At 30.3% G+C, this 72,089-nt stretch overlaps 1 protein-coding gene and 1 long non-coding RNA gene across 2 annotated transcripts; both read right to left on the bottom strand.

Moving 5' to 3' along the window:
* Nucleotides 1-43,883: 43,883 nt before the first annotated feature.
* On the bottom strand, nt 43,884-51,203 carry LOC132741827 (multiple epidermal growth factor-like domains protein 10; the record flags this gene model as incomplete). The annotated part of the gene is made up of 8 exons (XM_060730089.1): nt 51,164-51,203; nt 48,940-49,366; nt 48,071-48,288; nt 46,368-46,799; nt 45,853-45,990; nt 44,997-45,116; nt 44,678-44,720; nt 43,884-43,969 (listed from the first exon to the last, which is right to left on the bottom strand). Coding segments are annotated over exons 1-8 (1,504 nt in total), but the record flags the coding sequence as incomplete, so codon positions are not given.
* An 11,904-nt stretch (nt 51,204-63,107) lies between these two features.
* On the bottom strand, nt 63,108-65,146 carry LOC132741828 (uncharacterized). Its single transcript, XR_009627345.1, has 3 exons — nt 64,852-65,146; nt 63,463-63,582; nt 63,108-63,153 (listed from the first exon to the last, which is right to left on the bottom strand). It is a non-coding gene; the product is annotated as an uncharacterized LOC132741828 (long non-coding RNA).
* Between the last annotated feature and the right edge of the window lie 6,943 nt (nt 65,147-72,089).

Raw genomic sequence — 72,089 nt, 5'->3', positions numbered from 1 at the left:
AGGAAAAGAAAAAGACGTGCATAATCTCCAGACTGCCATCTACCCATATTACAAGTTTCAAAAATATTTCTATTACTTTTTGCGTTAACACTGGATCCAGTTTATGAGTAAAATTTGCCATATTGTCAGTCTATTTGTTGCCATAGCAACCATAATTTTCAACATAGGAAGAAAAGAAAAAGACGTGCATAATCTCCATACTGCCATCTATCCATATTTCAAGTTTCATAAAAATATTTCCAGTACTTTTTGCGTTATCACTGGATCCAGTTTATGTGTAAATTTTGCCATATTTTCAGCCTATTTGTTGCCATAGCAACCATAATTTTCAACATAGGAAGAAAAGAAAAAGACGTGCATAATCTCCATACTGCCATCTATCAATATATCAAGTTTCATAAAAATATTTTCAGTACTTTTCAAGTTATCGCGGGATCCAGTTTTGTGGACGGACGGACGGACGGACTGACGGACGTTCTCACAGGACAGTAATTATGTGGCTACTCTATTGTTCTCTCTATTGTTCTTTTTAGCCACGCAAAAGAAAATAGCCACATAAAAGCATTACGGAATGAATGACATCAAAGAGAAAGAACAGTTACCTATTGTCCCTCTAGCCACATAATTACTCTCCTGTGAGTGCGGACTGACATACAGACGGACGGACATACGGACATACGGACGGAGGGTAAACCTAAATCCCCCCCCCGGTAAACCGGTAGGGGACTATTTAGCACTTCTTCTATATTAAGAAATGATTATTTTACACTTAGTTTATGAATTTTATAATTTCTTTTGGATAAATATGAAAACCGCCATTTTACAGTCCTTGCTTACATGGACGAATTAAATGATGCTTTATGTCGTTCATAGTCAGTAAACTAATCCATCTATAAATAATTTATAATTAAAAGGATCAAGCGCATTTTATACACACAATACAGGTTTCTGGTAAACAAATATTCTAATCAAATACTTGTTCAGTCCTAAATGGTTTTTAATGTTCTTCTGACATTGTATAATGAAATTGGTAATACAAAATATGATTGGGGATTTTATATCGGAAAACGAAAAAAGAACTAGTTAAAATTTATTTATTTATTTATATTATTGTATTTTGCAATCTATTTTGTGGATTCTAATTTGAAATTATTGAACCACCAATCTGTATGTTATTGTTCTACACCTTACGCCTTAATTAAGCAAATCAATATGAAAATCAAGATCTGAATTCAATTAACGTATCCCCCACACAACCGATCACCGTCAAAGAGCCAAGCAGGACACCAAACAGAACTTGGCCCACTGGCAAATCACGAACTTGATGTCATTAACTTAGGCTTACGAAAACAGTTTAGTAACCATAGCAATAACTTGAATTTCCTACCTTTCTTTAGCCCACACAAAGTGAGATACTTCTATTGCAGGTGTAATTTTTGATATATTTCAATCATAAAATAGAGATAAAAGGTAGTAGATAATGAACACAAGTGTAACATGACAAATAAATCAGAACGAATTTCAACATCCTGTACAAATGAAATTACTTGTTAATGAACATTTTATTATAAAATCCTCTCTAAAATATCCACTGCTGAATATTAAATGTTATTTCATGTTATATAATTATTTTGAACTATAATTGTCTGTTTATAAACAAAAATGATTTCAAATATTATATAGATGTGCAATAAGTAATGTTTTTCTTGTGAAATGTATAAAACATTTGTTTAGTCATGGATATTAAATGATTTGTTTTCATTGAGAATTATTTATAGGAGGTATCAAAAATAAGGCATTATTATTCGAAGTATTTTATTTCACAATAGAAACAACCAAACAAATTGTTTTCAAAGCATACTTTAAGATATAATCTCATATTTCTTTGTTAAACATTTCTTAAATATAATTCATATTTGAGTATATAGCAGTCATGAATTTAATATTTTATGAATCAATCACAATTTGCCTTTTGGTTTGTTCCAGTCATTTATCAGAATACAATAAGATATGAGTAAAATTTTGATTTTTGTTACTTCATTACAAAAGATTTGAATTATCATCTGAAATAATGAGAAACAGCTTAAGGTGTTTGCAAATTGTTGAACAATTATTAATAAAGATCAGTTTATGAAAGGAAATTAGTTTACGATATAATGTTTATTTTCGTAAGATATTTTAAAGTCGCAGTTTGATAAACTGTGATAAAATCTATTTTCATGACTTGTGTTGAAAGGTTTAAATTTGAATCCAATACCCATAGCGATGACATTCATCGTCATACCAGCATGAAGCATGCCAAGGGCACGTTTGCGTGAATTTTGCGGAATTCTAAGCATATGAAAAATAAAGAAAAATGAATAAAAATACAACGTATTTTTCTTATTGATATGAAAGTCAAACAAGTGACACTGAAAGGTTTCATAAAATATACACGATTCTTCTGCTACTGGTCCGTACATGCACGTGAAAATCGCGTTCAGAGGTTTTTTTCTGCAAAACGAATTAAAGTCAAGTTGAAATTTATTTGGCGACAAATAAACGTTTGCCCAAATATCTGTAGCTCATTTGACATTCTGAATTTTTTATAACACTATATCTTCGTTTAAACACAAAGGAAGTTTCTTTTCAGTTTGTTCAATATAATTATATTGCTTATTTTGCGTTTTGACAGTAAGTTAAATTATGGTAATTTGTTAACATTTTATTATCTTTATTATAACTCCTTTTTGCATTCAGCGCTTTTTTCATCAGCTGGTTTGCATGTTGCATATGCAAAATCCATATAACATTAAAATCTTATTTAAAGAAAGAAGAAATGTCTATGAAGCTAAATGTGTCTTTGATATTACCGAACGTTTAGCTAACAATGTATTTCATAAATATTTGCTGAGTTGAATAAAATTAATTGAAAGAAAAGGTTAATAGAAATAGAATAAAGTATAATAGCAATCATCATTTTAACATTGACCAAATCAAATACATGTCATTTAGGATTTTACAGGACAAAATGACATTTTTGTCACATTTATTAATGTTTAGGTGCAATTTTTAACAAAAAAAAAACATTTCCGTAACCCTTTCCCCCATGAGCATATTGTGAAAAATGGCCATTTTCACTGAAAAGCCTCCTCTTACAAGTTCAAACTGCTATGAAACTATGAAAAATGCTTCAATACTAATCAAACTTGGCACAAATGTTGACTGGACCATTGCCATTGTAACGACCTGCTCAGACTTAAATTTCCTGTTACCATGGCAACGAGGGGACATCTCAAAATTGCCAAAAATCACTATTTCGACTCGATTCTTTCCATCAAAATGTATTTCAAAGTGCTGCAACTTCTCAAGGGATTGAGATAGAGTCAAAGGCTTTTCACCGTTGGTTACACGTTACCTTATGATCGACCTGGGGTAATTTTAAGCCTCTCACAAGTCCAAAATTTTCTTGGGGGCGGCGCCGAAAAAGTACTCACTTTTTTAGCAACATTTCTCAAACTAAAACATGTGTTTGGGGCCCAAATAGGACATTTTTTTCACTATTTCAGGCCTAAAAAACGGGGGGGGGGGGTCGAAAGTGCGTTGTTTCGCGTATATATGAGGTAAAGGGTTAAAGCATACATTGTTGGTTTTTTCCTATTTATTTCATGATATTACTGCAATGAGTTTTTGGTTTGCCTGGGAATTGAGTCAAAGCAAATCATTTTCGTAAAGGAAAGATCTTTTTATGTTAGATACAAAAGTATGAAAGCAATCCTGTATACATGCAATATATACAATAAACAACTGGGGAGTAATCAAAATCATGTGTGTTATATTCACATGAATAACATCGGTTATTACTCATGGTTTAGTTTGGAAATACAACGATTCAGTATCACGTAAGACCAATGCAAATGTATTTACATATTTACATATAAACAGACTCATTTAGATGAACAATAAGGGAAAAACATGCATGTTTCTCTTTGAAATATATCAACTGTGGACGTAAATATTCGTAGGATACGTTTTTGAACCTGTCTTGGCGTAGAAATTACTTTTTATGGATTTACAGACGTCCTCAGAGAAACCATTATAAACCCCTCGACTCGAATGTCTTTATTATGAGTTTGAATTCGATTTTAAACTTTATCCAGCATGCTAATTTTGAATATACTTTCTTTTATAAATCGTGTGTATCATGTATGTTATATGCATTTTGATGAGGACATATTTTGTAACACTACGACATTACGAGTTTTTTATAAGGCGATTTATTTATACTTCCGTTTCATTATCACGCACTTGTGTTTATTAAAATTGACACGCATATCAGATAATTTCTGCATTTTCACTGTAAAATTAGTAATTTTGGTAAATGTCTTAAATATTGATTTGGTTTATTATTCAATTGGACGGAGTTCATATAACAAATACAATCAACACTTTCATTACATTATGAAGTTAAATGCTATGCAACAATATATCATTTATTGAAATTTCATCATTTGATATGCATTTTATTATTCTTGAAATCTGTATTCCGACGGATTAAAAGGAAATATTTCTATTCTGATCGACCTTTCTAAGGCCTATTTATATATAATAACAATATGCATTTTCTTTTTGTAATGATGTTGTTGTTGCTTTTTCATATCTTCAGTTGTACTTCTGTAAAGGCCCATTATCCCTTAGAAATTCTATTATTTATATATCTCGAAAGTTTCTATTTTGGAGTCCTTCTACAGTTATAATATTCAAAAATGTTACTCATATTGGCCAATTACCTATCCATCTTTTGCTGCTTTTGTTGCCTTTTGAAATTAGTTCAGTTAATATAAAGATTAAGTAATTTGAGTCAAAATACTACTTGGTCTGCATTTCGCTAATAATACCTTGAAATAGAAAAAACAACAACTGATGAATATCATGACAGTTATAAAAAGAACCTAGTGAGTTACTTGCGCTAACATTATCATGAGAAACTAATGTTTTACATCATTCCGTTTTGAAATGTCACTATTTTTATAAAATTTATTATGAAATTCCCAGAAATTGTTGTTTTGAAAACATAATAACATTTTAATTGATTTAAATATATGGTCTCTGGTAGGCGTAATTAGTGGTAAAATGATTGAAATAGTAAAACCAAAACCTTCTCTTGTCTGGTGATATATCGTTCAAAAAATATTTTATTGTTAAAATATAGCCAATCAGAATCCATGATAGTCTAATTAAAAATTTAAACAAAGGAAGATCAGACACATATTTATTTAAGTGAAAAAGGGGTACTGATAATAGTTTTATAAAATACACAATTTATTAAAAAAAAACGTTAGACTGAATCGTTATTTTAAAAACATCCAACATGATTCATGACCATGTAAAAACTACTCATATTTAGAGTTTGTTGGTTTTTTGTTGTTGTTTTTTTTTTTTTTTTTTAGTTTTTTTTAAGTTTTTTTTAGGTCTTTTTGTTGTTGTTGTTGTTGTTTTTTTTTACATATTCCTAACTAGTGAATTGATTGTTTCGTCATAATATAGACTGGCGTTACTGATTTTTTATCATAACACGATTTAATACGGAATGCCGTTAGGGCCATCGCCTATGAATGTGTTAATCTGAAACGCGATAGTCGATTGTACCATGGTGAAAACACGAAATTACGAAACTAGTATGGTGAAAACGCGATAGTACGATGATGAAAACGCGATAGTACGATGATGAAAACACGCCAGTACGATGGTGAAAACGCGATACTACGATGATGAAAACACGACAGTACGATGATGAAAACGCGATAGTACGATGGTGAAAACGCTATAGTACGATGGTGAAAACGCGATAGTACGATGATGAAAACACGACAGTACGATGATGAAAACGCGAAATCACGAAACTACGATGGTGAAAACGCGACAGTACGATGGTGAAAACACGATAGTTTATCGCGTTTTCATCATCGTAGTATCGTACTGTCGCGTTTTCATCATCGTACTTTCGCGTTTTCATCATCGTGCTTTCGCGTTTTCTCCATCGTAGTTTCGTGATTTCGCGTTTTCACCATCGTACTATCGACTATCGCGTTTCAGATCAACACATTCATAGGCAATGGCCCCAACGGCATTCCGTAATTTAATTCATAGTCAGGTTCATTAAAATAAATGATTTAAAAATACAATCACTAAAACAAGCCCAAATCAGCAAAATCTGAATTTTAGGTGACTCTCGGAATTTAACTTTTACTTTGATTTCGAATACAGTTACATCATTTCAAAGGTGTGCTCGTTTGTTTATAGACTTGTTCCATTGGAAATAGAAAATAGTATTACTGTATACAAGAACTTGTTTTCATACTGTAAGTTGATATATTTTGTTTTAAACATTTATTAGTAATATAAATTTTGGGGGGAAATTTTAAAAGTCATCCAATGAAAAAAACATCAGCCTTATTATTTCTCTTAAAAGTACTAAGTTTGTTCTATTTACCATAATTGCAAACAAAAATCAGGAGAACGGACACCAGCAACAAGGTGGATAGATATTGCTCAACTTTTTTGAACTAGACTTCATTCATCATTTACAAACAAAATCGGCGTTAGGATCAGTGTGTTGAAAGAATTTTGATACTTAAACCAATTTATAATTAAAGATTAAAGTTACATAATATCATTAATTGGACCTCTAATAACTATTATTATATTAATATGAACGTACGCAATTAATTATTACTTCAAGCAAGAAAGTTAGATCTTAAATCAACGTCTGATTTCTTTGAGGAAATACTAACTTCAAACAAACGGCATGTTATACCCCCATTAAATCGTTATCTCAAATTGCATTTGTAAAATGTTTACACAACAACGCCCTTCACTTAAATAGTCTTTTGATTGTTTTATATTATCCATTACAGTAAGATTACTTTTTATCAGAAGGAACACTTTTTTATCAGTTCACAAGTATATTTAAGATTGATTACAACTTGCATCAGATTAATTCGTATGAATTTGAATAAATTGGATACATTATCATTTGTTATCCATTTTTTTATGAATTATATTTAAATAAGATTACGATAACAACCTGCTGTTTAGTATGTTTTGTTTTAACGTTGATTTTAATACAACTTTGGTAATATATATCTTGGCGGCCGATACTCCTGCCCGGATTTCCTGGATAACTTACCCATAATTGCTAATGTCCCAGTAAGGGACCGGCTACTAATCCCATATGATTTCTGAGAGAGAAATGACAATTTGTCTTAATGCCCGAGATCAATTGTTCCAGAGAAATTTGAACTTTCCCAATGTTACACCCAAGGATATAACCAGAGGCCCCTCTATACTTTACAAATTGTTTAGGTTTTCCGGGGGACACTAAATGCTGGAGTAATATAAGAATATGTCTCTCGTCTGTTTCATTTTACGCCTTTTTCCAACAGTATTTAGTCATATAGGCGGGTAGTTTCCTAACCATCGTTCCCGGAGAGTAACTAGACTACCTTCCTCCGCGCTAAACTACCAATGTATGTAGAATATACAGCTGAATCACTGTATTTCGAATGTGTCAATAATTGAGTCAATGTTACTTCTTCATACTTTGATATGTTATTCGAATATTTATTTTAGCAGTCATTATTATTAGGTTAAAAAAACATAATTGGTAATTTTTTATAATATGGTTAAGCTACATCTTTTTAATTTCCTTAAAAAATTGAATTCATTTCTAAAACGTTATTCTTAACAAACGGTTACTACCTTATCAATTACAAGTTACAATCTTCGTTCATTCCTTAAACATAGTTTACCTTTCTGAGTTGTTTGCTCAATGGTTATATCCGAAATCGATATTATAGTTTATAAAAAAAAAATATTAGATCATTTTGCTTGTAATGATATACGTATCTAAATAATTGACGATTAGTTTTATTTAACCCATTCAAAAAGTCGGGCAAATGATGGTGGTTTAATTTAGATAAATGACTTTGTACTTTGAATTAACTATTTTTGAAATCAAAAACTGATATAATCATCAAAAAAATGTATGGCCTCCCTTAATAACGCATTAAAATGCACGCCAGTACAGTAAACCGTAGTTTTGAAGCAGGAAACATTTGGTTTATTAAATTAAGGAACCTGCATGTGATCGCACATGTTAAACAACTTAATTAACCGTCTTTCTCGCCATCCTGCTGGTAATGATATTGTTTTATGTTCTTATATAATATAACATTAATCATTTTAATCCCAACGGACAATTACCCGTCTTAGAGATATGAGCTTATCATACAGTAAAAATGTTGTTTGTTAATTAAAAAAGTTAAAATTTGTCCAATAACGTACAGTGATGATATATAAATCTATTAAAATACGATGTTATATCAAGGTTTGGAAGGATCTCCCTGGTTTTCTTAGCATTTCAGTTTGTGTTTTATTTAAGCAAAAGTACGACCGGCTAGGTTCAGTGAAAACAAAAAGTGTCTTTAAAGAGATATTCGGACGAGACGTTTCATGGTGTATTCCGAAATGCACATTTATTTCGGGTATTTTGTCTTGTCATTTTAGAATGTCAATCATAACATAATGTTGAATAAGATATTCACTACAGAATTGATGCTTTTTTTAAAGCAGTGTAAAATATTTATTGAGAGGAAGTTTGCAGATCTCAAATTTCCGAAATGTTAACTAGAAAGTGTGTTTCCGATATTCTTTAGATTATCTTATTATTTGGACGTGTTTTCATTTCAGAAAGATCCTTTAGATTAATATAATACCAATTTTAAAATGGCCAATAAAAATTTCCGGATTTCATTTTCAACATTACCCTTGTCAATATCATGTATGCATAAAAAGTTTGAAAAACTCTATACTGCCAAAGTAAGAAAATTAATGTGTGTGAACTATATTGCCCGATTCTATATACATGTATGCGTATGCTTTTAGAAGAATAGTTCATAATACTTGAGATTCGTGTTTGTTATCAATTAAATACTTATGTATTTCATGTCACCATAGCCTTTTGCAATTGCATATTCTAGTGACAAATTTCAAACAAAAAATGCGTACATATTTTACAAATTGTATAAATTGCCAGATTGATGACAGCTTGCGGATGGTATCTGTATTTAGTAATATGTGGTCTTATTTTCAAATTTTTAAATAATTTATCAATCTTTAGGGAGCATGTCAATCAATGCTAGTTTAAATGTAACACACATTATGGTTTAAAATTAGATGCTGTTGGTTACCAACAACGCTGTCTTACAGATAAGTGCATAATTACTTAATGCACAATTTGAAAACAGTATAAAACATTATGTATATTTGTCGAAGTAACATGATATATTTGTTCTTATAATCAAGTTTGATTTTTTACAATTACCGAAGCTTGAATTTCTCGTAAACGCACAAAAAGGGGAATATGTAAAAGAATAAGAACCTGCTTTTTGATAAAAAAAATTCCAACGTCGATAACACATTACCCTTGTCAATATCAATTATGCAGACATATCTTAAAAAGCTCTATGATAATGCACCATGTTGCCAAAGGAAGAAATTACATCGCAATTTATAAGATTTGTACTTTTGTACTTTGGTTACTAATTAAACTAATCATAATGTAAGAAAAATCTGTAAATTTTACAAAACTAATGCTATCTATTATGAAATGACATTCTTCATAAAGGAAATGATGTCAGAGATCATAACAAAATGGAAAATTCCTCAGCAAGTATAATAATTATACAAAGATTCATGATAAAATCTTCTTTTTTTTCTATTCACACTGCTTCCAATAGAATCTCCGGAACATTGATCCCAACAAAATTACATGAAAAGTAAAGAATCGGCTTAATTGAGTCTGTACTGAGTCTGTACATGAGGGATAATGAAAAAGTGCAACATCCCTCGAGCCCTCTAACATCGGCCTGACGGGTACACAATGTTCACCACTTAAAGTGTCGGAATCAATGATCCCGAAGAACCAGAAAAATATGAATTTATAAAATTAAAGCACTGAAGTGAAGTACGACTCTGTTTAGACAAGGGCTGATAGTATATCACAATTAGTTGATGTGACTTATTTGTACTCGATAAATGATACTTATTGTTCTATTTTGTTTTTTAAAAATTCAAAATTTTTTTTTTAAATAAGGATTTAAAAATATGCCCGATTAATTTTAATAAAATGAGTTTTTTTTTTTGGGTGAAAAACTATGTTTATTGGGTAACCGAAAAATTATAAATGCAAAATTTAAATTTTTGTACTAAAATAACTTGTATTTTATTTTTGAATTATCTTTTTTTAAAACCTTAAAATTAAAAAATATAATTTAATTTTAAAAAATTTATAAACAGATACAAAAAAATGTTTAAAAAAAAGTACAAAAAATTTACGGTTTAACCCAAAAAAATTGATACGGCTTAACTTACGATGCACTGAACATCAGGTTTACCCCTCAAAAGACAAGAATAGGGTTTTATTTTATAAAAAAACCCAAAAACTTCAAAAAAAAGTTTTCAAATTTAAATAGAGGGGAAAAAAATAAAACGAAAAGTGAGTTTAAAAACAATTAATTCATCGTTTTGACACTTTTATCTAAAATGATATGTTTTTATTAAACAGACAACGCAGGTGTATTTTCACAACTTTGCATGTTGTACAATAGTTTATGAGTTTTTATGTATTGATTGCTTAGTTATTTACGTTTAATGATTTTCCTGTTTGAACATTATTCATGAAATAGTTAATATATTTGTAACATCCATTCAAATATAACAGAGTAATTGGTTAAATATTCCTATCATGTTCCTTTTGCTTGTATTTTTAGTAGCTTCTTTATCGGAATAAAATGCCTGTATCAAAGAAGTCAGTCGGAAGCAATATGATTTCATTATGAAAAATCAGGTCGCCATGAAGAAAATAGTTTTACTAATTTGTCTGCAGATCTTGTTTATTACGTAGTAAACTAGCAGAAATATTGACATTTCTATTCAAAGTATATGACCCTAAGCAACTGCCGCACACATCTCATGTCTAAAGATGTTTCAGGTTTAAAGCAAGGTCAAAACATAAAAGTGAACTAAATTAGGACAGGTATTCTTACTTAAATTTTCAAACGATTTCATTTTGTTTCTTCAACATTCTAAGTGTTATATGATTAAACAAAATTAATCTTTTTTTTTCAAATCCGCGACAGATAATCTAGTTTGAGGCACACCTTATCAAACATAACCTGTGCACTTTCAACACTTGCAACATGTTCTAAAAGAAAGCATTACTAGATCTAATCTTATCAATTTTGCATTGTTTTCGTTTCCAGATTAAAAAAAAACATAGCAAATCCATATTAAAATAAAAAGATTGATAAACAGTTTTGTAAATGGGAACGAAATAATACAAAATGATATTTTATATAATGAAAGTTGATGCAGTAAACTACGATACTTATTTCAAGGTGCAGGCCTTACAAGTCTTACAATAAAGGTCCTTAAAATATAATAAGTATTGACATACCTCAACAAATGTTTAATTTCTGATGTTGAAAATGACATTTATGTCGTTGTTAAGCAATTTTATACACAATTATAGGCGTATGTAATAACAGCATGTAGTTATTCTTTTCAATAGTAAAAATTGCCTGTTAAAACGTAAGCTTGATTACAAAAATATATGCCGTTTGAAGTAAAAAATAATTTATACCATTGCAAGAGTTTAAATTTAGGCTGGCCGAGAAAAAAGTATACCGTTTTTATTTATTTTATAAATACAATTGCAAGATTTAAAGGTATTTCTAGCAAAATTCTATTATGTAAATGTTAAATAATAGAAATATTAATGTGCGGGGAGAATAATACAGATAGCTTCCGTGAATGCAAATTTAGCTATATTGTTTGCCAGTTCATGTTTCCCCGTTTGCTTAAACTAAATCCGTAAAAATCAGTGTACCTTCTAGAACTATTACGGTGTCAGCCGATTTCTAAAATACAATTAACTTACCAGAAGGTATAAGTTCAATTATGGTGCATTGTTTTTAATATTGTAATCAATCAATGTTCAAAAACATGTCAATTACTGAACAATTTTAGAACCAAAATACATTTGGTAAATGCTTTCTCTGTCGAAAATAATCAATTTGATAAATACACATTTTAAACTGTTCAATAAATGTTAAATCTGCACGCTCACAGATTATCCAGAATTTCAAGAAAATTAACCTTTAGAAAAATGTTTTGAGATTTAAAGAAAAGTAAATGGATTTTACAATTTTACATGTAAAGTCCAATGAATGGCAGGTTTTTAATATGATCACAATATTTCTTATATGTGGCCATCGCAGTTAGGGGTCTGTTTGTATATTCTAACATTTCTGTTGGTAATTTTGTAGGATTTAAATTGCCGTTAACAGTGAGTAAATTACATTCTTGGTTCTTTTACGTATGCAACTGCAGCTAATTTTAGGCATTATATTACACATTCGTTTCATCGTCATTTGCTTGTATATTTAAAACCAACAAGTAACATGTATATCAAGTCTGTTTTTCGAATAAATTCTTAAATACAGGTTATAGAAGACTTACAGTGATGAAAATGTATGACAGTTGACAGTTTCTTTCAATAAAAATATAAATATTATATATCTATAATATTTAGTATTAACATTCATTTTATTATAACTCAGGTCTTGAATGTCTGTAATACAAATATTGAAATTTTGAACGAAAGATTTTGCTGCAAGACAACATCTGAAATAAATATTTGTCATTAATTTCTTAATTAATGATAATTGTCAACCATTTTACATTATGTGTGATTAAATAAAAATAATGTATTTCTTTTAATTTGCACTCACATAATAGTCTGAAATGAATATATTAGATCTATTTTATGATTTTCATAATATATCATACAATTCCAGAGAAAAACACAAAATTATAACATGGTAATTCATTTGAACTATGGTAGGCGTAATTAGTGGTAAAATATCTGAAATAGTGAAATTTAAAATCTCTTTTGTGAGATGATATAATGTTTAAAAACAAATTTTATTGTTAATAAATAACAAATCGGTGTTCATATTAGTCTTATAATATTGAAACAAAGGAAGATAATACAGGTTGTTTTGTTATTGAAGTAAAAATAAAAGAGAACTGACAACAGTGATACAAGAGACAAAATCAAACCACTAAAAGTCCAGCATCAAGCCAATATTTTTGTGGACTTGTTTACATTAAATCTGTTTCTGGACAGTAAAAATACCTTATAAATTCAAGCATAAACGGTCAAACAATCGCTAACAATTTTTTTTTAGCTGGAATTGTTTAAAACGTATTCAATTAAGGTAAGATATTTTTTAAAACGCAAGAAATGTATTAAAATAGTTATCAATTTTTAATTATGATTAATAATATGAAAAATGGTAATCAGGTGGTGGTTGTGGTGTAATTAGTTTCACCCCGGATCACGGCAGTTAGCTACATTGAATTATCCAGAGCACAGTTCAACCACCGCATCTTTCCCTTGGGGTGGCCGTAAAGCATTTTACCAGTACAAATTTACCTTCATTTCGCAAAAACTAAAAATTTAAATGTAAATGCCAAAGCAGAGGTACATTTGGAAAATGACCGAAAGAAATATTTCATGATCAAATCACAAGGGAATGACGCCCCACCCGGGGAATAAAACCCGGGTCGCCGATTTTCACCCAACGTTTCTACCTATTAGCAACCGGAGGGCCCAAATTTTTTTCAGAAAATTTTTCGCATGGGTTTTTGAATACCCTAGCTGTTTTTAATTTTAGTTAAAAGTTTAACGTTTAAAAAAAACCCATTCGGGTTCCCCCTTTTTCCCATTTCTGACAAAAGCCCTTTTAAAAAATGTAAACCCTTTAAAAAACTTTTTTAAAAGCATAAATATTAAAGGATTCAGGGACCGTTCCCTTTGAATTTTTTAATTTTAATGATTCATTACGCTCCCTTAAATTATATTATAAGAGTTTAAATTCCGCTTCCCTTTGGGAAAGAATCCTTTTTAGAACCCCAGGGCCCCCCCTTAAAAGGGCCATTTTCAATAAAGAACCCAAGGGTCACATTTTTAACGTATCATATTAAAGAATCCATGACCGCTACCTTAAAAGTATGACACAAAAGAATCCATAACCGCTATCTTGAAGATATGACATTTAAGGATTCATGACCGCTATCTTAAAAGGTCACATTATAGAATCCATGGCCACCACCTTGAAAGCATCTCAATAAAGAATCCATGGTCGCTACCTTTAACGTATCACATAAAAGAATCCATGACCTCTTCCTTAAAAGTATCACATATTAGAATCCATGACCGCTATCTTGAAAATATGACATTAAAGGATTCATGACCGCTACCTTGAAAGTTCATATTATATAATTCATGGCTGCCACCTTGAAAGTATGTCAATAAAGAATCCATGACCGCTACCTTTAACGTATCAGATTAAAGAATCTATGACTACTACCTTGAAATGTCAGATTAACGGATCCATGACCGCTTGCTTGAAAGTATCACATCAAATGATTCATGACCGCTTTCTTAAAAGTATTACATTCAATAATGCATAGAAGCTACCTTAAAAGTATGACATTAAAGGATTCATATTCGCTACCTTATAAGTATCAAATTAAAGAATATTGGCTGCCACCTTGAAAGTATCACATTAAAGAATCCATGACCGCTATCTTGAAATTAAGACATTGAAGGATTCATGACCGCTACCTTGAAATTTCATATTATATCATTCATGGCGGTCACCTTGAAAGTATCTCAATAAAGAATCCATGACCTCTACCTTTAATGTATCAGAGTATAGAATACATTACCGCTACTTTGAAATGTCACATTAAAAAATCTATTACCGCTTACTTGAAAGTGTCACATTAAAAGATTCATGGCCGGTTTCTTGAAGGTATCACACTTAAGAGTGAATAGCATCTACCTTGAAAGTATGACATAAAAGGATTCCTTACCGCTTCATTGAAAATATAACATTACAGAATCCATGGCTGCCACCTTGAAAGTATTACATTAAAGAATCCATGTCCGTCACCTTGAAAGTGACATATTTAAGAATCAATGACTGCTGCCTTGAAAGTATCACATTTAAGGATCAATGACCGCTACCTTGAATCTTATGAATTAAGAATTCATTACCGCTTCCTTGAAAGTATCAAAATAAGGAATATGATGACCGCTACCTTGAAAGAATGACATAAAATAATCCACGGTCGTTATCTTGAAGATATGACATTAAAGTATTTTTGACAGTTACCTTGAAAGGTCACATTATAGAATCCATGGCCATCAACTTGAAAGCATCTCAATAAAGAATCCATGGTCTCGATCATTAACGTATCACATTAAAGAAGCCATGACCGCTACCTTAAAAGTATCATACAAAAGAATCCATGACCGCTATCTTGAAAATATGTCATTAAAGGATTCATGGCCGCTATCTTGAAAGTTCATATTATAGAAGCCATGGCTGCCACCTTGAAAGTATCTCAATAAAGAATTCATGGCCTTTTCCTTTAATGTATCAGATTTAAGAATCCATGACCGCTACTTTGAAATGTCACATTAAAGGATCCATTACCGCTTGCTTGAATGTGTCACATTAAAGGATTCATGGCCACTTTCTTGAAGGTATCACATTAAAGAATGCATAGCAGTTATCTTGATTCCTAACCGCTACATTGAAAGTATCACATAAAAGAATCCATGGCTGCCACATTGAAAGTATCACATTAAAGAATCCATGGCCATCACCTTGAAAGTGTCACATATAAGAATCCATGACCGCTATCTTTGAAGTATCACATTAAAGGATCCATGACCGCTACCTTGAAGGTATTACATGAATTCATGACCGCTATCTTGCTAGTATGACATTAAAGAATATAAGACATTAATTGAGCCATGACCGCTTTCTTAGAAGAATCACATTAAAGAATTCATGACCGCTATCTTGAAAGTATGACATTAAAGAATCCAAGACATTAAATGAGCTATAACCGCTACATTGAAAGTATCACATTATAGGATTCAAGAACGCTTCCTTGAAAGTAACACATTAAAGAGCCCATGACCTGTACAATGAAAGTATCACATTAAAGAATCCATGACCTCTACCTTGAAAGTATCACATTAATTGATTATCATTGCTTCTTTGTTATCTACTAATATTCGTACTTTATAAGGTATAACATACACTTTGATAAAAATAAATCTTCCTGGTTGTAGATGTGGGTATTGTATTACATTTAACTTTTAACAGTATATAAACATGTTCAATCGAATAAATTATCAGCAATGAAAATCCCAAAGCTTGCTTAAAATTGCAGCATAAATAATTTTTAATTATTATGCTTTAATTGAGATTGTTAATGGATGGAGTGGTTTGAGCTACCGGTGCATGCCCTCTAGCAAGACAGCATTATGATAATAACTCAATATTTACACATTTAAATGACCGAATTTGAATTTTGAAACATCTGCCATGCTTATTAAACCTTACACTCTTAAATCTCCTTTCTTTAAGTGACTTTTGGAATTTAAATTCTACTCTGTATTCGAAGAAGGTTGCATCATTCCTTACTTTTAAATTATAGAAACGTTTCAGGGAATTGATTTACATGTATATAATAATTGTATACTTGCTGACTTAGTGTAAGTTGATAATTACATTTGTAATATAGTTGAAGCAATTATAACTTATAGTTGACAATTCTTTAAAAATAATAAAGAAAATTTGATTGTTATTTTTTTCAACTTGCTAAGAGGAACATCTTTTTGCAATGTAATATTATATGAATGCTTGATATTTTGTTTGGCAGGCAGTCATGACAACTCATCCACTTACACGATTATATCATTTAATTAAATCAACATGAAGGGTTGTATTTTTTTAATTTGAAACTAAACACAAAACTTGTTAATCACTAACTATTTTAAAGGTATAAACATTAATATTCTTTTTTATTTTATTTTTTTACATTGACATTCAAACTACATAAATGCTATAATCATAAGTAATTGATTACTTTTTTCATCCGGCAATTACGAAAACTAATTGGATACAAGTATTCTGAAACTGAACAACTTATTTTGGGGCGTAAAATATCTTGATGTATAGCATTTTAGCAGGTGCTATATAAGATTGATGTTCAGCCCACACAAAGTGAAATGCTTTTTACTGCAGATGTGCTATTTTATATGTTTTAACATAGAATGTAGGAATAAAACTGATAAATGATAAACAAATACAAGATGTCAAATAAATCAGAACTTATCTTATAATCCTTTTGTTTAAATAATAGTCCGTAAAGTTTAAATTGCAAATTGATTTTGAAACATGTTTTCCATTAGCCACGTGACTAAATATTTTGTACAGTTATATAGGTAACAGTACTTTTTCAAAGTAAAAAATCGGGGAGGGGGGACAAAACAATCGAAACATTGTCCCAATGAATATTTGGTCGGGTTAATGACATAAATAACACATAGGTTTTGAGTAACATCCTCCCTTGTAAAAATACTGTTACTCTTGGCTAACGCCTCGGGTGGGACGATATTTTTACTGCCACTTACAAATCTATGTGTTATTTATTTACTACTGCAGATATTTACTACTGCGCATTTTAACTCCATACTGTGATATTCAACTACATGTATTTTGCTTTCAAAATCAAAAATTTTCTTTTATGTAAGATGCTTTTTGAAGTTATAAATCAATAAATATCACTTTAACCTCATGTAAAAATAACAATATCTAATCTTAAAAAAAATTTCAATTTTTTAATATCGTCAATCTTATTAATGCTCGTCGATTTGATGTTATGATTTTATGACAGTTTCGTTGGGAGAAGTCATCAAGTGAAAATTATTTAAGTAGATATTTCATTGCGTGCGTGCGTGCGTGCGTGTGTGTGTGTTCTGTTTAAGTTAATTACAAACTATTCAGAAACAGAGAATGAACAGTAACCAGCAACATGTTTCAGGTCAAAAGAGTTTCTAGACTTTATAAAACGTCAATAACGTTTATAAACATTTGATTTATTTTTCTTCACAAAATACACGATAACCAGTTTTAAGAATAAAGTTTATAATTCACTAAAATATACTTGAACCAATTCCAATCTAAATATGAAAATAACACACTGCACTTCTTATTACTGCCTTTATATTAATATTAATATATGCAACTAATACCTCCTTCAAGCAAGAAAGTTATTTATTTTATGCTTTTCAATGGATTACTGATTTATCCGTGAAAATTATATTTGATAATTTCTCAGTGAAAATTATCAAAATATAATGACGAAACTACTTTTTTAAGATTTTCCCCATGTGGTACCTCAATTTTATTTATTCTGACAATTATGACAATGTCAGGCTGTTTAAAGAAAAAGCAAAGCTGAAATTGATAAATAAGTCATAAAAGTAATAAAAAGAAAAACTTACTTCTATTCATTCATATTCCAATCACCAAATTTCGTCTCTAAATTTTTTTGTTTCATTTTTACAGTCTGAAAAAATACATTACTTCCACATGCAAAACTGCTCTTGATGACAATTGGGCATATGAAAGTATCCTACGAGCAATAACTGCCGTATGCTTTATGAACAATTGAAAAGCAATGACAGCTCAAAGAATAAGTAAACAACCCAGCGTTCCTGAGCCAGCTTCCAAGTTTTCCATTTTCCTGGCTGCTTTTTTAAATGTTTTCACATCTGTCAACACTTATTTTGTGTCTGTTACAATCCTCAAATAAGTTTTCTTTCTTTTAAAAAGGTTTATGACTAACAAATCCAAATGATATCCCTCTGAATCAAACACAATTATTTTCCTCCCGTGAAATACACAACTTTAAAAAATGGCTGCCGTTTACAATTTTTTAACAAAGCCAGGTCTAATATAAATTCGCAGTAAGTAATAGAAATATGGATGGATGGTTGGACTTTTTCTCCTACTAGAATTGTTGGTTTTTATTATAAAAACAAACGATCATTCATATTTTTTTAATAAAATGAATAATATCACCGTCATTTAACGTTGATTGTCGGACTTACTTTTCAGCTCAAGACTTCTTGTTTTATAATGAGAAATTCCTACTAAATGGGGCTCTCAATGGGGAAAAAGATTTAAATATTAACGTTAATATTATGGAAATTTCGTTTTAACTTGTTTTTAAGCATAAAATAAAAAGAAAAATTAATGTGTTTGTTTGTTGTGTAGGATGTAATTTTATTTCATCGAGTGGGCTTTAAAAAACAGTATTCTTACGAGTGGCGTAGCCACGAGTGACAATACTGTTTTTAAAGTTAACGAGATGAAATAAAATTTCATCTTATACACAAACAAACAAATACCCTCTATATCTTAAACCAAAAGCTTGTTATCTTTAAGAAAATACTAACTTCAGAACGCCAGCATGTTGTTGTAAACGACAAATTAAATTGTTAACTCAACAACGCACTAAACAACGCATTAAATGGTGCTTGAAATATTTTATTAACGATAGAAGCAAGATTACTTTAATTATTTAACATTTTGTTACCTACGTTTTTATTCTTTATATCAGTATTATGTAAATTATATAATGATAACAAAAAGCTTGAAAAATATTAATATATGCATAAAATACAGTTGAACCACTGTATGTCTAACAAGTTAAAAACGTAGTCAAACATGTTATTAGTATTTTTTTTGGCAGTAAGTAAATTATACTAGATTTAATTACATATTTGGAATAATTTTAGTATCTTTACTTCTTTTTCATCTTAAAGGGACTCAACTGAGGTTTAAAAGCCTAAAAACATAGCATTTGCATTTCTTACATAAATGAGCTGGGCACTGCAAAAATAGTTTAGAAATATACTTTGAAATAAATTGAAAATTGTATTTAAATGCTTTTCTTAACCCGATTTGAGTGAAAAATGTGTAAACCCGTTTCATTTTGGGTCATTTTTTTTACAATTTGAATAATTATTCTGGAAAAACGAAGTGCGCAAATGATCTGAAATTTTGCACAAAGATTAGTGGTCTGAACCTACATCAAATGGTACATTTATCTGTAAAAAATATTTTCAGTCCCATCATGTCAAAAAAACCTCAGTGGAGTCCCTTTAAATTGTTCTACACATTGTAGTCTTCTGAGCAGTTTGATTGTATAACTAAATTTCTATCAGTATTATTGCTCATGAAATAATGTTGTTAAAGGTGAATATGTAAATTATATTTTATCTTAACTATCATAATGAACCGATGATTTAAGTCATGACCGTGATTGTTGTATTAATGGTTATGAACTTCTACTGTTTTTATTTGTTTGGGTCGTCAGACCAAACAAATAATGGTAGCGAAATTTCAGACCCTGATGCTGTTAATTGCAATTGCCGAAAGTAGTCCGCTTTTTTTTAAGCGGTTACTTCACTTTTTATAAGTACACTAACGCCGAAAAATTCAGGGGAAATCACTGCGTAAAGATTGTCAAATGACAGGCGCATTATTTTCAAGCAAAATAGTTCCCGAATGGTCAAAGATTTCTAATATTATTTTATTCTTTATAGATATACATGCATATAGTAAGCTCCAAGATTATTTACATCTGTGTTAAACAACAGGTTTAGCGTCGAAATAATAAGAGTTACAAACCCTCATTTAGAATAATATGGTTTCCTTCATGCCGTTAACATATAACTTCACCGCGGCCGAGGGGTTTGCACGCTCGCTTAGGAATCGAGAGGTCTGGAGTTCAAACCCAGTTAAGGCAACTTAATTTTTTTAAATTGTTTAAGTCAAATAAACATTGAATTGGATATCAGTGTTGCAATTAGTCTTATAGCCAATTTACTACAGTTAAAACACTTGAAAGCATTGGTGGCACTATACAAAAACAAATTGGTTTCACAACCTTCACCTTTCTGACATTCTAAGACCCAAACAAATTCAGCGCCTTCTGTGCTTTGATTTTTTACTGAAAGTACGTACTGGTATTATCCTGCTAAGATTGTATTACTCTTTTTAACACATGCAAATGAATGAAATATCTTGTTTACTGTAGTTGTGTATCAGGCAGCAAGCTGATTAAATTAACGAACCTACATGTGGCCGCACATGTTAATCTACTTAATTATAATTATCTGCTTTCTTCGCCAGTCTGCAGCTGATAATATAGTACATATATGATGTTTAATGAATATTAATTTTTAATTAAAAGTTCACGGTCAATATCTCGTATATATCATATTGGCTGTAAAAATGCTGTTTATAAATTATCAATGAGTATGTTTAAATGTTGTCTAGTATGGTACACTGATGAAGGGTACATTATCAGCTAGAATACCATGCTTGTAATAAAAAAACTCTCAAGAATTTTTTATTTGATTAATGCGAATTCTTATTTTGATACGTTATTTTTTTAAGCGGAGATGATATCTAAATTGTCAAGAGTGATAACTATTACTTAATGTCTTTTTAACGTCAGTTTGCATTTGTTTTTCAGAAATCTTTGTTGTCTATATCTAGGCATATTGTGTTCAGAACTGTTGAGCTTACTCTCGAACATAGCCTTTTTGCCGACATACCTGGGGATATTTGAATACGAAGACAGAAATAACAGTGAGGTTTATCTCAGGTTTTGGGGGAAATCCCTATTTCAAGATTTTTCGATTTTTCAAGCATTTCAATTTTTTATGTGGAGGGAGTTTTGGGATCCCTGTTAAATGTCTTTTCGAAGTACAATTGTTGAGACAAATACAGAAAAATATAGCGTGCCAAGGTAAATCAATTTTATATAATTATACATTTATTGTCTTTTTACAACCATGTATCATTCAATTAAACAATGTATATATTTATTGCTCGATATTTTATATAGGATGGTTTAAAAGAAAATACATGTTTTATAGAAGAATTGTTCATGACATTTGAGATTCGTGCATTTTCTTAATGCCAGACGTAGAAAATCCTAATCTTATGCAGATTATTGTGAAATATTTCAAACCAAAACAAAGGAGAACATACTTTACGATTCAATTACATTGCAAGACTGCATCCTATCTGATGGTATTTCAATCAATTATTTCTTGCTTTATTTTCAAATAACACATTTATCAATTTTGAGACAGTACGTCAATATTTGCTAGCTTGAATGCTAAAACACATTTTGTGTTATAATAAGTTATTGCTGTTTTACCACTATCCTGTCTTAAACATTAATGCATACTTAATTAGTGCACAATCAGAAAGCAATTATGTTTGGCACAGTAATGCGATATGATTCACCTATTCTAATAAATCAGTTTCATTTTTAAAGAGCTTGAATTTGTCTTAAAAGCAAGATTTCAGAACTTATAGACTGTTGTTTGTACAACACAATAACTGATGACGTTGATGCAGGAAACCGTTTGTAATGTCAGAGATTCTTACTCTAGTCAATATTATTTATGCAGAAATAGCTCGAAATGCTTTAAAATAATTCACCATATTGTCAAAGTAATTAAAGCACTATTGATTAGATACTTGCTTTAACTATACGTTTGTATACATGGTATATACTTGAGTACGTCAAATGTACATTTTTTGTATTTTTACAAAGATGTCATTCATAAGTAAGATCATGTTTTAAAGATCATAAATTAAATATGAAGGACCTGGGAACAAGATATTAATTAATCTGCTATGTGTGTTTACATAACTTACATAAATAATATAATGCTAGTTCATAACGACAATTGATGTAAGTGCACATTTCTTTTCCGCAACATCGTCAATTATAAAATGTAATAGAGAATCTGTTGCCCTTAAGATATTACCATCCTAATGCATTACCTCCGCTTTGAAGAGTATTCAAATAAGCTGGAACTACTGTTACTAGTAACTACATTGAAAATGAGGCCCGTGGGTTCAATCCCCAGAAGGGTCACCTTTTTCTTTCTTTCTTTTTTTCTTTAAACATTATTTATGTATCTCTCATGTCCCATTTGGAAAGAAAAAAGTGTTTAATTTTGATTTTTTAATTTATATAGGTATTTATTGGCTAAATTATGCTAAATCTAGTAATTAATATGGTACCTGATATTTTCAAAGTGTAATAAAATCAAAACTAGACGGTAAAAGTAATTCATATTTTACAAGATCAACCAATATACTTCTTTAAATATTTAGGGAAACTTTAAAAACAGGCACAATTCCGTTTCTATTATTGTATTGTATTGTTTTGTTTAATACGTTTTTACGGGAAATGTGGCAATGGCTACACCAACATACAACATTAACAAATTGACCATATTACAACACTCAAGTTAAATATTCAGTGTGAACTAAATTCTATAAACAAGATGCGAATATTCTTCTATAAAACTTTTCATAAATTTTTCTTTGAAACCTCAAAAACAATACAAAGATATTAGAAAATTAAAACAATTTTTATTAAGACAATTTTTATTACATTTCTTTCATAGAAAATAGAATGGAAAAGCATTAGCTCTCCGAGTAAAGCAGTATTCAATATTTGACACTGTAAGTATTAAAAGCACCAGAAATACAACACCAAATTGACATGAAAATTAATGCTGTCGATTTATTAATAACATATTTGTATCAAATATTTGCAATCATGATTTTAATGCCATACAGATCATTTTAGCTTATGTGGAACTAAGAATAAAGATACGATACAAACCATTGGATAATATTTAGAAAAAGGAAATTTTTAAGTTGGTTAATTTAGATACACTTGAAACATCATGGTATATATTTTTGCCAAAGACAATAAACGATTTATCTAAGATAAACATGTACAAAATACATAAAATACCAACAGGTTCCAATACAAATAACGCTAAGAACGAACTAGACGTATAAAATAAACAAATGTAATCTGCAATTGAAATTGACAATATTGAAATCTGTTAGTGATAGAATATTAAATGCTGGATGTAAACTGCTTTAAACTGTAGTGCAATTTTTTTCTTGTAACTTGTACTTGTACTTAAGTTGACAGTTGAAGAAAAAGTAAAATTTACGCCATGAATTATAACAATATACACTATTAAGGTAGGATTTTGCAATCTATATTTCCGGTTGACGTGAAACTGGCCGTTGTTTCATTGCATCGATAAAAAAAAATGCAAGAATTTGTCAAAAAGTGGTGTAGCACACAAATCTGTCCGTGGCAAGGTTTTACAAAGTGTTTTATAAAACGGCTCATCTACTGAAAGGAATCCAATATTCCGTGGAAAGCTACATGTAATACTTTACCGAAGACTAGCGAATATACCAAAGAAACTGGTTTAGAACTAAAATACGGCGTTTTTTCTCGTTCGAATTGAGGGATATTTGTCTCGGAATGATGAAAAAATGACGTCACGGTCACACACCAAAAGAGATAAAGGTCACAATAAATATTTCCATTCAGGCTAAAATTCAACACAAGAGCAATCAGTGATCACATGTGTCGCCTCATGATGGCCAATTTCATGTTGAGACAAAGTTTGTGACAGACGGACAGACAGACAGACAGTGCACAACTAGACTTGGTACTGATCATTCCTGTAAAGTTTGGATAAAATTGCACCAGTAGTAAATGAGGAGTAGTCCGGACAAGCTTTTGCGAATCTGGCAACACACAGAAAAAACACCTTTTTATCAAACCGCCATAACTCAACTAAAAATCATTCAACCGAAAAACCCGTGCAATATGCGCAAGGACTTGAGCTACAAATCAATCCTGTAAAGTTTCATTGAAATTGCATTAGTGGTATAAGAGAAGTAGTCCGGACAAACATTAAAATTAAAAATTATTGAAGGGCAATAACTCTGACAAAAATCATTGAACCGGAAAATGCTGACAATATGCACAACTAGACTTGGTACTGATTATTTCTGTAAAGTTTGGATGAAATTGCACCAGTAGTTTATGAGAAGTAGTCCGGACAAGTTTTGTGACGGACGGACAGACGACGGAGAAGTGATCCCTATATGTCGCCACTACTCCGTAGAGGCGGCACAAAAAACTAACGTACCCTTAAAACATACTTAAAAGAAAATTATTCCTCAAGCACAAGTGCAATTTTTTTCTTTTTATTTCTTAAAAAGGGCAAAGATGAATTGTGGATGTTTAAACAATGGTTTTAGAGAATTCAATGTAAAGATGCTTGTTACATGAAGAAAGTAACGATAAATGTGAAATAATGTATTATGAAAGTAACAAAATGTAAACAAGTAGTATTGTCACTTCTATACAAAATATTAATTCACTACAACTGTACTTATTGCTAAAAAGCAACAGAAGAAAAATATGGTTCAGGTATTGGCCAATGAGTTTTTAACACTTGCAACCAAGCAGCCGAATTAGAAATAATGTGCAGACGATAAAATTTTATAATTCGTGATGAAGCTTCAATGAACGACATGCCTTACTTACTCTAGACCAAATTACGACGCAATAAATTGATAAATTTATCCCCTAAATTTATTCTTATTGCAAATATATGTCTGCAAAAAACATTTATGACTATCAATACTAACACTTGACATAGATGCCCGTATATTATTTTCATACGAAAGGCATTGTGTCTTATATTTATTGCAATGGAGATTTCAGTTCGATATTTACATCTTCAAATATATGATAAAAAGTTCAATAATGGGATATTAATCAATACAGTAAATGGTTGATATTTAAATGATACATGTACATAAGACAACATATTTATATTTTACTGTCGTTCTTAAGTTTTGTAAAACCATCCTTAGTTTCTATGCAAACAATGACAAGAGTAGATATACCGGTATGCTATACCGTGTACAGATAGCCGTGCGCATATCTGAGGGAAACACCAGCAAGATATATAAGGTATTATTAACATTCCTTAAACGATATAAAGTTTAAAGAAGATCAAACAAATATATCTTATTCGAATAAACTGATTATCAACAAAAAACAGTTAAGTTCCACTTTTAAAGTATTTGAAAATTGAGTCTGCGACTGGCGGATGTTTGTATTTTGCCTTACGCTGATTCCAACAAATGTTTAGCTATATATCGGCGGTGATTAGAGAACCGGATTTTTCTGGTTTATCTAATCGTAAATAACTAATGCCCAAAAATGCGCCGGCCTTTTCTTCTAAAAAGACGAATTATTATTATAATCTTAAAACAGCGTCATTAAAGGCAGATATTGCCTAAGAACCAACACATTCTTTAGGAAATAAAGGGGAAACAGGAGTCTTTTAACATAAGAAAATTAGTATTGGTTTAGAGCATGTTACATTGTGCATGTTTTGTAACTGAAGCAAGTAGAACTGAATGTGAAATAATTGGCCATAGAAGTAGAAGAAAACGTCAACAAAAAAGTGATATTAAGTCATTTTAATTTAACTCACTGCCATTAAGTAAAAGAAAACAAAAACGGTTTAGAAAGTTTGCCAATGAGTACCTTTTAAGAAACTACAACAGGACACCGAAGATAAAAGGTTTTTGTCAAATAAAAATAAAAACATTTATGTGACATTATGATTCGCCCTTAAGATAATGTAAATAGTTTAACAGTGCACATGGCCGTTTAGGATTTAATGTGAGAATGTTTGTTTCTGCAACACATGCCCCAGTGCAAAATTACCATAATAATGTAAACATGGATTTTCTTTTCTTTTTAAGTTTATTTCTTAAAAAGAGAGAGCCACTTACATGGAGAAAACTTATATAATGTTATAAGATTGGTCAACACAAACTTCCTAGCACAGTTTAAAGGGTATAAAGCTTTTTTTTAACTGACAGGACGTTTGTGTAACATTAAACGGTAACATTATATTATTTCCACAATTCCATGGTCACTCGAAGGCAGTTAAATAATGATTTTGTTTTAAAACATTCACGACAACTAAATAAACAGAACAAAAAAAACAATGCTGGTATTTTAAATAAACTTACAACCGTTTTAAAATCATATTTTGTATGCGTCATTCGCTAAAAACATGTTATGTATTTACAAATTTCTTTAATGAAGACATTTTGGAATTACATACCATAAAATATGACCGCTAGAGAGTTAACGAACAAATGTGGACGGCCGACGGACAATCAACGATCCTAAATGCTCACCCTGAGCAAGGTCAGGTGAGCTAAAAAGTGAATCATTCTACACTTATTTCAATATAACTTTATTTTTATTATTATTATTATTATTATTATTATTATTAAAGCCTTTAATAAAGAAACATCTAAATTATAGGGCTATGTTCAACTGCTTACATGTATCAATATTAAAAATGTATCTTTGCATTATTTTTTCAGGAGATACTCACATTATGTGAATTTGTGGATCAAAATGGCTTTTTATTGGGTTTTACGTCGCACGAACACAGAATAGGCACTATGGCGACTTCGAGCTTTACTACTGGAGAAAGACCTTAGTTGCCCTTCCGTGCATTATTTCAGGCTAGATAGCTTCCTCACATGGAAGAATCCAAAGACTGTGGGGATTTCAACCAACAGCGGCGAAAGGAAAGTGGTTTAAAGTCAACGATTTTAACCACATGGCCAAGGATGTTAAATTATAATCTCCTGCTACCTTGAACGTGGGCGTTTTAATTCATGGTACCCACCACACCCTACGTTACTATTCATTAGCATGCAGCTTTGAATAATTTACGAATCTTTTATTATTGTTAAAAGTTTTTTAAAAAAATGACTTACCCTCGCCATTTACGGTGTTCTTCCGTCACGTCTCATAAGGCTGCGATGACCGATCTTTTCGTCTTCTTGTCACTTAACTTATCAGCTAATGTCCGACCACGTGACATAGTGCAATACTATTTACACCTAAATGTTTAAGTCGTGTCCTCATACACTGAAGAAAGCAAGTGGGTAAATAGCACGGGTTTCACGTTTTTGTACGAGTGTAACTGTTCACATACAGCTTGGTTTACGTCCGGGTTTAAATTTATTAAACTGGCATGCACAAAAGTAAACGGAAACCAGTATTACTACTAGGCACGGGCTTTTTTCCACGAAAAAAAATCAAAGCACTGAAAGTATTTGAAACCAGTGAAGAATAAGTATTTAAGTTACTTAACTATTTTATTCTAAAACCTTTATAGATTTAAGCAAAAACATGAATAAAACTAAATTAATGCATCGTAAGCAGAGCAATATACGTGACATGACATACTCTTTACAGTTACATTAAATAAATTTCATAAAAAAAGAAATAGCGACATTTCATTAATAAATTGGGTTTCATATCGACTCCAGATCTTATTTTGGTGTCCAGACAACCAAAATGAGTTTAATGAGCATACAAATGTGCAACCTCGTTGTGGCGAATTCGGAAGTACAATGTCTGTTTGCATGAGAAACTCCGCCTTCAGATCATCCGTACATCAATATTAAATCAGCAAACATGACTATAAGTAGCAGTCCTAATTTAACGTTATATTTCCGCATTGTAACGGATATTTTCATACAAATTTAATCTTTTTCATGAGATGATTATTTTTTCTGAACCACAGGCCTAGTGCATCGTGAAGCTTAAACGGTAAAAAATGTGTTTGCACAAGAAAATCTTATATTTGCTGTGTTCCGGATAGCAACTATAACACCGTGACGTAGTGCATACACGAGCTGATAATAGTCTTCATTTGCATGTTAAAATTCGTATACGAACTTTAGTGTTACCGTGGGGTTTTCCATTTAAAATCCTAATTTATGAACAATATGTGATGAGATTTACAACGATACTGTTAAAAAGGTTAATGAAACTGTAGAATGCTTGGTTTTTAGGCCGACGGCAAAACTATTTTAACATATATATTTAATGGAGCTTTAAGTGCACGTATATACGCCAGTCATTCACCACGTGACAGTGAAGTTTTAATCAAATCAATAACTTGTAAAATTAAACAATTCAAAATCTTTCTAACAAACTTTTCGGATAACATGAAATATTTTTATCTCATTATCACGCATTTCTATTAAAAGATAAAAGAATATACAAGACAGGTTACTTTATATTCTTTAGTTATGTATCGCATAACCATCAACTGTTACACAATAAATGTCATGGATCGCCTTGTCTTGAACATATTAACAAAAACGTAAACGTATGAAAGCACAACCAATTAAGAATAATTTAAAGAATTGACATGCTATTATAACTCGCCATTTTCTGAAATTGTTATTACAATTCACGTCTTCGTAAAAAGATATTAACATCATAAGTTAGGCGCTAGTAATAACATCACGTTCTTTTTACTGAATATGAATGGTGCAAACAGCAAGTTTAAATATGCGCTAAAACTATGCCGTTGTTTTAGCATTTTAAAGTAATAAGGGAAAGAAACTTAAATCAACATGCTGAGACGCTACTTATTAAAAATCAAATAAATACTTGCGATATAATGGTGTGCCAAACAGACTGCGTGGTGTTATTGAATCATATACTTCAATCGAAAACTTTACAATAATCTTTACCCGTCCATGTTTCTTGTTTTCTGAATTCCAAAAAAAAAACTTTACGTTACAAAATGATAAAAGTACAATTTTATTGTGTTTCCGTTTTCTAAAATCCGAAAAGTTCAATAAATTTTTGTATAACAATACGTTAACAGATGATTAAAGTATAATTATTGCGTTTTTTTCTTTCTTCCAATTAATCAAAGTTTAAAGGAAATGTCATTTACTGTGTATTTTAAGAAATAAAACACATCATGAAATTGTATTTCTGTCGTGAATATCACATTTGATAAATGCACATTTATAAAAAAAAGGTTTTCAAATGCATGGTTACTAACTTAATAACGTAAATCTGTTTCAGTCATTTATTAGATTATTACAACAGGTGATCTATAATTTTACCCAGGTAAGTTTACTGATAATTCAATTATTACTTTAATTTTAAATTAATTTAATTTAAAATTATTTAAAAAATTTAAAATTAAATTATTATGATTATCAATCATCATCATCATCAATTGCATTATCTCAGTATTTCGAATAGTTTCAAATTGTCCTAACATAATGGTACAAGAAGCAATGAACGGTGAAGAGTCGTCTAACAGTTGCTTTTGTAAGATTATTCTGCCCCTTAAAAACGTTACTTCTGTGAAGGTTGTAAAGCATTGGTAAATGACCATCACTTACTAAACCAAAATACTGTAATGACCTTTGCGTACCACGAAAATCACTTATCCCGTCACACTGGATTTAAGAAAATCACTAGTTCATGTTTGTTTAAGATTTTGTTATTACGTTCTGATAATGATAATAAAGAAGAAAATACAACTCGGAGCCTCATCACGGAAGAAACGCTCAACTTTTTTATAGAATAGGAGGATAACAACAGGACTAGAATGCTCACTCAATATCAATATCAAACATATATTTGTGAATGAGATTTTCATAGCGCAAGATCAAATTTGCTGTTGATATACTAATTAAAAAGAGAATAAAAAATGAAAATGTATTTACATTGTATACATAACTATTTGATATATTCTAAAATAGAGAAAAGCATAATAACTAATGAACACCCGAAACGGCAAAATAGAATGTTATTGTTTCATGGACTGTAATGGTATTTGTAGGGTAATAAGCTCTCTAGCAACGGCTAAAATGTTACATGAGCATGATGATGTTTGAAATTTAGAAACGTCAACAGATGTGTTCATACGACAGTTATCTTAGAACCTTCAATGCGTTCATTCCATTCCATGAAAAGCGGCATATGGCCCCTAAGTAATAAAAAGCGTGTGCCCTGCACGAAAAAAAAACAACGGGCGGAACTCAAAAATGGAATTTTGAAAAGTGATCAAAGGCTAATAATTCATTTATTTTTACGGGGTAATTATGGTATACTCTGTAAATGGGGTGACATAACTGGTATATTTTGTTATAATTTCGGAATAGACAAACGAACTGTTGGCATTGATAAAGCATTTCCATTAAAAAGGAAAGATAACACTTTACAGATACTGTGATGTCTGCTATATTATAATTACTGGGCAGCATAGGTTGAGAGATTAAAAAGCGCAGCTTTTGGTTACTTAATATGTTTACTAATGATTCCTACATGAATGTGATGCCAGAAATTGACATACGAACTGTTGTCATTGATAAAGCATTTCCATTAGGAAGGAAAGTACACACATAACAGGCACTCTTTCTAAATGTTGTTTGATGTTATTTTAAAAATGAATCTGCATGCCTCCAGATCAGCCAAAATATGTCAAGAACTTCAACTATGAGAAAATTTCAGAATCTGAAAAAAAGTAAAACAAATACAATTCAAGTAATATATTAAATGTTTTATGCAATTAATAACTGATTTCGTGTTAATAAGTGTTAATAATTGCCATCTTTCTACTGCGTGACCAACGCCATAAGGGCTATTTTTGCATACTCTTACCTTTTTCTTGAAATTGGTATTTTTGTACATATTAAAAGCCTTTTGCAAAGTGTTACCTACTTCCTTTGTTTCCTTGACAATATTGTCCTTTTTAAAAATTCCATGAATGTACGCATGAATCTGGAGGTATGCTGCTTTAAACGCCTTACAAAATGCGTTAAACGTATGTATTATCTGATTCATTTGGTGCCCTTTCTTTTATTTAATTGGAAAATTGTTCCTCTTTATCTCTGCAAATTCAAAACTAGCAAAATTCCTTTGCTTTATTAGATTATAAACTTTTCTCTTCTCAAAAGAGCTGATAGTTTTTTTTATCAGTTTTAACTCCCAAGTAGTGCAGCTGCTCTACTGATATTCAGGACGCCCTCCTCTGGTACCAAAGATGTATGCAATGTGCTTGTCAATTAAAGTATTGTGTTTCAGTAAGTTTTTGTCGTCATATGATAGTAAGTATCTCTTAGCCCTTAGTTTTCACACAAGGCATGAACAGAACAACTAGAATCTTCGTTTCAACAGTTATTTAACTTCACTCGTTCAATAAAATGATGTTACTGTCTTATTGGGTCAGAGAAGTTAAAATTCCAAAAATCTTCTAATATCCAAGATTCTAATTTCTAGGAGCAGTCTGTACCTGGGTTATATACATTTCATAATTTATAAGTTCTGAATATACTATTAAAGTTATTAATCTGTTTACAATTTAATGTAGTTATACAACAACTATTAGTAACAATATAATATTTATAAAGCAAAAACTTAAAATCATAAACAAGGCTTCCCAGAATGAAATTGGAAAGTCCAGATGTCCTTTTTCCGGGGCTTGTTTTTTGTATATAAATAGTTTTAATAGCAAATGAATTGAAAGGGAGCGGAAGTTATTTCTTTTCTTTTTTTCCAAGTAATAACATTGTTTTTGTGATAAAAATTACACTGGAAGAATACCTTTCTTGTTCTTTGTCATACTGACAGTTATCACTATTCTGGACAAAAAAGTATCTTGAAGTTGGCTTTCTACAATAGATCTATGAAAAGTAACTAGTAAAGAAAACTCATTACTAAAATAGAAGATTTGGTTAGTTTTCAGAAAATATAACAAATACATTATATGAAAAGATAGATATACTAAACTTTCTCAGAAACTGTTTATGTTATCCATGTGTCTAAGACAATATCTTAATCGGAATATATATAAATCCTCTTCCCTTGTCAGGACTTTTTTCTCGTTTATACAACCTATCCATTTCCTGTTAAAGGCACATTATGCTTCAGAAACAAAATGATTTTTACTTCTTTTGAAAGGGCAAACATAATTTTTATAATGTTTGAATAATAGTGCTAGAGAATACAAGATACGTGTTACCTGAAAAAAAGTCATATATGTGAAAAAAATGTCATAAAAGTAGCAAATTGTAAACAAAATAGTAAAACCGTTGCTTGACTTCCATACAAAATACTAGTTCACTAGAACTGTACTTCTTGCCAACAAGCAACAAATGAAAAAGATGGTTCAGGTAATTGGTCAATGTGTAACTTTCTGGATACTTTAAAAGTGCACCAGAAAAAGCTTTTGTGAAATAAAATAAAAGCAATTCTGAGATAAAGGGGACTTTAAATGTGTTATTTCCTAATGTAAGTTATTTATCAATGGCAACAAGGCATAATTCGGTCCTAAAATATACCAATTATGACACCACATTTACAGACATGTAGACTAAAATTATACTACCAGTACCATTAGTAGTAATATTTGTATTATGCTCAGACAAAAGTATGTTAGGAACAGTTTGTCTTCCATTACCGCCATAATGCTATTGCCCTGAATTTTTTGTTTCAATTACAACATGCGGACATAGACATTTGAAAGATTACTTTTGGTAACGGTGTTCAAACATTTTAATTCTTAAGACCGTTAAATACAGTAACTGTGTAATCAAAAAAGAAGTATGACTGACTGATAAACCCCTTAGTAAAAGCTGCTTAGACATAAGAAAATCATTCACAGAACGATTTATTGAGCGATTGATAATATTTTTAAGTAATTACAATCAGATTTACTTTACAATTATCTGTTGTTGTGCTGTTGTTGTTGTTGTTGTTGTTTTTGTTGTTGTTGTTCTTGATGATGTTGCTGTTGTTATTTTTGTTTTCCGCTTCCACCATTGATCTATTGTAAATCACTTCATATTCGCATAATTTTTTTTTCGCGGATTTATGACCTATATAAAACAAATAATATCACAACAGTACATTATAACCTCTTGTGTCTCGATCGACAAATATCACAATGAAAGATAGTACACATGAAATGCTAAGGGTTAAAATAGGGACTTTAATTATGCAATTACATTTCTTGAATTTTGATAGGTTAGAATAGGAATTATAATTATGCAAAAAGATTTCTCGAATTTTGATAGTCTTAAACACTTTGTATACTATGCCGTAAGTACTGTATAGATCTGAAGCGCGCACAAAAAGCAATGTATTTCTACACCGTTGACGTTTACGTATTAAATTTATTATTGCGTTACATTCTAAAAAGGTTATTTATCGATTCAAATGTCATTAATTCAAAAATAATAAAAGTAACAAATTTGAATTGTCTATATATTTGAATAACTTTTTGTGCAAGTAGCAGATAAATGTGCTATTTTACTATATATTGTAAATATTGCTTTCATGTAACGGCTAAATTACACTAACCATGGTTTTTGTGATAAAAAGTAAAAGTACGTATATTTGTTTCTGACTACAAAATTCCTTTAATTTATAATTTATCTAATCTGTAAATGTATATTTTAAATTGAAATGATTTTATCAGTAGTTATATATGAGTGCAGCTTGTGTCACTGAAATATCATTTTGTCAAATGAAACTCTATATGAAGTAACATCACTGACAAATTGCTGCTTTTATTCTCTTTAATCATGTTTCATAGTTGACATAACTGCTGGTTTGATTTCAGATATGTGCGTTATTCGCCCGATGTCAACAGTTTTGTTAGATAAAGACGCACTTAAGTAAGAAATACAGACAAATAACACATTTAACTACGTTCTTGGTGCCTAACTTCTACAATCTATAACACGAGGCCAAATGATGTTGCTACTTGAATGATGAATTTGAGACAGGATTCTGTTCTTTTCAACATAAAAATACACAGTGATACATGCCGAGATAGAAATGGTCGAATGTTTGATATATATTTCGTGGATTTAAAGAAATAATGATATTTAATAATTATATGTATAATGATAATAATAATAGAGAAATTTCATTTTTCCTAGAACAAAAATGGAAATAAATACATTTTTTTGAGTGCCCAAATTAATGAATTACGTATGTTAAGAATAAACCTATATACTTGCAATAGTTTATATTCCTGAGGAAAAAAGCCTTTAAAATTCTTTATCAAATATTGTAAGAAAAGAATGTGTATATTGAAAGTAAAAGAACTTAATATGTAAGTTCATGTGTCTTTTCTTTTCTTAATCAGCCTTTATTGCAATATCTTCCAATTTAAAGGTGCAATAATGCTGAATAATTCTTAATCAGACCAAAATATATTTTTAGACTCACCTTGTGTTCCACAGCACTTAAAAGTTTTTCATAACAACACTTTTTTCAAACATTCTATGGTATTTTAGTATAAATGTAAATTAACATCTATAATGCATATATTTATGAATCCTTGGAATGGTATTGTTTGTCAATCTTATTAGGATTTTAGGTTTCAGTTATTCCACCAATATGTTCATTACGTACAGGTAACGCAATATTTGACGATTCAGACAATTTATCACTTTATTTAAAGGCATGCATAATTGTCATTTTAAGATAGCATTTGATATAAGAACATCTCGCAGTCGTTTTATTTTTGCCCAAATACAAATTTCAGAATAAATGATAATACGACAAAAGTAAACTATTCTCAGTTAAGCAAACAGTATAATATCAGTTTGATGAAAGAACATAAATAACTTAGTCTTAGAAAAGATGATCATTTCATAGCGAATTAGTATGGAATGACAGTGCATAATGGAAAACTATCAGTTTTGTATAAGTTTACACCACTGACAAATTACATAACTTGAATAAACAAAAATGAAATAATTGCATTGAAACTATGTTTGATATATTATTTCTTCTATGTTATAAAAAGTGCATTGATGTGGGTTTTAAAATGTTTCAAACCTATGTAAATTATTCCCTTCGAAAAAAAAACAAATACCACTTAATACAGTCTTTTAAAGAAATTATGTTCAAATAAAGAATGTTAATGAAAATCTATATACCTAAATATCGACAACGCACGCACACAACAACAAAACAGATAGGTAGTGATGTAACATTGTATTAAACAATGATTATAAAGTAAACTTCTGTTTTACAATATGGTTCATGACGGCATCTTTAGTTAGAGTTTATTTTTCAATTGATAATGTTAGCAAAAAAATAGTACGAAAATTGTTTTACTCTTCTATAGCTATGAGTCACATTATGTCAAATAGAGAAATATATTTTGATCCAAAATTATCTTTATATACGCATTGTTTAAATAGTGATAAATGTAGAGGTTATTTTAAGGATATGAACCTATATCTTAATATAAGATATTTTTCATTAAGTCTCTAAACAGTAAAGTTATGTTTTTTCCAGTATTATATGTTCAATTTTTTAAACATTTATAACATCGAATGCCTCTGCGTTTGAAAACACATAACAATTGAAAAAACATAACACATTGCACATTAACGGAATATTAGATTGCGACGGAACAAAATGTTATGCTGCTGTTTTTAGTATCATGGTTTTTACAATTTATCGATGATTCTGTATATACCCCAATCACTCGGTAAAAACAAGTATTAATTATATTAGACGTGTCTTTTGTAAGTTAATTTCTTTCAAAATTCAAACAAAATTTATTCTATAGATATCTACTTAATACAATTTAAATAATGTTTTATGCGTCGATGATGCTTTATTTAGCGACAGATTTCAACTATATTAGCCAAGTTGTGTTTTGATCTGGAAATTTTTTTAGCTAATAATTTATCATTTTTCTTTATTGTTTAGATGTTTATAATGTGTATATAATTATATAAATTATGCATTTCTCGTGAAAGAATAATGCCAATAAAACAGCAGTCACCAGTCAAAAGACAAATATGTTACATGCCAAAATTTATTTAATAATTATCGGGACTGTTTAGAGTATTGATTGAATTTCAAAGATGTATTTCAAAATACCGGATATATTAAGCTATGCTATTTTAAGTATTAATTCTTTAAACATTGAGTGACAGTGTAGTATAAATCATTATATTATTGGAAATATTGCAGAGGCAGCAATTTAGAAAGTATTTTAGAAGACACCGTAATTTTGTATAATATGAGTTTATTACCAATAAAATACGCGTGTTATCAAGACATGTCGTCGCGTCCTTTGACGGTTGATACACTCTTATATTGAAGAATTTATGGGTTTTTTTTTGTAACTAGTACGAGGAAATGCTATTTATAGATTGTATAATAATATATGTTATTTGTAATACTCCATTAAATTTCTATATATTATCAACATAGTACGTATATCTTTAATGTAATTCGCATATGATGTACAAATATTACTTTTGACATTTGTTCTTTGAAGGTCATTGCACTTTTTAATGTCAATAAATCTATCAATAAAAATGTAGATTTCTTCTGTAATAAGCTAATATTGTATTTCTTTCTTCATTAATATCATCTCTGCTAGCAATAACACAACCTTAGGTTCTGAACAAACTTGAGAGAGTGAGTGAATGTTTTGGTACGCCGCTGTCATTACATTATCTGCTTTTGTACGTGAAAGTCATTTGCCTATGTCCTAAAATCTGCGCAGTAATAAAATCTTTTACAGGACGTTACAATCCAATATGAAGCAACTCTGAAAGACAATTCACTGTTCTAACTGCCTGTACTATTATGAGAAACATCTAAGCTATAGGAAGTCAGAAAGATCAGAATGAGGCATGACCTCTTGTTGTAGTGACAAACATTTTCGTTAAAGGTCCATTATGTCCTAGAATTGCTATTTATATTTCTCAAAGACTGCTTATCTTTTCCATATTTAGTTATATTGGCAATTGGTATGAATATAGTGATTTAGTATTTTGTTTGGAAGTCAAAATACTACCTTTACGACACATAACTGCATGGTCAGTGCTTCTTTTCCCAATTGTTAAGCATTTAGCGAGCACTACTTAATTCATTATTTAAACAATATAAAACACATGTTTGACATTTCTAAAGAATTAAAAATGTAACTTTCTCAGGCATAATGTGCCTTTAAAGTCATAAAATAAAATTAAGCACCTTAATGTTTGGTTATTAAAATCAATTCAATAAATGAATGAAACAAGTTCCTCCCATTTTACTTCATCTTGTCAGTAAACAGACCTTTATAAGTTTTATAAGATATTCATTTATCAAAACTGATGGTTGCGACAGAACAAGAAATTACAAAATATATATTGTTTCTTAAAATACACAGTAATTGGCATTTCGTTTGAACATTGATTCATTAGAAAATTAAGAAATAAATTGCAATCATTTTCTTTTAAAATCTAGTTACGGAATAAGGAAAATGTGACGGAGAGACATAATTGTACTTTTATCATTTAATAGGGTACATAATTCTACAGACTTTAGTATTTCGAAACAGTACTGTAAAGTTTGCAGTTAAAGCATTTCTAAAAGTCTGATTCGAATACGAAACGGTGTCTTTGTGTATATGGCTTAATATACAACCGACTTTTTACACCAACATTTATTTAATGTCCAGAATTACACTATTTATTCAGGTCCTAAACCAAATGCCATGTGGGTCGATATTTTTTTTGGTTATAACATAATATCAGTTTTGACAAACTTCCTGGACAAACATTTTCACGCATGCGCACGTTGATAAATATATTTCTTTGGTTCACGCCAGAATTTGTTGATCTTTATTTGTTTATATTATCAAGACGTTTCTTTATGTCTTTTACACGCATAAACAGCAATTCTTACATTGAAGAAGGTCTCTGTTTCTATATAAGATTACGGTCTATTAAAATGAACTTGTTTATGCAGGGTATCTATATAAATGGTCAAATCTGTTCATTTGACAAACTTGTATATATCATACATAAACATACATAGAAAGTCTTACTTTGACGACATTTTGCATAATTTTTTAGGTTTTTCTACAAAAGTGATATTGACATTAATGCTTTGAAAACGAATTATTTATAAGCGGTTGTTTGCATCAACGTCATTATTTATCTAATTTTACAAAAAACTTTCTTTTATAAGCCCAAGGGGCTGCTTTTAGGAGAAAATCCAGCTTTTTCAGAATGAAGCTGATTTATGGGAAGAAATAAATCATATCACAAAACTCTGCCAAACAAAATACGTTGAATAATGCTTTTTAAGTACACATTAATAAATTATGCACTTATCTGTCCGACAGGAATTTGGCAAAACACCAGTTACTAATGATAAAACAAAATGCATTTTATCTTTTAACCTTCAGTTATTGACATACTGTCTAAAGATTGACAAATGTGTTATTTGAAAATAAAGTCAGAAATACCATCTGGTGGTGCAAAGTTTTGTGTTGTTTGAAAAGTATTCTTTTGGTTTGAAATACTCAACAAGAAAGCACATAAAAATAATGATTTTCTTCGTGTTGCTTTAAGAATGTATGCATTTCACATTATATAATCAAACAAATGCTTTAGGACAATAAACTTATAATGATGGAGGTCAAAGAAAATTATCAAAATAGTATCAATGCAGTTTTAGAACAAAAAAAGTAAATGGCATATATCGTTTCTAGATTTTAGACACTGCATTATGAACAAAATCATATTTTTGTCATCAGCGAATCACGAACACATCTTTATCAAAACAAACAAGTGTGTCCACTATGAGACATTATTCAATAATAAAAACAAAATCAATATGTTGATCAAAATATTTTTATTTAAAACATACAGTTACAAATTGTTATGTTTTTGACTACATTAAAGTGTATAAAGCTAAAAATCTATTTATTGTAGTTCACAAAATAATCGTTCTTAAAATCCTGTAAGAAGGAAATATGTTTGTACGTTTGGCGCTTGTGGAAACCAAATTGTTCTAAACATCATAATTGCAGATTTAGAACTGGTGTTGCTCTAGGCAATTATCTGGGCATAATACAATTGTTATTACTAATGGTAATGGTTGTATATTTTAATTACCATGTGGGCAAATGCGGTTTTATATATTGGTATATTTTGTCATAATTTCAGGATGTTGTCATTGATAAATTATTGTCATTAGTAAAAGGACACCTAACTATAAAATGCTTCTTTCAAAATCTATTTTATGTTCTTTTATGTGCAATGAATAGGTTGCAGTAAGGAGAAATAAGTTCTTGCTATTGAAACGGTTAGTATACACTTCGCCTACGATATTGCACTTAATTAATGACTTTACGATAAGAAGCTGCACCAAATTCTTTATGTATTTTTTATATTAACAAATGCATTGCCTATTCTTAATAGTGCTTTAAAGCTAACAAAATGTTCTAACGTTTGACATTAATATCTAGCTCTGCTGTAATAAGCTCTCATATAGGAAAGATACTATTTCTAATGTTATATATTTAATTTTTAGTTTTCGTTTCACAAATCATGTATTTGTTACGATATAGTCACATTTAATATAACCAGGTCGATAACTTGCGTACAATATTCCGACCTTACTGATTATAAATATAATCCAGGCTTTTTGATTATTCAATCCTTTTTAAATCTGAAAATGTATAATCAGCTACAATCTTATAGCAAATCTATCGCCCACTGCCCCAAGCACAGATCAAATAGAATCGAACATTAAAGTTTTAAAATTATGTAATTTTTGACAAGTATATTTTCAAAAAGCTAAACCTTGGGTTTTAATATGATACATATTTGAACCCAAAAGTTGTTTCATCGATTGCCAGTTTGTGTTGTAAGTCCAATAGCGATAAGAAAGCCAGAGGTGGCTTATTCTATTTACAATCTAGGCAAAATTTCTCCCGTCAATAATGATAGCTAACATATTTAGTTTAAAGTCGTTTGTTTTTCAACGTCGGTTACTTGCGAATTTGGTATTCACTTGTTACTTATCCAGGAAATTCAGTTTGGTGGATCCTCCGCCTTGATATGATATGACAATACAAGTACAAAAAAAAAACAGGATTTATTTATATAAAAAAAACCCAATGAAAAATTTTATATTCTCGTTTTCTGTTATTCCATTTAACCCCTTAAATTTTTTCTATGTTTCTTCTTGGTTTAAAATTTTATACCCTCGTTCAAGTATTTATTATTTTTTTGTTACTTTTCCCCAAAACTTATTTAAGATTATACACAAATGGGTACTAACCCTAGTAACAATCCTAGCAAAGAAAGTTAAGCATTGCCATCGGAACGGTCAGAAGGGTAATGTTATATTATTGTATTTATTACATGTGTAACAGATTTTTGCAACGGCCATTGACATTGACTATATCGGAAAAAAGCACTCTATGAAAAACTGGGATTTAGAATTTGTCCTTAGACCTACGATATAAATCAAGTGGTTTATTTCTTCATATTTATCCTATTTGTCATTATCTGTATAATCTCTCGAACTGAAACAAGATCATTCTTCTGTACATTTGTCTACACTTTCATTCCACAGACAACATTAGTTCCAGTATGATGTTACATAAATAGTCTCTAGGCACCAGAAACGAAATAATCTGTGTAATATGTCTACAAATTTCTAAGCTTAAAGAAAGTTTGACATGTGGTAATCTGAATGTATAACCTAAAGCAATCTCTACTGTAATAATTTATCATACATCGATAGATATGCTTTATTGTAGCAATATCAAAGCATTATATATTCTAAGCTTCAAAGACAGCGAGTTCATTAGATGCATGTAGCTTAGAGTTTTAGAGAATGAAAGTATTGTATAACCGTCACAATCTGTGAAATCACTAATTTCAAGCTAATATGTGATTTTTATAAACAACCAGATATTTTAGTATTGTAACCGAAGTAGAATATCAATATAATGTAAATCTAAAAATCAAAAAAAAAAATTTGTCTTGCAAACTATACGTCAGAATCTGAGAAAATAATAACATTAAGCAAAGCGACATTTAATACATACGCATCTACCATGTTTATTAAACGGCCGTGGTTAAAACGGTTCCTGTTCGAAAAGTAACGGGAACAGGATGGCACATATGTTTATCACAACAGAACAGTGCAAATTGAATGGCAATGACAATACTCAAAACAAAAACTACTAGCAAATTATGATATGTAAATAAAGTTTATGACAGTCTGTCTCGCCATGTATTACCATTCTCAACACTTACAAGAATTTCCTTTGTACAGTACTGCAGATCAAAAATTAGTACAAAGTAAACATTTCAGTCTTAAGAAAACCGATAATGTAAAACATTAATATTTCCTCTCTAAAGTAAGAAGATTTTTATATTTACTTATTTTTGCATTGATTTTCCTTAGTTTGATTTAATTAAAGAATTTATTTAATTTAAGATTAAAAGCTTTAATTTGGCATTTTCGTAATGTCATTAAGTAGCGTCATGGTAAAGATAAAAGAATCACTTACTAAGTAATTATAAAACATTCAAAGAATAGTGTACCTAAAACCTGATCTAATTACAACAGCACACACATTCCTTAACGTTTGACACGTTATTAAAATATTTGATGCAAAAACAAATATATCTGAGCATTTATCCGTTAGTTGTTCTTCTTTAAACGAAAATTACTTCCGGTGAATCCATATCATAAAACGTATAAAACGTGCACATCGTGTACTTTGTCTACATATTTTTATTTCATTTTTGCCTTTATAGGTGTCTATTATGTATGCGGTAGTCCGCATTTCCGATAAAAAGCGAAAACTATTAGTAAAAATCACTAAAATTTGAATAAATTTGTTTCCCCAATCCGGTTTTATTTATAAAATTAATTTTTTTACAACAAAAACTGAAAAAAACTTTAAAAATTTAATTCTTTTCAAATTACAATTTTTTTCAAAGATTTTAACTCAAAAGCAGCATCACTTATTTGTCCGTTTTTAGTATTTTTTCAAATTTTTTCACAAGCCCCTGTTTTCGCAAAAGCCCTTTCTTCCAATGTTTTTACAAAAATATTAAATAAAAATATTCTTTTATAGGAAAATTTTTTTTAAAAATTGAAGAAAGGCCTTGACTTTACTTCAAACTAAAAACAATATTTATTAATTTTTAAGAAACCCTTTGCTAAAATGGGAATTTGTGGGGCAACCCTTTTCCAATTTTTTAAACCATTTAATTGTATGTTTTTCGTATGTTTTGTTTTTTATTTTTCAATAAAAATTTTTTAATTAATCAAAAATTTGTTGACATAATTTTAAAAAAATCATCAAAAGTTAAATTTTATTTAAAATTACACCCATTCATTGGACCCCTTTTTTCAAAATTTTTTGTACGTATGTTTTTTTTAGACCTGCATAGAAAACATTACATATTTAAAATATTTTCTCTTCGGTTTTTTCCTTTATTTTACAGAAAAAAGGGGTAATAAAAGTTTGGGGAAAAATCCCACTTTTAATTTTTTTTTAAAAAACCCCAAAAGCTAAGCTTAAAATATTACCCCAATTATGAGAGGTCCCCAGGGTTGATCCCCTTTTTTTGACAATTTTGACGTCATTTATTTTTAGCTTATTTTTTTTTATTTTTTTTATTTAAATATATTTTTAAAAAGGTCAAGGGTTTCAGAATTTTCTACACAAATATATGAAACAACTAAGAAACACTGAATTGTCACGTTTTGTATTGTATTTTACGGCACTGAAATGACATTTATTGATCTTAACCCAAATGAATTTTGAATATTATTAATTCTTGAACAATGTTATATACAAAAGTATAGTATTAAGAAAAAAGTTCAAACACCTATTAAAACAGAAACTACAACATTAACTTCAAAAATTTTGAAAATAGTTATGATAAGAAAAAAATGCCTGGACATACGCTGTCTCGATCTTACAACACGTAGGACATTTAAAAATTATATACCCGTAGTTTACCCTATTGCGCTATAACGGTCAGTGTAACTTATGCATAGAAACCAGGTGAATTTAATCATATCTTACTGCTTAAATCTCACGGAATTTACCGAACATTTAGCGAATATTAATATATTCTGTGCATTGACCGTATAATCAGTATGGAATTGACAGGTTAATAAAATCAAACAATAACATATTGAGATCTCAAAACAGTTACATATTTCTTGTGAAAATTAGGGGGAAAAACATTTAAAAAAATATGATCTAATAAATTAATTATTGTTTAGATATTCATGTTGATAATCAACTTGATAATTTGTACCTTTTCCAAGTCTCAGCACCTCATACTTTGCCTTATCATCATTCTCATCTTGGTCATGCTGTAATGTTGTGTATACTTGCTGATTTCTAGAGACAGGAAAACAAAATTAATATTCCTAGTGGAAATTTATCTGCACATGTATTGTGACCGCATTTAAAGTAGTGTCGTTTAGCAGAAATGATTTTGTAAAATAAATACATAATAACATGTGCTTGTTCTATATGTTAAATACATACTTTCAATATCACTTATATGTCTAAAGATACAAATTTGCAGTATAATCTAATTGGACGGATACCAAGCTTTTAATAACGAATTAGTCATACATATTTTATTTTGTTTTGTTTTAAAAATGCTGAAAACAACATACATTGGACGAAATATTGTATACCATAAATATGCATTATAAAGATATGATGAATATAAAGAACAAAACTATTATTATGCCCAAAACTCAGAAAAATATTTATATACAATTCCACGTAGATATTAGAAATGACTGCAAATATGAGAAAATGTATTTTAATGCAATTTAGAAATGACGTCAAACGACGTATACAAATATTGTCGTTGACGTTAAAAAAGTACCCATAAATTGTTGAATATTATGATAAGAAAGAATAGGTACCGATTAGCATCTTTCAAAAGATTTATCTTATATCCAGAGCTAGGAAATCGAATATCTTTAAAACTTAATTATGTCAATAAAAAACAGAATTAATGCCGTTAAAGGTTTTTCTTCATGCTTGCAGGTCAACGAATGGTATCATATACCATTTATTGGTTTATTTTACCTTATTTGGGCTTGTGTATCCTCTTCTGAATTGGTTTTGGTCCCTATAAACATTAAATTTAAATTTTCAAAATTTGCATCAACTTGCATCAATAGTTTAAACATTATTCCTACAATGTATATATATTTCAACTGATCTGCATAGTTATTAAGTCTCACAATACAATACAATATTACCATGTATCTAAAAAATAAAATTTTTAAAAAATCATCAAAATCTAAACGAGCTGCTTGAAATAACAATGCGTCGAAATGTTGTATTTTGTTTTAAGGAAAATCATACAAGTATTAAATTGAATACAATTTAAAACATGCATTACTTTTAGACTTTCTCAGCCTTCTTCTTACAGTTGTTATTATCACAAACGCCAGAAGAATGATACACAAGGCCCATCCGCTGATAGCAAGCCCAAGTAAGGATTTGTCAACCGGTTTTGTTTCTTAAAGAAATATTCTAGAGATGGTTTATGAACGGGTAAGTAAGATAACATAAAAGTCAATTATAAATGAATGGAAACCATGACAGAAATATGACAATTTGTTTATTTCAGGAATGTTTTCTGGTAAGATTTGTTTTATTAAAGAGGTCATATCTCTATAAAGGTCTATCCACACGTTTCGTTCGTCCTTCATAAAGGTGAAGTGATGACAAAGAACTAAACAAATCTTCGTTTTATTGTTTTTACTTTTTATTTTTTAACGCCGAGTTAAACGCATTTTTGCCTCGGCCGTCAATCCAACTAACAGGCTTTCCTGAATAGTATACCGGAAATAACAAATTAATCTGCAACCTATTGCTGTTAAAACAAGTTTTATATATACAGAATTTACTACTCGACATTTGTGTCCGTTGCAGACAGCTTATCAAAATATGATTGTCCTGCTGAAGGTCATATAAATGACCGAAACTAGTAGACTTCAATAAAATATTGTAAACTTGCCATAGTGTTGACGTGTATTACTCTTTATTTTGAACTTGCCTTGGTTGAAAATATGATACTGTGTAATTGAAAAGGGGAAGCATAGCACTTATGAAATTGAATGGAAGATGTTTTCTTTAAATGAACGCAACTGGAAAAAACGTTTTAAATATCTATTATAAAGTAAACAATAATTCAACTAACTTGTCTATTAAGAGCTTTTAGATAATCATACATTAAAATGTAAATGTTTTACCTGTATCGCATTTCTGTCCTTCATATCCAAAGATACACCCGTCTGTGCAGCTGCCATCAACTCTTTTACATTTTTGGTTTAAACATGTTGCACTGCATATATTTCCACAATTGTTACCATAACTTCCTTCTTTACAACCTATGAGACGATTTTTTCGTTACATGTATTATCATTGTAGTTTCTACAGAAAGCAGAAAGTCATTTCACATTTACAGCGAATATACAAACAATATAAACTTAGGGCCTTCGTTGACAAGTTGTTATAGTCGCTGACTTCGAACCACCAGCCCCAAAACGTTAAGGGTTTGAATCCGCCATGAACCTTGGTTCCTTCAAGTGAGGAAGCTCTTCAGCTAGCTAACGGGTCATCGGTGGGTCAACTCAGCTGCCCGCTAGTGCCTGAAATAAACGGATTGGCATCTTAGCCTAATCCTCTCCGATTAAAGCTGGAATGTCGCTAAATGACCATTACCAAATATCGATGGGACTTTAAATTTAATCAAAAACAGTATTACCTTTATCACAATATCCATCTTCTCTTTTGCAAGTGCCAACATTGCAGTTCTTGTTACACGTCCTTTCACATCGCCCGCCATAGACTCTGTTACTCGTGCAGCCATCTTTACAATTTCCAGTGTAATGCTCACAAGTGCCGTTGACACAGTTACTAAAACATGGCTCACTACACTGACTTTTCCAGAAGCGTTCTCCGTCACATCCTAAAAAGCACGTCCCATTCAAAGCGTTGCACGCTCTTTCATTAGAACTAGATGGTTTGATACAGTTTGAATTGCATACGGTCGAACATGTTTCTCCCCAATGGGTAGCAGTACACCCATTAACACATTGACAAGACTGATTACATTGTTGATGTAAACAACCATCTTGACATTGTATTTCACAAGTTGGTCCACAATAGCTTGGAAATGTACAATCAAAACACATTCCTTTAAGAAAAAAGAAATATATGTATGTAATCATTAGCAAAACATATTCAAGTAAATTGACCGACACCGAGAGTATACGTTTCTTTTTCGTACTATATTTAGGTAATAAATGCTTCGTTCCTGAATAGTTTCACAAAGTTCTCCAAAGTTGTTGCTGTCTGGTTAAAATAACATCACAAGAAAACATGGATGTAAACGTTTGATTAGCATTGTACATGTCTCTGTAGATTTTCCTTGCTGTTTAAAAGTGGTGGTATAAGCAAAGATCTAAAACATTCACTTTGATTATATCAAAATATAAAAAGGAATGTGCCCATATTAAATGATAATATTTTTATTAGTTAATGGTCTTTGATTTTCAATATATGTGCATTTTATGGTCTGTTACACGAATTCATCTACAAGCTTGTTGCGTTACTTAAAACATTAATATGATTTAAGCGAGTAAATACGGAAGCTTATCATGGCCTACAGTTTATGAGATGTTTTGAGCTAAATCGACTTTAGATACTTTTATTCGCATTGATAAGATGTTTTTGCATTTCTCAATAAATTTAACTGACAAAGATGAGAAGCTTTTAGGCATTGCAACTGAATTTTGCACAATATGGTTGAAGCTTTTGTCTCTTTGACAAAAAACCTGTCAAAACTTCGTGATTTCAGGACTTGTTGTAGTATTTAATAAGACGCAAAGACGTTACTCGTATTGGCATATAGCTCAAGTAATTCACTTAACCTTTTTCTGCAATTATTCAAAACTTCTATGTATTACATATTAATCATAACATATTCATGGAATGTTTTATGTATTACGTATTTATCATAAAGTCTTCATGGAATGTTTTTGGTCAAAACGAGAAGAAACATTTTGATATGGCGTGAAACTTTTAGATAAGTGGAGGCCCTGATAAGCTTCCGTACAATTTAATTCAACACGATTCAACCGATTTGGAATGTTAATGATTTTGAGAATTAACGATTAACAACAAAATATACCTGGTCGCAACAGTACCTCACATTTAAATAACAATACAATATTTTTAATAACGACATGTCTTTCTAATTTAAATGTTGAGTGTATTAAAGTGGTTTTAGTCATATTATACAGTGGATATAACTACCGCAAGCTATTCTTTTCAATGACCGGTGAGATTTATAGACAGTATCGTGTTAATTGTTCTCTGCGATTAACAAAAGCTAAACATATCAAGAACTTTTGTTTATAAACAAAACATTAACTACTTCCTAATGCAAATAAGCATAGTATTTACCAGTTTCCCTGTGACACTTATCTTTACACGTAGAACTGCAGCGAACTCCACACATGAAACCATACCGTCCTGTTTTGCAACCATGATTACAGTAACCATCCTCTTGTCTACACGTCGTTTCATTATTACTTAGAGAAGGAAAACACCAGTGGTTACATGATCGACATTTTCCAGCTGACAGATAAAAGTTCCTGTTACATTTGTAACATTCAATTCCGCTGCAACAAATGACACCACAGTTTAATTTCAACTATATAAGTATACAGACAAAATCACACGGAATATCGGCACGCCGCATTCGGGACTCGAACCATAGGTCTCTGGATCGCTGGTCCACTATGCTCATATATATAAGAGATTATTTTGGAGTATCTCGTTAACCCAATTTAAAAGTAACGTAATGATTATGTGGCATGTTTGTTAAAACAAAGTATATGTATGGAAGTGTTCAGAGTTCAAAATTTACCATTTGAAAGCATATTTGCACTACTTTTTTTGATAAGTGAATAAGATTTAAAATAAAATTTGCCAAAGATTTAAAAACTGTTCAAACGTAAAACAAATGTCTGTTCGCCAATTTATTTTTTTGAATGATACATAGTGACTAAACAAATACTACTTTAAAACTAAAAACGACATTTTCTTTACATAAAATGAATATCAAGGCACATATTTGAAGATTATTTCTTTCGATATACACATGTCACAAAAATGTATGTCGGGTATTATGATAAGTACGAAATAGTGCTTTCAAATTAACATCTTTAGCGAAATGACGTTTAATTAGCTTGAAAAGCTTTAGACTTTCATATTTTGTTGTAAAACGGTGATACTAAAAAGACCGATTTTTTATGAGAATAGAAACTTACATATCCAAATATTTTGCACTACATTGCTCGCAGTGTTCATCTTCATCAGAACATTTTCTTGTGCAGTTTGAGCCATAGAATCCATCTTTACATCCAAATAAACACTGTTCTGTAGTTGCATTACATATCTCCATGCCTCTTTCATCTGATAAACAATTCCCTGGACATTCAATCGAGCAGTTTGGTCCTGCAAAGCCCTTTTTGCAACCATGTAAACATTCCCCAGATATATGGTCACATGTCCCAGTTTCAATATCTGTTGGGTGTAAACATGAATCTGGGCATTTATATGAGCAATTTGGTCCAGTGAACCCAACGTTACAGCCATATAAACATTCATCAGTAGTTGTGTTACATGTCTCTGTTGTAATATCGGGACCACGTATGCATAAAGTGTTGCAGGTAATATTTTCTGCACTTGTTATGGCTGAAATGTATAATTGTATTGAAAGTGCTTGTTTATCATTATAAGGTTAACAGAAACGATAACATGTTTTTTAATTAGATATAAATGAGGCCAAATAAATCAACATTATTTTGAACTGATATGATCCCTGTTATCATTATTTCCTGTTATCGTGTAAATGTTGAAATTAATTACAAGAGGGCCATCATGGCCCTGAAATCGCTCGCCTGTATATAGACCCTATCTTAGCTCTATCACTTTTGGGTTTTAAAAGAAGAATTTTAAATTTTTACAGTATACATATAGGGAAAAAAAAGCCTGGGGCTTAGCAAATTTTAACCCCAGGGCTTTTATTTGAACAAACTGCGTAGACACCCATTAGAAGATGTTTCATGCTTTATATCTAAGTTCTAGCTATTTAAGTTTCTTAACATTTTACTATATACAAACAAGAGCACCGCTAGGTGGAGCATTATATGCCCGAAAGTGTTTTTTTTATATTAAGGATGAAGCATTTGTAAAACATTACATAAATTAAATAAAGTATTACCTCCTTCCAATAGCAATCCTCCTATAAAGTTTGAATACTGTGGGCCAAATAGAAATTAAGTTATGCTCCGGAAACTGTTTTCAGTTTTAAGGTGATAGTGACCTTGACCTTGTGACCCCAAAATCAATAGGGGTCTTCTATCCAATATGGACAATCATCCTATGAAGTTTGAATGTTGTTGGCCAAATGAAACTTAAGTTATGCTCCGGAAACTGTTTTCAGTTTTAAGGTGATAGTGACCTTGACCTTTGACCTTATGACCCCAAAATCAATAAGGGTCTTCTACCCAATATGGGTAATCATGCTATGAAGTTTGAATGTTTTGGGCCAAATGGAACTTAAGTTATGCTCCGGAAACCAAATTGCTAACGGACGGACGGACAGACGGACAGACAGACAGACAGACGGACGGACGAACGGACGCAAGAGGGTATAACATACATATAATAAGAAAAATCAATGGCCCCCTTAGGCGGGGCCAATTTTTACCCAAGGGTTTTTATTTGAACACACTTGGTAGACCCCCACTAGAAAATGTTTCATGCTTAATATCAATTAATTAATATTAATATGCACTAGCTATTTTGGGTTTTCAAAAGAAGATTTTACTATGTACAAATAAGGAAAAGACCCCGGAGCGGGGCCAATTTTGACCCCATGGCATTCATTTGAACAAACTTGGTAGACACTGATTAGATGATGTTTTATGCCAAATATGTTAGCTCTAGCTCTAACGGTTTTCTGAAAGGAGATATTTTAAGTTTTTTCTTTCGGTTGCCATGGCAACCAGAGTTGTGCTTGGAATTAAATTCTTTGAAAAACTTTTAAAGTTTACTACCAAAGGACTACTAAAGGAATATTCCTGTGGAGTTTGGATGAAATTGACATAGCGGTTTATGAGGAGATGTCGTTTAAAGTAAAAGTTTACGGACATACGACGGACGGAAAGCGATCACAAAAGCTCACCATGTCATTTTGTGACAGGTGAGCTAAAAATGCTTCATTAACAAAGTTATATGTATCATAAGCGACATTGTTGATATAATCATTTCGCAAAATTTTAATAATTATAATGAAAATACTTCACAGTTGTATATAAGAAACTATTCTCTATGATAAACATAATAAAACGATTATATTTTTTCAACACGGTCAATTTTGAAATACCACTTTAAAGTAATCTTCATTTTTATCATGTAATCAATAAGATTTAAATAAACAATTTGATAAAAAAGATTTATTTAAATGTAAATTACATTACTACTTACGTCTAAACAGAATAACTGAAAGTCCTAGTGCCAAAATCATTGTTGGTTATGATTATAATCTGTTCGTCAATCGTTCAAGTCCTACATCTAAATGTTTCATCTAGATGTATAAATAGTAAAATATAGAAAATGCTCCGGTATAACCTTAACATGACTTAAAACGTTTATGATCGACCAGGAAGTTTAAAAATACCAAATATCTCTTTTTTCATAAGTAAATATTTTTTAAAAAAGTTTTATCTTTCTTCTGATAAAAAAAAAGCTTATATAAATCTATCCACAAAACATATTTGTATTATAATATATAAGTGATAATTGCTTTTAAAATTCTTCCATCCTTAGTAAGCAGTTGTGCGTAAAAATATACACACATATTCACCGAACAGTGGCACATCTATTGTAACAACTTAAACCAGTGCCCATAAGTAGGGCATCTTCTTAGACTTACATGTACATAACAATCATGATCTTCAAAGATATATTAACAAGAAATATAAAACATTTTAAACATCCAAAAAATATTAAAAAGCTGGGACCGAGATTCGAAACCTGGACTTGTCACATCTTAAGCGAGGATCTAACCAACGCGTAACAGGTTGCTAATATAGTAAAGTAAAACTCAACTAGAAAACTTACCTCACTTTTTCCTTAAGTATGGTATTGTAGCAGTTGTACAAGTATTTGATAAAACACACATTTTATTCTTTCTCCTCTATCCGCTTGATTACTTTTGTATCTCTCTCTCTCTCTCTCTCTCTCTCTCTCTCTCTCCCTCTCTCCCTCCCTCTCTCTCTCCCTCTCTCTCTCTCTCTCTCTCTCTCTTTCTTCCAAAGTTACTCCCAAACAATGGTCATGTATCCTGATGTACATTTTCTTGTCACAGTTAAAAAGATAAAAAAGACACAAAAGAAACTCAGTTACAACTCAAGTCTATAATGTTTTTAATAAAATGACATTTAATACCCTTATTTTTTAAACTGAATACAAAATAGCCCCCGTTATCATTTGCATAGATATCGTGTAAAAATTATACCTGACGTAAACTACAATTATGCACTTATGCGGTGCGACAGTCGATGTCTGTTAAAGGTTTGTTTCGTAATGTTTTGAAACTTATATCTACGGTGTTCTGTAAGGGCCATCATCTATATATGAATAACGCAAAATATCGAATACACGAAAGGACAAAGACGGATGGGCAAAGATAAAAACTTGAAAACACAAAGGGACGCGAAAACACAAATACGCAAAAGTACGATGACACAAAACGCGATAAATTTAAGTCGATCATTATTGCGTTTTCGTCTTTGTTCCATTTTGTCCTCGCATGTTTAGACTGTGTCTCTTCGTGTTTTCATGTTTGCGTTCTTTCACCTTATTTTCATATACTTCAGATTCCGTTACGCATTTGCAGAGCTGCAGATTTGCTTAAAATTGGGCAAGGCTGTGCTATTAATGAAATACTTTAAAAAAATGAAACTGTTATAACAGTTATTCTTGTTTACTGTTAAACTGGGAGTATACTAGTATAAGGGCTTGTGTGTACAACGATCAAAACATTAAACACTTGACTATTATTTTACCTGAAATTATTGACTGAGATATTTTGTAGAAATATATACATGTATGTCATACAATAACAAAAATACAAAAATAGAGAAAATAAGAATCACCAAAGAATTGGAAATGTTGCAGGCTCGGTTTGATTGAGCCTGTTCATGGACGGTACTGTCAAGTGCAAAATACCGTCCACGCCCCATAGCACCGGCTTAAGCAGAATTCAACATTTAACATGAACTGGTACAATTTCGAATTTTGAAACATCCGCAGATGTGTTCATATGGAGGTTATCATAGAACATTCAATGTGACACGTAAGTGCCATTCCATGAAAAGCGGAATATGGTCCCCAAGTAAAAAAATGCGTGTGCCCTCAACGAGATAACAATGGACGGAACTAAATAATAAAAATGGAATTTTGAAAGGGGATCAGAGATTATGAAGCCTGCATATCACAGATTAGACGTCAAAAGACAAATTTAAAAAGCAGGCCACATATCCTAAGGGTGATACAACAGTATTCAAGTGAGGAATATTGGAACCACCCAACATGAAATAGCCGAATAGAAAAAACTAAATTACCACAAGCACAACATAATGTCATGCTGAACGATCTTTAAGGATCGGAAATATAACATCTCTGATTTAATGTACGGGGCGACTTTTTACAGCCTCCATACGGCACAAACAACGTTGATGTGGCGATAAAATAGAGAAAATAAGGATACCTAAAGAAACACATGTTAAACGTGTAAATATAAACCCAGATTTGTTTATTGTTTAATATATATCTTTGAAATAGTATTTCAAATTTTAATCGTATTATATCCCAAAAGCACGGGCATTTATGTTGTGGGAAATGATGTGTCATCTTTTTGTTGTGTAGAAAAAGGTAATTCTGTAACACTGGCATGCGTATGAGTAAATCTCTTACTATAGATTTTCTACAAAAAAATACAAACAGTTAAGTTCACTCGGGTCTTCGACGCATAAATATAAACTTTTAAACTTTCGTCTCACAGGAACTATGTAAAGCTGGGAAAAGTACTGCAGCCTACTGACTATCGTCCTTTTATTTTTACTCACAAATATGCATGTTTTAAATGTTTTAGCTGATAGCAATTTTATTCTGGTTTCATATTCCAAGCTTAAGGCATTTAACATTTGTCAATTCGGTAATGTTTCTACGAAAATCAATAATTGAGTATTTAAGTAGATTGAATATGATGTGTTTTGATGTAAATTTGAAAAAATTCGTGTTGCAATAAAAGGAAAAAAAGAAAAGCAGTTTTGGAATAATTGAAACAATTTTAACGAACTGAAATGACTGTCAAAGACCCTAATCATTATTCTTAAGATAAAGGGACGCCTTACTATAAAGAACAGAGGCCGTTTGTAGCAAGCGATTCCCTGACCATACTTTATGAAGGAGATGATGCAAATTTAAGCAAGCTTATAACTGTTTTCAGAATCATATTCTGTACGGGCCATTCGCTCAAAAAAGAAATATGCATATGTGTACACATATCCTTAATGAAGTCATTTTGGAGCTACATCATCATCATCATTATCACTATTATTATTATAAAAACCTTTAATAAAGAAACAGCTTAAATTTCGGCCTATGTTTATAAAAGCGTTCGACCAGTTATCAATGTTACTTTACATTCTTTTTGGAGTATTTTTGTGTGACCTTTTGAATCAAAATGCTGACAGTTCCCCATTCTCGCCACGGTCAATTTGTTGTTTTATTCAGCTTGGGACATGAGCTCTAAGTTTATGTCTGCCATTTAAACCATAACCAATGGCGGAATCCAAGACGCGTTAATTGGGTTTTACGTCGCACCAACACAATATAGGCCATATGGCAAAATTTCAGCTTTACTGGTGGAAAAAAACACCTTAGTTTGCGAAAATTCCGGATTTGCAAACTTATTCCGGAAGCTGTTTGGTGATAAAGAAACAGCTATATTTTGTGCCCATGTTATAAAAGCGTTCGTCCAGTTATCAATGTTAAAATGTGTCTTAGCACATTTTTTTAAGCATTTGCTATGGGATCATTTGAATCAAAATGCTGACAGTTCACCTTTTTCGCAACCTCAAATTTGTTTTTTTATTTAGCTTGGGACATGAGCTGTAAATTTATGTCTTACATTTAAACCATAACCAATGACGTAATCCAAAACGCGTTTATTGGGTTTTACGTCGCACCAACACAATATAGGCCATATGGCAAAATTTCAGCTTTACTGGTGGAAAAGACCAAAGGTGCCCTTATTATTTCAGGCAAGAACGAGCACCTGAATAAAATCTACGACGTAACACATACAAGCTGGATAGCTTCCTCACATGAAAGAATGCAAAGTATGTGGGTATTCTAACTTACAGCGGCAAGGGGAAAGTGGTTTGAAGTCAACAAATTTAACCACCCAGCAACGGACGCCCGTCGTTACTGATTTCATTTAAACTCTTGCTACCTTGAACGTGGTAGTTTTAATGTATTGTACACACCACATCCTACGTTATAATTTGTTAAAACTGAGCTTTGAAAAATTAACAAAACATTAAAACAATGTAATTGTTAAAAGTCAAAAATATTTGACATACCCTAGCCTTTCACGGTGTTCATCTGTCTAGTCTCATAAGGATGCGATGACCGATCTTTCCGTCTTCTTGTCGCTCAAATCATGAGCTAATGCTTGCCTGTCTTGCAACTGTCCGAACACGTGACATAGCGCGATACTACATACAGCTAAACTTTTAAGCCTTGTCATGATGCAATGTAGACCAGCACGGGTTTCACGTAATTGTACGATTGTAACTGTACACGAAATTCTTGATTTACTGATTAAAATGACATGTACATTTGTAAACAGAAACCAGTATTACTCCTAGGCACGGACTTTCCTTTCTCAAAAAAATAGTAAATTATTTCAAATGAAACTAAATTGTGTTCAATATTAACAAGAAATCATACAAAAACAAAGCACTGACAGTACTTGAAACCAGGGGAAAATTATTTTACTAGTTTATTCTTTATTAAGCACAAACATGAATGATGAAAGATGAATGATGAGCTATGTCCGTGGCATGACGAACTCTTTTAGCGCATATACGCGAGTCAGTCGCCACATGACAGAGTAATTTATTAATTTAAAATCAAAAACTTGTAAAATTAAATATTCAAAATCTTTCTATTAAACCTTTTCAGTTTAGATTAAAATTTGATACTTTGTTTACATGTACCACATTATCATGCATTTCTGACAAACTATCGAAGAACTACTGTGCAGAACAGTTTACCATAACTATAACCATCATTAGTTGCGCAATAATGTTAAATACAAGATGATTATTTTTACACATTGGTCTCGCCTTGTCCTGAACATATTAACAATACTGTAAACATATTTCTTTAGGAATAAACATGCTAATATAATTGTCTATTTCTAGAGTTGATATTACACAATTCAGGTCTTTTACTTAAATATAAACATCATAGGAAAAATGCAACATCATGTCGTTTTTTCCTATAATAATAGAAACCTGGTGCAAATACCAAGCTAAAGTGTGAGTTTAATTAAGACAGTACAGTAATTAAGACTAAAACTTGTATCTTAATATTAAGACATTATTTATGGAAATCAAATAAATATTTGCGAAAAGATGGTGTGTCAAATAGGCACTGTAGTGTTAAATACAATTACTTCAATCACAAACTTTACTTAAATGTATACCCGTCGATGATTCTTGTTTTCTAAATTTTCTAAATTTGTTTCGGAATTTAGAATTTTGATTGATTTAAAATATGTTTAAATCAATCAAAATTCTAAATTCCGAAACAAAATCACTTTACCTTACAACTACATGTATGATGTGTTCCCGTTTTCTAAAATACATTTAAATACATTAAATAATTACATTAAAGTTTAATTATTGCGGTTATTTCTTCAATGTTTAAAGGAAATGTCAATCACTGTGTATTTTAAGGAATAAAACACTTCATGTACATGTTATTATCTTTTCTGTTGTAAATGTCATATTTGATAATGCATATTTTAGAAAAAAACCTTTTCTAATGCATGATTAGAAACATAATTAGCTAAATTAAATTATTGAAACAGATGATTAAAGTTACATTAAATAAATATGTAAAAATATTTTGCCGTCGGCCTAAAAATCAAACATTCTACAGTTTCATTAACCTGTTTAAAAGTTTTGTTGTAAATCTCATCAAATATTGTTCATAAATTAGGATTTTTTTAACGGGAAAACCGCCCACGGGTAACCTTAAAGGTTGCGTATACCGAACTTTTAAACATGCAAATGAAGACTATAATGAGCTCGTGTTGTATGCGCTACGTCACGATTTTTATGTTGCTATCGCGGCAACACAGCAAATGGTGATAGTTTTCTTGTGCAAACACATATGACTTTAACGTTTAAGCTTCACCGGTGGCAGCTAAAGCTGGGGGTTCAGTAAAAGTAATCATCTCGTAAAAAGATTTAATTTGTAATGAAACATCCGTTTTCAATGCGGAATATATGACGTTAATTTAGGACTGACACTTGATAGTCCTTGTCTTTGTTGATTTTAAATATTGATAGTTACGGATGATCCGAAAGGCGGAGTTTCTCATGCAAACAGAAATTGGTATCTTCTCAGTTTTGTCACAATGGGAGTTAACCGTATTTTGTATGCTAATAAAACTCATTTTGGTTGTCTGGACACCAAAATAAGACATGGAGTCGATATAAAACCCAATTTATTAATGAAATGTCGCTATTTAGTTTTTTATGAAATTTATTAAATGTAACTTTAAGCCTAACTTTATTTTTACTAAAGTCGGTTAACTGTTTATCTATTACATGGTAGTATTATTGTAATGATTATTATGATTAATATTGCATTATTCAGTCATTTCGCCATAGTTCAGGTGACTAACATAATTGTACAAGAAGCAAAGAACAGCGAAAGGCCACCCGTGTTGGCCGATTGACACGTCAAAAGTGCGGATACAATGAGTGATGTACTGGTTTTTCAGACCATATTAGTCATATGTCATGTATGTCTTGTATAAAAGTAAAAAAAGTAAATGTATAGATAATACGGATGTTGGAACAAGAACGTCTGAGCTAAATTAATTTTTTACCTCATCAACAAAGAAAATGTTTTTGGACAGGGAGAAAGAAAAAGGGTTGAATTACAAAGATTTAAAGCATGTCGTTAAATAAAAATACCATCAAGTCCTTCTAAAAATAAGAATTTATTTGTTAAATAGTATACACACTTTTTTTCTAAAGACATTATTTTTTAAATTTAGATTTTTAACATACTATGAAAATTTTTCATACTTATTATATATGTGAACTTACGTTTCACATTTTACCCTAAATTTTAAAAAAGTCAAATTCCTCTTTTAGAATAACAGCCCCTTAAAAATTTTGGGTTTATTCTTTTTATCATTTTAATTACATAACTGTAATTGATTTAGATTTGGTTATTCCGGCCATTCAACGGGCTGTAGATAACGATTACTTAAGTAAAAATGAATCAAACTACGTTTTTGGTCCTAAAATCTAAAAAATTTATAACTTTTAGCCCAAATGAGTTCAAACTTAAAATATTATTTTGAGACAGGATTCTTTTGGGTTTAAGTTTACATTAAAATTTTCTTTGATAAACATGTAAAAAAAAATGAAAATACATAAATTTTTTCTATTTCAATAGAAACTTATTCAGTTTATTTTATAAAAACTAAAAGGGCAAAGACGAAAACTACTTTACTAGAACCAGTTCTAAAATCTAAAAAACATTATTTAAATACCCCAAAAAATTTTTAATTATTGACATTTAAATAACGAAGCTTTTTAATGGGAAAAATTCCTTTAAATTTTTATTCATTCGTTGTAAAAAATATTCTTATTATTTGAGAATGATAAACTTATGTGGTTCATTTTTATTTTCTTTTTCTTTACCCCTCGGGGGAAATCTTTCAACTTAAATGCAATCTGCCCAAATACCCTTTTTTAAGAGCAAAATTTCAGGTTCACTAAAAAGGGGTTTTTACGGCTCAGAAGGACCCCAACAAACATTTTTAAAACTTCTAAACATTTTTTAAAAAAGTGAAAACATAATGTAAAACTTTCTATTTACGAGTTACTTGAAATTTATTATTTGTCTTTTTTAGGATTTTGCGTTTTAATTATTCCATAATGCATAGGGTATGTATGTTAACGCAATATTTGATGACTCAGACAATTCATTAATATATTTAATATATGCATGCATAATTGGCATTTTGAGAATGATGTGGTTTTATTTCTGTCCAAAGACAATTTCAGAAAAAAATAATTGAACGACAAAAGTAATATAATTTCAATAACTAAGGCAAACAGCATATATAACTTAGTCTGAGATTAGAATATATGATATTTTTACGAATCAATAATTTTTAGAAAGTTGGGAATTATAGTGCATAATAACTCGTGGTCACGATATAGTATCTCGTGAGAATGGATAAATAGAAACACACATGTCTCCTTTGTGCAACCCCGTATTCACGTATCTTTGGAGGAAAACAGTTACTGTTTTTTTTTTAAATCCCGGCAGATTTAAGCTTTATAAACTTTAAATAGTGATTCATGCGCCGATGGTGCTTTATTTAGCGAAAGATTTCAACTATATTAGTAAAAGTTTGTTACCGATTAATTCATCATTTTATTTTCTTAATTTAATAGTCTTTAATGTGAGTGTAAATAATTTATGTTTTTCTCATGAAGGAATATTGTCAATAAAACAGCAGTCGGTAGTCAAAAGACAAATATGGTGTACGCCAAAATGTATGTTATAATTATCGAGACATTTTGGTTAAGGTAGTACACCCCTAATGCACTATCTCCACTTTGAAGAGTATTCAAATAGGCTAAAATCACTGTAAAGTGTATTGAAACTGAGGGGGCGTGGGTTCAAATCCCAGAGGGGGCAATTTTTTTTTTCTTTCTTTTTTTTCTTTTTAACATTTTTTAGTAATCTCTCAGACCCCCTATTGAAGAAAAAAGTGTTTTTTTTTAATTATATAATTATTGTAGGTATTTATTTACTAAAAAATGCCAAATTTGATAACAAATATGATACCAGATATTTTCAAAGTTTAACAGAATAAAAACTAAACGGTAAAGGTATTTTATATTTTGCAAGACCAACCAATATACATTTAAGAAAATTTAGGCAAACTTTGAAAATAGCCCCTCATTTTGGAAAATTTTAGGGATATTTTAAATAAGGCTTTTTACATAGGGAAATGGTCAAATTTAGTGTTAAAGGTGGGTGGGGTAGGGTTACATTTTTATACATATTAAAAACATTTTGTTTAAAAACAATCATTTTGCTTGTTTAATTTGTTACCTAAATGTCATTATTTATTTCTTAACAATGAGCAATAGGAAAACATTTTTTCATAATGATGATATTATAGATTATTTAGAGTTTCCTCATTTCTGAAAAAAATCTCTTCTAATGGCAAAGTTTTAGTTCATAAAAATGTCCATAACTCATAAACCACACGGTAAATTTTGTTTAAATTTTGCATACAGGTGACATTTAAGGCATATAACTGTCCTATGATGTCAAATTAACAATTCCTTATAGTGCCCATTAGGGGTGTACTACCTTAATTGATTGAATTTGAAAGGTGTATATGAAAATGCTGGATATATTAATTAATGACATTTTAAAAACATTGAGTGACTGTAGAATATAAATCATCAAAGCATTGAAAATACTGCAGAGACAGCAATTCAAATTGTATTTTAGAAGATAATTTGTATAATATGTGTTTATTGGCAATAAAACGAGCGTGCTGCATCGCCTCGTGTCCTTTTACGGATTTTCAGAAAATCTATCTATCGGTGGATATATTGTGAAAATCTATGTTTAGGAAAAGCCACTGGATACACTCTTGTATTGAAAAAAATCTGTGCTTGTTGATAATCAGAGGAAAGGCTAGATATATAGATTATATGATAATGTTTGCTATTTGAGATACTCCCTTTAATATCTATATATTAGATGTTTCAACGTAGTACGTTGTTTTTATTGTCATTTACATACAATGTACAAAATATATATATATATATATATATATATATATATATATATATATATATATATATATCTATATATATGTAGATATTTTTGTTATATGAAGGTAATTGTACTTTTGAATATCACTATAATCTATAAACTAGAAGTGTCTCCATTGGACACGGGTGCCCCCTCACGCCACTGTTCTGTCAATCTTATGACTTTATGTCAAATATTTTATTGACTAAATGTGCAACAAGTTGAAAACTAAAAATCTTTTACTTAGTAAAGGGCGAGAACTTTACAAATACTGAATAAATTCACAAGCAAACCCCAAGGTGCATAAGTACACATGCTGACCAATATTCTTGTAAACTTTCAGGCCTACTGTTGAAGTCAAATACATTTTGATCTATGCATGAACAAGTTGAAAATTGCAAATTTATACTACTGTAAGTCAGGGGCAATAACTCTAACAAAACTGAAAAAATCCACAAAGTCCCAGGTGCATAGCTTCATTGTGATGTTGATCATTATTCCTGTTAAGTCGGTTATTCTAACACAACATAATAAAACGGCTTTTACTAAGTCAAGGGCAATAACTAAAACAATACTGGATAATTCCACAAGTGAAACCCAATGTGCACAACTACATATGCTGAGCAACATTCCTGTAAGGTTTCATGGCTCTGTGTCAAATCCTTTTTTGAGTTACATGCGACACAAGTTGTAAATTGCAAAATTTTACTAAGTCAAGGACAATAACTTTAAAATTACTATATAAATTCACATGAAAATACCCAGTGATATTACACTAAATTAATAACTTTATGATAAAAATCTGCACTTAATTCTTTATGTTTGTTTATATGTAACAAATGCATTGCCCTTTCAATAAAGTGATTCATTTTCACAAAACCTTATGAACCTTTTGAACCCTATGATTACGTTTATATGTGATTTTATATCCATCGATTATGTTACTTGACTGTGTAAATTGTTAATAATGCCAACTTTATTCAACAAAATGCACAAATTAATGTTTGATCACAAGCCGCTGTTTTCGTAATCAGCCTGTTCTCCAGTAATGTTCTCTGCAAGAATATTAGAATAAGGATATATTATTAGATAGTAAAACAACTTTTTGTTTATATTTGTGCTTGTTACTATTACAAACTGAACCAGTACAAGTATTTAGTTACATGTTTAAGGAAAGGCCCTTTGCTAATGTTGAGTGAACTTGTGGGTCAACCTTTTTGCCAAATATATTATACCATTGTATTGTAACTGTCTTCACATGTTTATATATTATGTTTCTTTTTTGGGCAATACAATAAGGTTTAAATCAAAATCAATAAATAGCTGTACTTGTATATAATGAAATAAAAGTCATCAATTCGTCGGAACTTACTTTTAGGTAAAATGTTTTTGTGCTGAGATCTCAAAAAAGTTACATATTTCTTGTAAAAATTAGAAAAATAAACTGTTGAAATAATGATATAATGATTGCTATTTACATATCCATCTTGATTAACAACTTGATAACTATTACCTTTCCCGAGTCTCAGCACCTCATACTGTGCCTTATCATTATCCACACCTTGGTCGTGCTGTAATGTTGTGTATACTTGCTGATTTCTGATACGAAAAATATCCCTAGTGGGAATTAATCTGCACATGTATGGTGACCGCATTTTTTATTTATTTTCGATAAGCAGAAATGTTTTTTTATTAACAAATGAAAAAATAACTTGTGTTAGTCCTCTATTTTAAATTGTGCATATGTTAAAGATATACAAATTACAGTATAACCTATATTTGTCGTATACAAAGCTTTGAATAACGAATAAGTCATACATATCGTTTATTTAAATAATACTGAAAACAACATGCAATATAAATTTAAAATTGCATTTCATAAATTTACATTTTAAAAATATTATCAATTAAATGGCATAGCATTTATGAAGCCCGAAATTCGAACAAAAATTTATATATAACTTTACGTGGCTATTAGAAATAATTGTGCAGACATAAAAACGACCTTTAACGTGATTTAAAAATGACGTCAAACAATGGATACGAAAGTTGTCGTTGGCGTTGAAAAAATGAATGTTGAATATTATGATAAAACAGAAAAAAACGCCGATAAGCAGAATTATAAGATCTATATTATTTCCAGAGCTAGAGAACTGACTATCATTAAAATTGATAGCGTCAATGAAAATATAGTAAATGAAGTTAGGAGTTGCTTTCTAGTGGTATCATATATATAAGGGGTTCTGGTCGAGATTTATTTTTCCTTATTTGAGCTTGTGTATCCTCCTCTGCATTGCTTTTGTTCCCTATAAACGTAAAATACAAAATTTATATCAAAATTGCCCCTTTCTTCAAGTATCTGAAACTTGTTGTGTCAACAAATTTAACATAATATATACTTCTTTTTTTCATTTTTATCTATGTAATTGATATTATTAAAGCTACATAAATAGATATAATGCCACAGAAAATTAAAACCATGTACCTCGGTTTTAAAAAATCTTCGAATCTTACTCTAAACTAATTGCTTGTTATAACAATGCTATCAGATGTATTTGGTTAAAATGTAAATAACACGCAAATATAAATGAACTCTTTTTTAAAACATGTATTACTTTTTGACTTTATCTGTTTTCTTCTTACAGCTACAATTATCACAAACGCCAGAAGAATGACAAACAATGCCCATCCGCTGATAGCAAACCCAAGTAAGAATTTGTCAACTGATTTTGTTTCTAAAAAATATTTTAGTGATAGTTTATAACCGGATAATGATGAATAAATAAATAATCATCATATATTAATAGTTGAAAAACACGACAGAAATATGTTGATGCTGTGGTAAAATGTGTATTTGAATATCTCTATAAAGGTCTTTAAAATTAACCTATCCTAACGCTTCACTCGTCGTTTATAAAGATAAAGTAATGACGATAAAGTATCATAATCCTTGCTTGCTTGTTTAATATGTTATGTTCTTATGCCGATTTAAAGCAGCATGCCTCAAGAGTCACAAACAATTGAAAAATTACTTTAAAGAAAGAAAAATGTAAAGTGAAAATTAAGGCACTTTAAATGCACGTAAATTTCCAAATACAGGCAAAATATCCCTTAATTCGGTAGTCACGCTGTAGACATATGGGGATAAATATTGCAAAGTAAATTTTTAAAGGGACTCCACTGAGGATTTTTGAGATGATGGGATTGAAAATATTTTTCCAGATAAATATACCATTTGATGAAGGTTTAGACCACGAATCTTAGTGCAAAATTTCAGATCATTCGCGCACATCGTTTTTCCAGAATAATTATTCAATTTGTAAAAAATGACCCAAAATGAAAAGCGTTTAAACGCTTTTCACTTAAATCGGACTAAGAACCATCAAACTTGAGAACAATGAACTAAGCATCTCAGAAAAGTAAAATTATTTAAGATTTAAGCAACGATTAACATGTTTTTTCGCGATTAAGGGACTCCACTGACGTTTAAAAGCCTACAAACATAACATTTGAATTTCTTTTTATAAATGAGCTGGGGCACATTAAACAGAAATATATGCACAGATAGTTCAGGAAGATACTTTGAAATTAATTGAAAATCGTATATCTATAAATTATTTTGGCACATCTGGAGGCATGCAACTTTAAGCGCATTTGGTCATGTCGCAGCGGTCAATGCACTTTTCAGGCTTCCTGGATATCTAACCTGTAAATGATATGATAATCTACAACTTACTTGTACAAAAAACGCAAATGCAATGTGTACATACTAGACTACAAGACTACCGTGTATCTGTTTATTAAATAATGATGTTGTATGGAATATCTGTATTTGAATGTACGATGACATCCTGGTATAAAATGCAAATGAAATGATTGATTAAATTATTGATTAAAATCTAATCTAATATGTTGTATACAATTATTTAGTTAACATGTCTTTTAAAAGAACTTTCAGAGTTGTAACCTAAAACATTTAAATATCAAAATGTAAAAGTTTTTACCTGTTCCGCAAATACGTCCTTCATAGCCAGAGATACATCCGTCAGTGCAACTGCCGTCAGCTCTCCCACATTTTTTGTTTAAACATATGACACTGCAGTTGTTTTCACAATTGTTACCGTAACTTCCTTCTTTACAACCTTTGAGGCAGAAATCACTTTGTCAGTTACATGTTTAACTATTGCAGTTTTACATACTAGTAATTTTACATTTTACATCATAAGTACCAATAAAACAAGAAGTCTAAGTAATCGAGTGGTCGCTACCTTTGAACCACCAGTCACACAATGCTTTTGGCTTAAAATCTTCCGGGACTTTCGGTTTTTTAAATGTGGAGGAATCTAATCTACCATAAGCTTTAACAATTTGGACGAATCTACTCAGGTTTTGCTCGTTTCTGACCATGACGGCAGGAGCACCCAATGTTTAGGCTTAAAAATCAAAAATTAATAGGTCGGTATGGGATTAAAGCCCACCTTTAAAAAAACCAGTACAACCATTTTTATCCACAATAATCCATCCTTCTTCCTTTGCAATACCAGCGATTGGGCAGTTTTTTGTTACCACTGTGTATTACCTCGCCCAACCATTAGACTCTGGTTACTCGTCATTTCCAAATCTTTAACAAATTTCCAGTGTAATGCGGCTCACATATTCCCTTGACACACAGTTTTAAAAATGGTTTCACTACAATCTAAATCTTCAAAACCGTTCGCCCACATCCAATAAAAAATTCCCCCAAATTCAAAGCCCGCAAACTCTTTCTAAGGGATCGATGGTTTTTTTACTTTTTGGGAAATTGCAAGGTCTGGCTTTTTTTCTCCCCAAATAGGAAACCGAACCCCCATTTAAAATAAAAAAAATTACTTGTTTTGTTTGCAAACAAATTTGACTTTATTTCACAATTGGGGTTTCCCCCCAAGAGCTTAGATTTTTTAAAAGAAAAAAAAAACATTTTCCTTTAAGAAAAAAAAAGAAAATTGGGGTGTATGAAATCAAAATAAAAAATTTTTTTTAATAAAATTTAAAATAAAATTTAATAAAAGCAACCTAGAAGATTACCCTTTAAACTTTTAAAAGCTTTAAATATATTTTAATTTTATATTTAAAATCTTTTTCAATAGAATTACTTGCTTTCTTAGCTTTCGACATTCTGTCTTCTTCTATGATGTTTATAAAATTATAATAAATTTTAAACAAGTTGTTTTTTTTTATCAATTATGTTTAAATTTATTTCTTCAATATGTTATGACACTCATTTGAATATAATTTTGCAGCTTTAGGGAGGCGTGAGTGTGTTGCACTTATACATATCACACCAAAAGAAAAAGTGATATTCATCATTAATGTCACACATTTCTTATTTTATTTCACTCACATAAGTCTTTTTCTCTGCTTCTATCTTAAAGGATATAAAACCATATCAAATCAAACATCATTATAAAATGTAAAAAGAATGTCAAATATCATGTTGTCGATCCATGAAAGAGTTGTATAAAAGAAGGTTTTGCTTTTCAATAAACAAAAATATAATATTGGCATACAATATAGACATAACATTATATTAATTATAATCAGCATCTGCAAGTCGATTTTGTATAAAATTATAAAAAAAGAATTTGCTTAAAAACTGAAATAACTGTTTTCGCTTGAATACGTTATCATCATTAAATTTATCATATTAATTGAACGTAATCGAAGCATGTAAATATTCATATTACATTATCAAGATAAAAATATTCGACTCATTCATGCATCTTGCTTTGATAGCTGGAAGCAAATTTATAAATCGAGAGTGTATGTTTAGTTTTCTAACCAAATTACGGCTGATAAAATTCACAAAGGTATTGCTATATCTGGTTAAAATAACATTACAAGGCAATATGGCATTAAACATGTCTATGTAAATTTTTCTCGAGATATTTGAAAGTGGTAATATAAGCAAATATCTACAATTGTCCATTTGCTTTTTTCAAAATATTAAAGTTAATGTGCCAATATCAAACGTTAAATTCTACTAAATTTGTTATCATTTTTTAGTTATAGCCCTTGATTTACAATAGTTATGTATTACTTGATCTGTAACTTGAATTAATCAATTGTTAAGACTTGTTGTGTTACTTAAAACATAAATATGACTTAAGCCTTTGTAAGTTTAGAGACAAAATTAACATGTCTATAATTTTTTGTAATCATCAATCAAATATAGTTCTTTTTCATTTACTTTGAATTTTAGACGAAATGTTTATGTCAAATGATAAAAGATATAATCATTCCCGTTTTTGATACCTTCACAAAAAATATATTGTTTTTTTTAAAGAAGTTGTGTATCATACATTTTCACGTAATAGAAATGTATAAAAAAATTATGTAAAAACCATGGTGTTATTTTCATCAACTGCCAAATTTAAAAATTAACTATTTTACTGGTTTCAAATTAATTCAACACGATTCAACCGATCTTGAATGCTAATTGTTTCGTGACTTAACGATTAACTCCTAAATATACCCGGTCGCAACAGTACTACACATTTGAAAGTAGTTAAGAATAACAATAAAATAATTTTGATACAAAATTAAATTTCTAGTGTATAAATGTGGCTTTAGTCATATTATACATATAACAGCGGATACAACTACCACAAGTTTCTCTTCACTAAGCACCGGTGTGGCTTATAGATATAGTCAACATGATGTATATTATTGTTTTTGGCGATTAAGAAATAATAATACATATCAAGAACATTTTTTTAAAAAAAAAAACTTTAAATTTTCCTTTTGGAAAAGGAACAAATTATTTCCAAAGTTTCCCTGTGCACTTTTTAACGTATTCATTTTGATGAACCTGAAACCTTTAATTCCTGGTCTAAAACCCGTATTTACAATTTACCATCCTTTTTTTTACAAAAGACTCCCCACTTAAAGGTGGAGAAAAATTTAACCAGAATTTCCCATGATCGACTTTTTCCAGGGACAAAAAAATTTCCCGGGTTAATGTGTAACATTCTTTTTTCCGCTGAAAATTATGCCACAAAGGTTTAATTCTAACTATAAAAATATACAAAAAAAAACACAAAATTTTCGAACGCCGCACCCTTGACCGAAAAAAAGCGTCTCGGATTCCCGGGTATAAATAGGGAAAGTTTAAATTTTGGGTATCTTTTTAAACCCCAAATTAAAGTGCCCATAATGATTATTTTGCAGGGTTTTCAAAAAAAAAAGGGAAAGAAATTGTAGTGTTTAAAAGTTACTATTTTAAAAGGTTTATTAAACACATATTTGCAAGTATATTTTGATAAGTGTATTAGCTGCTCAAATGAAATTTGTCAAAGGTTTAAAAACTGATCAAACGTAAAATAAATGTCTGTTCGCCCATTTATTTTTTTGAATGATTTATATTTGCTTAACAAAATACTACTTTTATAAACAAAAAAATGTTCACAAAAATGAATTTTAAAGGGCACATATTTTGAAAGTTATTTCCATCGCATATACCATAATTTCTTAACATGTAAAAAATGTATTCGGAAATTAAATGAAAAGGGGGAAAATAAGCTTTCAAATAACCGAACTTTTAGCAAAACGTATTTCGGTTAACTTAAGAAAGGGCTTTATATTTTAAATTTAGTTTTAAAACGGTTTGAACGCCAAAACTTGAATGATTTCTGTGGACTTTAAACTTTTTACAAATCACGCTGCTTGCCTACCATTGTTCCCACATATGTATTCTAATCAAAAATTTCTTTGTTGCATTTGAGCCATAAAATCCATCTTTACAACAAATAAACCCTGCTTGTAGTTTATTAAATTATCTATGCCTGTTTCATCTATAAACAATTCTTACTGGCATAGAATTTTTTAGAGCATCGGTCCTGTCAAAAGCCTTTTCTTTGCAACCCGTGTAAACATTCTGCAAGTGTTATTGTATCGGTTGTATATAAAAAAAACTATCCTCTATGAGTAGCATAATAATACTATTATATTTTTTCAACACGGTCAATTTGGAAATACCACTTAAAGTTATTTTCATTTTTATCATGTTATCAATAAGATTTAAATAAATAATTTAATCAAAAAGATATAATTATTAGAATTTTTAATTTTATGTATTAAAATTTTTTACACTTTCCTAACAGAAAAATTTGACAGCCCAAATTTAAAAATAAAAAATTGTTTATAATTTATATTTTTCTTTTAAAATTTTTAATTTAAGCCCCTACATAAAAAAATTAAACCCGAAAATTTATTTAATAAAAATATAAAAATCTCCGGGTTAAAAATTTTTTTTAACTAAATTTTAAATTTAATGATTTTGGAAACGGTTAAAATTTAAATGTTTAAAACCAAAAACCCGGGAAAGTTTCAAAAATTATAAATTTTATTTTTTTTCCAAAAAAAATTAAATCCCTTAATTAAAATAATGTTTAAAAATTTTTCTTTTTTTGATAAAAAAATATAAAAATTACCCTTCCCAACAAAAATTGTATTAAAATAAATAGTGGAAAAAATTTTGTTTTTTCCTTAATTTTTTAAAAATTTTTAAAAGAAGAAAAGTTGTGGGGGAAAAATTTAAACTCCTTTTAAATTCAAAAGGAATTAAAGGGGTAAAAAAATTTTTATTTAAAAATACTAAAACAAGCCCTTTAAAATTTTGGGGCATTTGAAAAAGATTTTAATAAAAAAAAAAACCCAAATCCAAAAACCAATTTTAAAAAAATTTTATTAAAACTTTTTAAAAACCGCCCAAAATTTTTCCGGGCCAAATGTTTTTTAAATTGGGGAAAAAGTTTTCAAAACCAAAAACTTGTCAAAATTCAAAGGGGCAAAATTTGCAGCTAATATTAAAATTTTAAAAAAAACCCAAAAAATTTCCCTTGTTTTCCAAATTTGGATTTAACCGGATTTGTAGCATCTTTTTCCCATTTGCACGAGTTTATAAGATAAAAAAAAAAAATTATTCCCCTTCTCTTCTTCCTCCATCCCCCTTTATTAACATTTTTATCGCTCTATCTCTTCCCCAAAAGATTCTCCCAAATTAAATGGTTCATACTTTTCATCACAAGTTAAACAGACACAATAAAAACTAAGTTTACAACTCTTTGTTTTATAATGATTTAAATTAAATGAATTTTATACCCCTATTTTTGTAAAAGAATACACAGTAACCCATTTGATCATTCGCATACATTATCGTTGATAATAATTTTATGGGACATCTTCAACAATACCTTCCCCTCCCCCACGTCGGGGTAGGGGTTGGGTATCCCTTGGCAGCAAAAGACTGTCATTCGAACTTTGGTTCTGTTATTCTGTTATTATATATGAACAGTTGTTTGTTGTTTTTTTCAATACTTTTACACGAAATATTTGCCTTATTTTAACAGAAGAATTTGCCTAGAAAGTTTTTTACTATAAGTCACATGGAACTTTTTTTTTTTGATGTTTGTGATAACAAAATATGAAATGTATCTTTAAATCAATATTTTTTTGTTTGTTGATTGGTAAAATAAACGGTTAGTGGAGACAAATTACAAGCCTCTTTAACTCTGTGTTATTTTGTATATTATTTCAAAGGTGTATTATTAAATAATGTAAATGATTTATGCTCGTTTGAGTGTAACGAATTTGAGCTTAAGGGCTTGAATAAACAACGATCAAAACGTAAAACACTATACCTTTTTACCTTAAAGTATTTGCTAAGGTATTCCACACATTTCATACAAGAACAAATGTATATTGACGTGTAATATAAACTGTTGTAGCAACAAAAATCAAGATTTGTTTATGTGTTAATAGAGTTTAAAATTCAAATCTATCATATTCTAAGTTGCTGGAAATGATATACCGTTTTGGTTCTGTGAAAAGGTGATTCTGTTTTAATGGTGAACGTTATAGTAAATGCCTTCTGACACAGATACACCTTCTAGAAATGAATATAAGCAGTATTTCATTCAGGTATGCTATGCGTATCAATAAAGTTTTTACTGTTTTTTCACGGCACAATCTAACTCAGAGAATAGAAGTGCCGCCTATTGACTATTATTGTTTTATATTTACTCACAAACATGCATCGTTTTAATGTTATAGCTAATAGCTTTTTTGTACTGAAGATTGTACATTTGTGTTGTACAGTCATATAAAGTATTCGTATTGCGATAAAAGAGGTGCACTTTGTTATGCACTTACACATTTAATGCACTGGACTGTCGAAAATGAGTCTCCACATTTTCTGAAAACCTAAGAATATTAATTCCCGATCAGTATCAGTACGAACGAAATGACCTTTTAGTTTAAAACGCAAGTACTGACTGGTTAAATCGTATATTCTTACCGATTTGACGACGACGAAAGGATGAAGCTTGGAACCAATGTCGGATTATCTTCATCTAACTGCCGAGTACTTGTGTCAAATGTAAGAAAAAGGAACATTGTTGTGATTTTCGTTGCTCTGATACCCATGGTTTCTGTGTTGAAAGACCACATTTTTACCACATGCCCACCTTTCCCCAAAACTAAATACGATTTTAGGCACCGCACCAAGAACGAACTCATGTGTTAGTTGTTTGTATTTCTGACTTAATTTTATCGTTATCTAATAAAGCTGTTGAACCCGAGCAAATAACGCACACATCTTATTCAAACCAAAATTTGTGTCAACTTTAAGGCATGAATGAATGAGCGAAACAAAATAAAGATTATTGATAAAATAATTCTTAATTTAAAATATACAATAACAAATTGTTATGTTTTCAACTTAATTAAAGTGAATTCAGCTATATATCTATTGCATGAAGTTCTCAAAATGATGCTTATTAAAATCCTATAAGAAGGAATTATGTTTGAACGTTTGGCGCTTGTGGAAACCAAATTGTTCTGAACATCATAATTGCAGATTTAGAACTGGTGTTGCTCTAGGCAATTATCTGGGCATAATACAATTGTTATAACTAATGGTAATAGTTGTATATTATCAGTTACCATGTGGTCAAATGCGGATTTATAATTGGTATATTTTGTAATAATTTCTGGGCTAAATTAATTATGTCCTGTTGTCATTAATAAATTATTGCCATTAGTAAAAGGACACCTTACACAAAAATGCTTCTTTCTCAATCTATGTCATGTTTTTTATATGTTGCAATGAATAGGTTGCAGTAAGGAAAAAGAAGTTCTTACAATTTAAACGGTTGGTATACACTTCGCCTACGATATTGTACTTAGTAAGTAACTTAACGATAAA

This window comes from Ruditapes philippinarum, unplaced genomic scaffold, assembly GCF_026571515.1.
Source record: "Ruditapes philippinarum isolate M1 unplaced genomic scaffold, ASM2657151v2 ctg4046_1_1_1_1, whole genome shotgun sequence".
Classification (NCBI taxonomy): Eukaryota; Metazoa; Mollusca; class Bivalvia; order Venerida; family Veneridae; genus Ruditapes; species Ruditapes philippinarum.
The sequence above is the reverse complement of the archived record's forward strand: the minus strand, read 5'-3'. Positions and strand labels throughout refer to the sequence as shown.